Here is a 69,879-nt window from a genome sequence, read left to right on the forward strand (position 1 = left end):
CTGGGCTGTTCGTTAGCTGTAATTGACCCCTAAATGTCTTCTAAGAGCCCAGCCGCCAGTGAAAGTGTTGGTAATGTGCTAGGCAATACTGACCTCCTGTGATCTGGCAAATTCGTTTGTTGAGCTTCAACCTGTGCTTCCATTGCTTCATAGTGACTCTGCAAACAGGGTAGGCTCCAGCCTGAAACACCCAGATGGGTAATTCCAGGGTGGGGAGGTCGTATAGTGGTTTGAGCAGGGGGTTACTAAATCAGCCCAGAGAGCTCCATCCTTGAGGAGACCAAGATGTCTGGTGCAAATAAATGAAGCGGGGGACGTCTGCCAGGGACGGTGCTTGGCCCTCTCCAGAGGGCAGGGGACTGGACTTGTTGAGATCCCTTCCAGCTCTATGAGATGTGTATGAATCCTTCAGCCAAGGTAAATGCAGTAGCCAGAGGCCCTGAGACCTCATCTGAGGTGAGTGAAGTCTCAGCTGAGAGCCAGCTGGCCTTCAGTTCATGTGGTCAAGTGCAGGGCTTTAGACTCTAAGCTCACAGGTTCTATCCCTGGGGCTGGTGACCCAGGTCTGTTGGTGTTACATAAAACACAACCACCATTCAGCAGAACTGTCTTTGCACTGAGGCTGCTCAGCTGCCTCAGGAGAATTAAGGCCTTATTCTCTTTCAGGCAATGGCCATAGCTGCAAGTTCAAGCAGCACGTGGCGCGTACGGTCGCAATGACGGTGGTGTTGGTTGTTCTGCTCGTTGCTGTGGTTGTTCTAGCAGGTGAGTGGCTGCTCCCGGCATCTGTGTGTTCTGTTCGCCCCCCGCCGCCCGCTTCCCGCGGGGCTGTGGAAAATTCCATGCCTGCGGTTGTCAGTCCCACGTGGTGGGCACATGGCTGAATCAATAAAAGGATCCTTCCTTTGACCTAGGTCTACACTAGGCAGGTGAGTTGATTGCAGATACACAATTCTAGCTCCAGCTATTGCATAGCTAGAATTGGTTTATCTGCAATCATAGAATCACAGACCTGGAAGGGACCTCAGAAGGTCATCTCGTCCAGCCCCCTGACCCAAGTAGGACCAACCCCATCTAAATCATCCCACCCAGGACTATGTCAAGCCGGGACTTAAAAAACAGGGATGGAGATTCCACCACCTCTGTAGGTAACGCATTCCAGTGCTTCACCACCCTCCTGGGGAAATAGTTTTTCTTAATATCCAACCTACACCTCTCCCTCTGTAACTTCAGACCATTGCTCCTTGTTCTGCCACCTTGAGAATAACCTCTCTCCATCCTCTTTAGAGCTCCCCTTCAGGAAGTTGAAGGCTGCTATTAAATCACCCCTCAGTCTTCTCTTCTGCAAACTAAATAACCCAAAGCCCTCAGCCTCTCCTCACAGGTTATGTGCTCCAGCCCCTTAATCATTTTCATTGCCCTCTGCTGAACCTGCTCCAGCACCTCCACATCCTTTGTATACTGCGGGACCCAAAACTAGGCGACTTACCTGGCCATCTACACAGAGGGAGGTCCATGAGAAAAACTCTCCCACTGACCTCCCTTACTCGTTGCAATATCGAGTTGACTGCCGACCTCAGATGGTTCAGTTTTGCCCGTCATTACCCAGCATGGAATCAAACTCTAGACAATCAACCCTGACCGGGTCGATCTTCACCGTAATGGAGACACATCCCTTCCTACTGCCTCTCAGCCGGGTCGATGCTGCAGGGATGGAAATGTGGGACATTTCTACATTCCAGCACTAAGGTGGCCCAGCTGCAGCATCATTGAAGACCCTGTGCCGCAGAGATATACCCGTAATCCCTGGCTGTCTCCTCCCAGGTATCAGCTGTGGGGGCTGGGAACGCCTCTTCTGTTCCATGTAAAAGAATTTCTCCTCCCAAGCGCACGCAGTCTCAGGGACATCTACCCTGCGGGGCCGACGCTGGCATGGCTGTGTCACTGCGGTTATGTGGGCCTAACACCACAGTATAGGCCAGGGCTGGGGAAAATACAGCCCAGAGCCTAGCGGGAAAATCAGGCAGGCCCCCTGTGCATCTCCGAGTGCCACCACGAGCTGGGGGGCAGGTCTGTCGCTCACTCCCACCCCCAGCACAATCTCGCAGTGCTCATAGGCTAGAAACCTACCAATGGGAGCTGCCTGGTTGCACAGCAGGCGGTATGTGAAATAACGCTGCACCTTCCCCCCAGCTCTCTGCACTCAGGGAGGCACACGGCCCCCGAGGCTGGCTGCTCCCTCCCTCCAACCAGCTGGCCCCTGTTGCGCTCCTACCCCATATAACCCAAAACTCTGCACCCCTGTTCCTGCACCCCAAGCCCTTGCTCCAGCTCGCCACCCCCTCCTTTACCCAAACTCCCTCCTTGCCCCCTCAGGCCCTCCTGCACCCCAGTCTCCTGTCCTGAGCATCCTATCACCCACAGACTGGGCCTCATCTCCATCCCAGACCCTGCCTCCCCTCCGCTGACCACGTGGAGCACTTACTAAATTCCAGACATGGGTCCCCATCAAACATTATTGCCCACCCCAGTGTAGACCCAGCCAATGCTGGCGGAAAGGTTTTTGGAACGCCACATATCCGAAGGTGGGTGCAGGGCCTGGGACAACCTCTCCCCTCTGCCCCAGCCCCTGCCGGTGACCCACCTGTGGTGTGGGGCCGGGGAGAGGATGGTGAGGTCTTAACCTTACCCTGCTCTCTCACTTTCAGTGCTGTTACTAAACGCGTCACCCCGGCCCATGGCCTGGTGCCCGGACAGCTGGATTGGATACCGGGGTAAATGCTACTATTTCTCCGAGGCTGAAGAGAACTGGAACAACAGCCAGAGCTCCTGCTCTGCCCTTGGCACATCGCTGGCTACGATCGACACCCAGGAGGACCTGGTGAGGATGCACTAGAGTTATGGTCAAGGTGCTCCATGGCCTGGGCCCAAGGCGTCTAAAAGAGCCAAAAGCTCAAGGAGGAGGGCCAGGGTTGGCCTCTCTGCTCCTTTGGCAAAGCTGCTTGGTGAGGGAGATGGAGCTTCCTTGGTGGCTGGCCCCAGAGCTTGGAATGGACCCTCCAGGACCTAAGGACTGTCCAGGACCTCACCACCTTCAGCTCCACACACGAGGTGCACATCATTGAGCTGTCTTCTCAGGTGTCACGTGTTCCACGTTGCATCGGATGAAGCAGGTCTTTGCCCACGAAAGCTGATGCTCCCAAGCATGTCAGTCTATAAGGTGCCACAAGACTTCTTGTTCTCATGTTCCACTTTGTGTTTGTCCACAGAGGGGCTGACCCACTGTGACGAGTTTCTTCTGTCAGCCTCCCACTGTGAAGACAGTCGATTGTGGATATGTTGATTCTAGCTACTCAATTGCTGGGGCTAGAATTGCATATCTGCAATCGACTTACCTGCCTAGTGTAGACCTAGCCAAAGAAATAAGGAAAACTCCCAAGTGCCACCTTAATTCTGCTTTTCCTTCTCTTGGTGTGTCTCAGAAGGGTAGCTGTGTTAGTCTGTAACTTTACAAACCACCAGCAGTCCTGTGGGAACTAGCAAACTTATTAGGTCATGAGTTTCTGTGGTTAAAACCCACATTGTCAGATTAATTGTAGTGGAAATTACAGGACTCTGTAATTTTCACTCCAGCCCATCTGATTAAGTGGGTTTTACCCATGAAAACTCATGATCTAATGCAGTGGCTCCCAACCTTTTCACTAGGGTGGACCCCCAGTTGCCGCCCAAGCCGTTCACTAACCCCATCAAAGTCAATTCCAGCCGCTATGTATGCTTCAAAAACAACAAGAAGTCCTCTGGCACTTCAAAGACTAGCTGATATTTTGGAGCAGAAGCTTTCGTGGGCAAAGACCCGCTTCATCAGATGCATGAGTAGTGCTGGGGGTGGCGGGGGGAGAAGCTCAGAAGAGGATTTAAAGAGGGAGTGTCAGTAAAGGGGAGGGCCAGAGCTGACAAGGTCTGTTCAGTCAGGGTGGATGCGTATGTTCATTCAGTGAAAAAGGAAACCACCACACAGATTTTCCGACAACCATTCATAAGATGATTGGAAGAGATTGAACTGAATTGAATTGAATTAACTTTGCAATTTATTTAAAACTCATTTTCTAGGGTCATTTTTACTGATCTTCTATTTCTTTTCATGGACCCTGTACAATGTCTTCTCGGAGGTCTGTAGACCCCAGATTGGGAACCACTGTCTTAACGTGTTTGATAGTCTCCAAGGTGCCACAGGACTGCTCGTTGTCTTTTGGCAACTCTCAGTTATGAAACAATCTTTAGTTATGCAATTCCCCAGTTATGTTTTTTCCCCAGGACCTCTGCCTCCTTCAGTGTGCAGAGAATGGGTCTGCCACCTCTTGCCACGCAAACTATATAGGGCGCAGCAAGTGAAACGGGGCTCGGGGGGGTGGTCTCAAGATGAAGAGGCTAAAGAGGAACATAGGGTGTCTGGTTTAAATTGCAGCCTCTGCTTTAACTCACTCTGTAGAATGTGACTCTGTCCTGCCGAGAGCCCTCTGAGCAGTACACGTGGAATCCGACTCTTTCTTTTTTGTGTGTTCCAGGATTTCATACTCCGCTACAAAGGCATCTCTGAGCACTGGGTTGGCCTCTGGAGGGAGCAGGAGTGGAAGCCCTGGAAATGGGTGAATGGCTCTGATTTCAACAGCACCAGGTTGCTTGACTGTGTTCGGACAGTGCCACTGTTCACCCAGGAAACCCCAAAATACTGATGGGGAGTGGGGGGGAATCAGTTTTTAGAACCCCTCCTGGATACAGAATTGGTATCTGCATCTCTAAAAGGGAGTCCCAGATATCCGGACCCGTGGATGCAGATACCCGCAGATGCAAAGCCAGTATCTGCAGATTTGCAGGATCTTAGATACCAAATTTGTACCCACGTCTGTATCTGTGAAAATGAGCTGCTGATCTCAGCATCCATGCATGCAGCTAAGTGAAGGTATAAAGTGGATGCCTACAGATTTGCAGGGCTCTGTCTGTCTTTGCTCCAGGATTTGCGGCTGATGGCCACTGCTAGGGGCAGGTCTACACAGCCGAGTTGTTTTGAAATAACTATGCTGGAGCCGATGCAAGACAACCGCTCTTTCAAAATGGCGGCTGGCTTATTTCGAAGTTGGCAAACCTCATTGCCACCAGGATTAGTGCCTCTTTCAAAACAGCTTTTCCGAAATAAGGGCTGTTAGAACAGGGAATGGCGCCTATTTCGAAGCAAGCCCCAGTGCAGCCAGTGGTTCTATTTTGAGTGTGTACACGCTCTATTTCAAAATAGCTCAGTGCTATTTTGAAAGGCATTCTGGGCTGCGTCTACACTAGCACCCTCCTTTCGAATGGGGGAGGCTAATGAGACACTTTGGGATATGCTAATGAGGTGCTGCAATGAATATGCAGCGCCTCATTAGCATAACGACGGCTGCGGCACTGCGAAAGTGCCACTTTTGATCGCACACGGCTCGTCTACACAGGGTCCTTTTCTAAAGGACTCTGCACACGACAAAATCCCCTTGTTCCTATGACCGGAGTCGGCAGCCCTGAGCACTGTGGAGGATGTGTTCTCCTTGCTCCCGGGGCTGCTGGGATTAAATAATGTATTAAAATGGGGTTGCAGCGCTAAAGAGGTCGGGAACGCTTCCCCCTGGTTGTAACAGGAAAGGCCCCTCTGCCAGCTGATGATGGCGTCATTCTCTCTCCTGGCAGGTTTCAGATCAGAGGAGGCGGACACTGTGTGTACCTGAATGAAAAGGCCCTCAGCTCTTCCAGGTGCACCACTGAGAGGAACTGGGTCTGCAGCAAACCCGACGCCTACACGGAACGGAAAAATGGGACGTGGCATCTAAAAAACCTTTGACGACGCAACCGTGTCACCATCGTGGCCACCACTGGGTGGGATGGGGCAGGCGTAGGGCAGTTGCCCCCAGGTCTGGCGTTGCAAAGAGACCCAGAGTTCCAGGTGCCACCAGTGCTACTTCAGCTATGCAAGGCTGTGACGGGGTGGTGGTGGGGTCGCCTGTGCCATGGTCCAGACTGCTCTTGGCTCCTCCCCTTCCACTTTTGGCCACATCTCTTCTGTGGCACCAGGCCCCACTCCTACCTAACTCCAGGGTCTGTGTTGGCTATCAGCCCCACTGGTCACCAAGAGTTAGGCCAGGTCTACACCCAACATTAAATATCAGAGAGGTAGCTGTGCCAGTCTGTAGCTTCGAGGACAGCAAGAAGTCCTGTGGCACCTTATAGACCTTATAGTGTCTATAAGGTGCCACAGGACTTCTTGTTGTCACCCAACATTAAAGTCAACTGTAGATATGCAATTCTAGCTACGGCAATTTTGTAGCTGGAGTCAACATATCTACAATTGACTTACTTGGCTGTCCTGACTGAGGGAGATCAATGGAAGACACTCTCCCTTCGACCTCTCTTACTTCTCCTAATATTGAGGAGTACAGGGGTCAACCACTGACCCTTGATCGCTCAATTTCACGTGTCCCTACTAGACGTGAAATTGAATCCCTGAAGATCAACCATGACTGGGTCGCACTTCCAGACAGTGAAGACCTATCCTTTGTCCCCAGTTAACAAAGAGTAAAGGAGTCAGATTTCCAATAGGTTACGTCAGCATTTCCCAAACTCATTTGGCCATGGAACACTTTTGGGCTTGGAATACACTGACGGAACACAGCCACGCAGGTGTGAGTGGGCGGTTGGTGGGAGTGTGTCATCCCGAAACGTCCCCTCATGGAATGCTCCAAGTTGATTTAAAAGAGTTAGTTAGTTTTTAGATGCCTTTTACTTTACAAAGAACAAAAAATAGCAAGAGAAAAATCTTCTCAATGAACAGTACATGTCCTTGTGACAGGAGGATGCTTGGCAACGCAAGAATTAAGTATAATGCAAAGCCCAAACAAAATAGCAAGAGAACAGCCGAAAGAAGGATGGTTAGTGTTGTTCTTCTGAACAAAATTAGAAAGGACAATGGTGTTCAAAAAAGGGACTGTCCTTCCTTCAAGCTTAAAAAAAAACATTTTTATAAAAAGAAAGGCAAAACAAAATAGGCATGGAAAAATATTTTTAAATTTTGTGGGTTTATAAATTTATTTTTTTACAGAAAACTACTGGAAAATAAAAATAAGTCACATTTGCCAGCTTTTTCAATGGGAAGCGTGTTTTTGCATCTCTGTTTCGGCACAAGTCATAACTATAGTAGTATCAAAACAAAAAGCAGTCAAGTATTATTATGAATGCATTATAAATTGTAATCAATCTGAACACTGTTCAAACACCTTAATATTTTTGGTAGAAACATAATTTCTTATTTAACATTTGGGAAGGAAAAATATCGCTCGCATGGAAATGTTTTCATGGAACCTCTAGTCAGATTGCCTAGAACACCAGTGTTTCCTGGAACGCAGTTTGGGAAACACTGGTTTGGTTAATCAAGGTTAGAAACATTTTCCACAGGCTGTAGTCACATGAGAGGAACAGGCCACGACCTAATAGCAAATGAAATACAGTGAGACCAACGCAAATAGGGCCCAGAAGAGGAACAAGAGAGGGTTATTTGTCCATCTTCCTAGCTGTTATCATACCTACAACAGCTTAGGAGAAGGAGCAGGCATGAAACGCTGACCCCGGTGAAATCTATCCACCTTTTCCCATTGGATTCAATGAGGCCAGCATCTCACCCAGGGCTACTGTAGAACTCGGCCCAATGCAGACTTCAGCTGAGCGTGGAGCAGCTCACAATAAAGCTAATATGATGTTGGGACCAGCAGAGCCAACAGCCAACACAGGCCTGTGGGTGAAGTGTGGGTGTGGGGCCCTGGAAGGGACGGAGCCCTGGGCGGAAGGGACAGAGCCTTGGGCTGAAGGGGTAGCACTGAGGTCAGAAGGGGTGGAGCCTGAGGCGGAAAGGCGGAGCCTCAGGTGGAAGGGGTGAGGCCTTGGCTGTAAGGGGTGGAGCCTGAGGCGGAAGGAAGGTGGTGCTGAGGGCAGACAGAACATGACACTGGGTCCTCCCCACAGCCCTCATTCCCACATGGAGCGGCAGAATGCAACTTCTGCAGCTTTTCACAAGGGCCTCAGGCAGCAGCAGTGACTGGGATCTCTGGGCCCCTTGGAAACGCCAGGCCACTGAGCAATTCCCCCTCTGGTATCCCCTTGTTGGTGGGCCTGTTTGGGACACACAGGGAACCGAGGAGATGGCAATACAAACCCTTGGAGATGTAAATCCAGGAGACCCACTGATGGGGAAATACCATGTGCCGTATGGTTCACCTTTCTCGAGAAGAATGCTGCGGAATTCGAGAAGCTTCCCAGACTGGAGGACGCCAATGGTGAGAGGCCAGCTGGGGCTGTCGTGTGCTGAGATTGGAGCTGTCCTGGTCGGAATACGGGACCACGAAGAAGGGGAGTAAAACAGCGAGTGGGGCAGGGAGGTAAATTGGGAGGCGGCTCTTTGACTCGTCTCTTGCTACAAAAGCAACGGGGACATGTTGCAAGACAGAAAGTCGGCCAACTGGAAACCAGGCAAAGCGCCTGTGTTTTCACACAGCGCACAACTAGCCTGTGGGACTCCCGGCTACCAGGCGGCATTGGAGCCGAGAGTGTGGCGGGGGTTTTTTTTTGTATTTAAAGGACTGAGATGTGAGATGCTGCTATTCATACAAGACAGGAAATGAACAGGGTTCGGGCTGGGACCAGCGTTCCCTGTAAACTGAGTGCTTGGGCGGCCACCCAGGAGAGGTTCGGCTGCTGCCCAGATGATGTGCAGAGTGCCCATGGCTGGGTTTGTGATTCTAGGGTGGTGCACATCCACTCATGCCTGGGTGCACGGAACAAAATTAATTCTGCCCATCTGTGGAAAAAAATTAGAGGGAGCCCTGGTTGGGACCCAAACTTCTTACCTCAGGGCATGAACCACTAGCTAAGTAACGGCAATCAGGAGGAGACATCTCCTTGTGCTTGGCTATTCCATCGCTGTCCCTTAGGATGGGGTGAGCAAACTTTTTGGCTTGAGCTCCCCTTTTCAGCCCTGCAGTTAGCCAGCCCCTGCCCCTCCGCCTGCAACCTGTGCGAGCATCACAGGAAGGGATGGTGGTGGGGGCACATGCTGGCCAGGAGCTCAGGCTCCTCCCGGGGAAAGCAGGAAGCACTGTGGGGCCAGGCCGGCTGTGATGCCACGGGTGGGGGAACCCGAGGGCCACACTGGGACACCCCTCAGGCAGCCTGTCCCCTCTACCCAGAACCATGTGCCTCAAACTGGCAGCAGGGCAGGGACCAGAGTTGTGCCTCCCCTTCTCCCTGATTGGCCCAGCGCAATCATGTCCCCCTTTCCCCACTGCAGAGGACTGATGCGGTGGTAGAGGGCTGGTGATGCAGCAGAAGCTGCAGGAGGAGGGGGCAATCACGCTGTGCCCCCCCTTACAAAGAGTCACGCTGCCCCAAATTGTGCACCCTGCCTTAGGAGGTCTCTTCACCCGTCTTCTGAAGCCACCGCACTACAAAGGTGGTTTAGTCTTGCAGTTACTTAGGCGAGCTCTACCCTGCAGGGTTATTCAGGAGTAACTTATTTAGACCGTCTTACATCGAACTAAGTTACTTCTGAGAAGAGCGTTCACACTGCCCGAGCATTTCCTGCATTCACACGGGAGGGACCAGTTCTGGAACAAGAGCAATGCTGGGCTGCCTCCCTGGAGGCCAATGAGTCATCATTACCTCTGCTTTGTACATACTGAGTCAATTTCAGAATTGAAAGTGGGTGCTGGTGAAAGTCCCTTATTTTGGCAGAGTTACTGTTTTGAGTTCAAGGCCCTGTTAGTCCAGAACAATCAGCTCTGCAGTGTGGACACAAGGGGTTTTTTTCTGGAAAAAAGGGGGTTTTCCAGAAAAAAAAGGCAGCCCCAGTGTAGACAAGCCCTTAATGAGTAACACTACCTCTCACCCTTTAAGAAAAGATGATTCTTCCTAAGCTGAGGACTAACCCTGCTGCTTTTAAAAATGAGTTCAGCGTTAGCTTTGCTCCCTGGGATCCAGAGCCTGGGACAAGAGATGGGTGCAGAGCAGAAGCTTTTCTGGAGATCATAAACCAAAACTTGCTGGAATTCGGAACCAGGCTCCTAGGATTCTGGGTAGAGTATATGATAGGGAATTGCTTTGTTGGACCTCACTTATTTATTTGTTTATTTATTTTTAGGACACCTGTTCTAAATGGTGGGTAAATGGCCTGCAAGGTGCTATGAGAATAGCCTTCTTTCTTGCATGCCTTCCTCAAACGGAGGGGTGCAGACAGGGGGCTTTGACATTATGATGACATTCCAGACAAACGTGAAACCAGCCTAACAGAACCCCCCGAGTCAGTTCTCTTGGAATTCATTCATTCATTCATGCCATGCTGATTAGCGTAGGCGATCCTGGCCCTCCACCCTGGTCTATTACAAATACTCTGAAGCATCTCCACAGTACTGTGGCAATGCAGCCATGAAGTGATACTATCCAATATTTTCTCACATAGTCTACCTCGTCCTCGCTTTCCATTATACTTTCCTGTTGTCACTAGATTTCCAAGTGCAGACTTGCTAATTATATGGCCTATAAATTTTGCCTGCCTTGTTCTTATCCTATTTAACAGTGTTCTTTTGCTGTTGGCTTCATTTAAGACAGACTCATTCGGCCTTTTGGTCATCCATGAGATGCACAACATCCTTCTTAAAAACCACATTTCTGTGGCTTCGACGTACTTCTCAACTTGTTTACTGATAGTCCATGATTCACATCCATACATGAGGACTGGTTCTAAATAGCATTGCAGCACTCTTCCTAAACTCCAGTGATAAAGATCTGTTTGTGAGAATGCTTCTTATTTTCTGAAATGCTGCTTTTGCTTGAGCAATTCTGCATTTCACTTCAGTGAAACACTGACCATCAGATGTGATATAGGATCCTAAGTACTTGAATTTAGTCACTTGACGAAGAACTGTTCCATTTGCTAGTACCTCACATGTTGGCAGTACCTTCGTCTTCGAAATAACCATGACTTCCGTCTTCGAGATGTTCAGCTTGAGTCTCTTCAGCTCGCTTTCTTTATTGACAACATTAACCAGTTCCTGAAGATCTTTTGTGCTTTCTGCTATTAAAACAGTATCGTCTGCATACCTCAGGTTGTTGATGTTACATCCTCCAATGTTTAGTCCTGGCAGACCTTCTATTTTGCGCATTATTCTTTCACTGTACAAGTTAAAGAGATCAGGTGAAAGAGCACAACCTTGTCTCACTCCTCGTTTTATCTTCACATATCTACTAAGGTTTTTTTCCAACCCTGATGGCTGCTGTCTGTTCCCAGTAGATGTTTTTAATTATTTTCAAATCCTTCCCATCTATATCCAGTTCTTCCAACAGTTTAATCATTTCTTCATGTTTTACTCTGTCGAATACTTTCTCATAGTCGACGAAGCACAAATATATGTCCTTTTGAACTTCCAGTGCTCTTTTGATTAATGGCCTTAAAATGTAGATTGTTACCACTACCTCTGTCTTTCACAAATCCACATTGTTCATCAGAGATCTCAGACTGTATTGGATTTCGAATCTGGTTCATAATAATCTTCAAAAGAATTTTGGTCATGTGACTCATGAGACTGATTGTCCTATGCTGTTCACATTCAGCTGCGCACGATTTCTTCAGCACAACAATGAAAACAGATCTTGTGAAGTCTTCTGGGACGTGCCCTGTACTGTAAGTATCATTTAAGAGTTTTGGAATAAGTCTTCTAAGGCTTCAAACATCTCACTCGTGAGTTTGTCTGGACCAGTCGCTTTCCCTCTTTTCATGCCTTTCAAAGCGTTTCTTACTTCTTCCTTGAGTACAGGTGGACCATCTGCATTCTTAAAAGGACTCAACTTTTCCACTCTCTTGTCGTCATAGAGTTCTGAAATGTATTCTGACCACCTTTCCAAAATGTTATCCTTTTCCATTATTGTACTACCATCCTTCGACTTTAGACAGCCAGATGATGAACGTTTTCCTTCCTGTTACTTCCTGGATTTGCGTACGCACTTCTTTTGTATCACTTCCATGTTGCTGTTCAATTATCTTACACTGTTTATTTAACCAGTTCTCCTTTGCAGCTGCACATTTTAACTTTACTATCAAGACTGGTGTGACAGTAGCCTCACAGCTGGGAGGTAGTTCTGATACTGCGGCGTTTACATGGTGGGGTCATTTGTCCAAAGCATGTAAGATCTGTATTCCAAGAGATTCAAGAATCTCTTGATAGTCCCAATGCAGGGGTCTGCAACCGAAATCGCGAGAAGAGCCATTTTTTCAAATTCGGTTACAAAATCAGTTCTTCAAGAGCCGCAGTGCACGTGAATATGAGTTGATCCTTCATAAATAACGTCAACCTGTGCTTTTTGTCACGTCTATTTTAAGAACAGCCACACACTGTGATCTGTACCAGTTACAAATTCATTACTCTCTTCCCTGGGCTTTCCCACTTCAGCCCCAAACCACGCTCCCCCCATCCCCAGGCTTAACCCCTCTCAGCCCTTCCACAGTTCAATTTCACACATCTGGTAAAGACACGCAAAATCAGTCTCTCTGGAGTTAACAGTCGACCCCAGTACTCTTCCTATCACAAGGAGTAAGGGAAGTCAACAGGAGAAACGCTCCCATTGACCTCTGTCAGTGAGGAGAGACCTTACAGGTGACTGCAGTACATCAATTCTAGCTACGCAATTGCCACCGCTAGATTGTGTATCTGCTGTCAACTCCAACGTCTGTAGTCCAAGCCTGAGATTCCAATGTTGGCAACTCCTGCAGGGGTGTTTTGCCCCTATATTTGGTGCAGTTCTGCAATCCCCAGTTCTTAGAGATAACATAAGAATCTCTGTTTTCTCTGTGCACGCGCGCGGGTGGGTGGCTGGGTGGGTGAGCGAAACAGGAGTCAGCAACCAAAAGAGTAAGAAGAGCCATTTTTTTTTTCAAATTGGGTAAAAAAACTCAATAATTCAAGAGCTGCAATGTGTGTGAATAGAAAGTTATCGTTAATAAATCACATCAAACCTTGCTTTTGGTAACCCTTATTTTAACAACAAGTATCAGAGGGGTAGCCGTGTTAGTCTGGATCTGTAGAGCAGATGAAGAAGTGAGTTAACTCACGAAAGCTCATGCTCTAAACTTTTCTGTTAGTCTATAAGGTGCCACAGGACCCTTCGTTGCTCTACAGATCCAGACTTCTTGCTCTACAGATCCAGACTTGCTCTACAGATCCAGACTTTGAACTTCTTCAGATGAAGAAGTGAGTTAACTCACGAAAGCTCATGCTCTAAACTTTTCTGTTAGTCTATAAGGTGCCACAGGACCCTTCGTTGCTCTACAGATCCAGACTTCTTGCTCTACAGATCCAGACTTGCTCTACAGATCCAGACTTTGAACTTCTTCAGATGAAGAAGTGAGTTAACTCATGAAAGCTCATGCTCTAAACTTTTCTGTTAGTCTATAAGGTGCCACAGGACCCTTCGTTATTTTAACAACAGCGCACACACCTATCCCACAATGCACTGCACATATTAAAGGGGGAGTTATCCAATGTTTGAGCTCATGTATTGTTTGCTATTTAGATAGGTGTTGTTCATTGCTGGGTTTGTAGGTGTTCACCAAAAGAGCAAAAATAAGCAGGAAAGTGTTTTTTTTTTTTACTTTGCATTGGGAGCGACAAAAAAGTCCTTAAAGAGCCCCATGCAGCCCCAGAGCTGTAGGTTGCAGACCTTTGACTAAAGACTCACCAACCAGAAGCCAACTAAAAAGCAACCAGCAGCTTCAAAATACATTTAATTTCTTTCAGGACATTTGGACCTTGGAAACTTGTAGGTTCTGTAGGATGAAAATTTCTGAGGCAGGTTATGGTATTCTGCTAAAGACCCTCTATTTGAATCCTAAAGTCTGGAGTAGACCTATAATCCTAGAGTTCAGAAACCCAGTTAGCATGAGTGGAAAGTTATTCCCACCCCCCATCTCACTCACAAGACCCAGAGAAGGTCGTCCCAATGTGGACAGGGCCTTGGAGTTTGGAGGGAGGGATAGTTGCCTTGGCAACCACATACCAAGAAGAGGCCATGTATGTGAGAACCAGGATATAGCACCATCCTATTTGCTGTCCAAGGCTGGTATTCAAAACAAATGTGTTATTTGTTACTGTCTGTTCTGCTTTAATCTTCTAGATAAGCACCCCTGGATGTGCTGGTGTAAAGGCACCATCATTCCTCCTGTAGGGGCCTCATTAATCCAGTTAGACACAGCTGTTATTGCATGTGTGCTTTGTTTAAGTAACTTGTTAAGGAAAACCACTTGTACTAGAGATAAAATGTTCTATAAGCAATGGGCGGGGACACTGTAACCTTTTTTAGATTAGTGGCTTATTGTGCTCATTTTGTCTTGCTGCTAGGACCTATCCATGCTTGTGTAACACCCAGGGCGTAGTTTCCCCCCTGCCCGCTAATAATCTACATAATGAGTTGTAACCCATTGTATGGCAGTGTTCCACTGAGTGCTGGTGGGTGAAGTGGCCCTCCACCAGTGCTGTGTGTAATAAACCCTCCTGCTTGCTTCATACACAGCGTCCAGACTTTGTTCCAACAGTGCCAAGACCAGGCAGGATCAGTGTGAGAATCTCAGATGACTGTAAAACACAAGCCATAGGACTGCCCTGTGTGAGGGCACATATGTTGCTCAGGGGAACATCAACACAGTGGCGGTGAATCTTCTGGGCTTCGATTTAGCATGCCTAGAGTGGATGCGTTAAATCAAACTGTAACGGCACCACCGTCGACCCTGGTACTCCTGGTCATAGTAGCTGTGTCTACACGTGCACGCTGCTTCGAAGTAGCGGCACTAACTTCAAAATAGCGCCTGTCGCGGCTACACGCGTCGGGCGCTATTTCGAAGTTAACTTCGACGTTAGGCGGCGAGACGTTGAAGTCGCTAACCTCATGAGGGGATCGGAATAGCGCCCTACTTCGACGTTCAACGTCGAAGTAGGGACCGTGTAGGCGATCCGCGTCCCGCAACGTCGAAATTGCCAGGTCCTCCATGGCGGCCATCAGCTGGGGGGTTGAGAGATGCTCTCTCTCCAGCCCGTGCGGGGCTCTATGGTCACCGTGGGCAGCAGCCCTTAGCCCAGGGCTTCTGGCTGCTGCTGCGGCAGCTGGGGATCCATGCTGCAGGCACAGGGTCTGCAACTAGTTGTCGGCTCTGTGTATCTTGCGCTGTTTAGTGAAAGTGTGTCTGGGAGGGGCCCTTTAAGGGAGTGACTTGCTGTTGAGTCCGCCCTGTGACCCTGTCTGCAGCTGTGCCTGGCACCCTTATTTCGATGTGTGCTACTTTGGCGTGTAGACGTACCCTCGCAGCGCCTATTTCGATGTGGTGCCGTGCAACGTCGAAGTTGAACATCGACGTTGCCAGCCCTGGAGGACGTGTAGACGTTATTCATCGAAATAGCCTATTTCGATGTTGCTACATCGAAATAAGCTATTTCGATGTTGGCTTCACGTGTAGACGTAGCCAGTGAGGCATAAGGGAAATTGATGGGAGAGTTTCTCCCGTTGACCTCCCACTGTGTGGATGGTGGCAAAAGTTGATTTTAGATACATTGACTCCAACTACGCAGTTCTCCTAGCTGGATTTGCATATCGAAAATCGATTTTACCTCCTAAGACTGCGGTTACACTGCTGGGTTTTTTCAGAAATAACTTATTTCAACATTCTAAGCCGTGACTATAAAAACTTGCCACTGGCTTCCTAGCTGAGATTCCAGCCCATAAAGCTGGCCACTCATTGGTTCCCTGCACTCCCCATCTGTCCCTGAGGGTACGCCTACACTACCGTAGGGACGTGTGAAATTGAACCGTCAGGGCTTGACAGTTGACCCCTGTACTCGTCATTCTCACGAGGAGTAAGGGAGAAATTCTCCCACCAACCTCTCTTCGTGGAGAAGGCTAGGTAAGTTGATTGCAGATAAGTTGATTCTAGCTGTACAGTTGGCATAGCTAGAATCGACTTACCTGCCTAGTGTAGACTAAGCCATAGATTCCAAGGTCAGAAGGAGCTTCTGTGTCCATCCATCTATGTCTCCTGTATGAAACCAGCCATGCAACATCACTGAGTTATTTCCTATTTCAGCCAGTGTGGACCTGCCTTTGAGATGCATTTATCCAATGCTGAGCACAGGGCTCAGCAACCCCCAGGATGGGTACCAAGAGTGGCATGTGAGCCCATTTTCATCAGCGTGTGAGGAAGAAACGGAGCCCTGCTCCTCCTCCCCCACACAGATGTTTGCTCAAAGCCAGGCTGCCTGCGGATTAACAAAAGACCAGCTAATGCTACCAACCACCACCTGACTGGTAAGGCTCTGCCTCTTCATATAGGAGCTGTTGTCAGTAGGACTATTAGTGACTTTAAAAAGTATCACCAGCGCTCGGACTGTACGTGGGGTCACAAGGTCAAATTTCGGCACTCCACCTAAGAAAGGTTGCTGACCCTGGTCTATCATGAGAATCTTGCTCTGGGAGGGAAGATCCCCAGCAGAAGGTTCGCAACATTCATGAGGTTTTGGTGTTCAGAACCCTTGCGAATGTTGATTTTTGCAAATATGGGGGAGCTCAGAGCCCCAGGGAAGAGGCAGCTACCAGTACTCCCCACCTGGAGCCCCGGGGAAGTGGCAGCTACCGGCGCTCCCCACCCAGAGCCCCAGGGAAGTGGCATTCATGACTAATTAAATTTGCAAATGTCGCACTCATGACTGTCGTGACCTTGCTGTGGTTAATCAGCAGGAATAATAAAATCTCCCAGCCCACTCCCGCTTCTGAACCTCTAGTGCCATCCTGGCTGTGTCTCCACTTGCATTCCTCTTTCGAAAGAGGCATGCAAATGAGGGAAATCGAAAAGGCAAATGAGGTGCAGATTTACATATCTGGCACCTCATTTGCATATTCTGATTTCGGAATAGCTTCTTTCAAAAGAAGAAAACTGGTGTAGACAATGTTCTTTCAACAGTAAACCCCATCTTCGAAAGAATCCTTCTTCCCATAAAAAAAAAGGAACAAGGAGTCATTCAAAGATGGGGTTTACTTTCGAAAGAGCAGCGTCTACACTGCTTTTTTTCTTTCGAAAGAAGCGCTTTTGAAATTAGAATATGCAATGAGGTTCCAGACCTGTAAATCTGCATCTCATTTGCATTTTCGGTTTCCCTCGTTTGCATGCCTCTTTTGAAAGAGGAATGCAAGTGTAGACACAACCCGTGTTCACTCCATGTCGCTGGGTATAAATGACAGGCTGTTTCTTTAAAAAAAGACAAAACAGAACAAAAACCCAAGCAGTCTTGTAGCACCTTCATGACTAATAATTTTATTTATTAACTCATGAGCTTTCATGGGTAAGACCCATTCCTTCTGAGTTCATCAGACAAGACTTTGTCATCTTACCCACCTTTCTTTTACCTGAGCAATGCAGGGCGTTTGTCCATCACAGGCACCTTTGCCCTGGGGTCTGATTTGCACAGGCCTTTCCCTGAGCTGCCCATACAAATAGCTAGTAGGAGAATGCATTTGCATGTCTCCGTGGGCGTACCTGCTCTTGGAAGCGTGGCCCAAAGACGAAACCCAAGGCATGCACTGGTCTGTTAGAGGAACTAGTGTCTTTCTTGCCACTATAGCAGCATGGCTTCCTTCTGGCAAATCCATTTGAATTCAGCGCTGCAGATTTCAGATTTCATCTGACTCCCTTTCAGGACTCCACAGCTGTTCGTGTCAGCAGGGCCTGATACCGGGAACCTGTAAAACGGAGAAAGGACATCATGAGCCAAATTCAAAGTCCCCCAAAACCAAGAAGTCTTGTAGAACCTGATAAACTAACATTTATTGGCGCATATTGGCAAGGGGGGTGTTTGCCCATGCAAGCTTATGCTGCAATAAATTCATTAGTCCACCAGGTGCCACAAGATTTCTCATTGTTTTTGTGGATACAGACTAACAGCGCTAGCCTCTGGTATTCTGAGCCTGGTCACTGCCAAAAATCAGTGGAGTTGATTTCAGCAAGGACCAATTTGTCATGATGCACTTGGATTAATGAAAGCAACCTCGAGTAAGTGGCTCTCCAGTCTAACCCAGTGGACAGCTTGACTGAATCTTTTCATGAGCTGTGTGTAATCCACAGAGCAGCTCCTTGTCCCATACAGTGGCTGTATCATGAATAGAGGCTTATGCAGCTGCTCGTAGAATATATGCAAATATATCTCTCCTGGTTTTCCATATGGGAGCTGAACCAAAAGAAAAATTGGTTTGGTTCAAACCAAAGCCAATTTTTAACCCCAGGGATTGTTTGCTGGAAAATAAAACTGAACAGGAAAAAAAAATAATGATGACTTTAAACATCCCTACATTAAATTATATCGATCTATCCCCATTCACTCTATCTATCTTAACTGTTTACCCATCCCCGTCCACCACCCACCAACCTATGTATTTATCTATCCATGTCCACTCTCTATATATATCTGTCTATCCTCATCTATCCCAAATATATATCTCCACCTATCCCTTCAATCTGTCTATGTATCTGTCCTTCCCCGTCTACTCCATCCATTGATTGATCTATGCATCCCTGTCCAAACTGTCAGTCTGTCTAAACCCACCCACTCTTTCTATCTATCCCCAGATGCCCAGCTAACAATGTACCACCATGCACCCCCTTAGCTATCTATCCTCACACACACACATCTATCGATCGATCTATCTGTCTGTCCCCACACACCCTCTCTCTCTCGTTGCCATCCTAAGAGAAAAGTCTCTTTCATAACCACTTTCATAATAGTTATCATATAACCAGAAAAATTTATATATAAACATATATAATTTTTTGTTTTATTTTGGGAAGTTTTGTATTTTTTTTTTAAAATCACATCGCTACAGTTTGAGAGAAAGACTCGTTTTAAAACGACAAGTCGCAACGTTGCATTTCAGACAGTCAAGCAGACCACTGTAAATCTGGGGAACTGGGGTGGGGAGAGAAATTAGCAGCCAAAACTAACTGCGTACTTGTTCCATAGGTGTGCTGTGTGAAGAAAAACTTCCTTGTGTTTGTTTTAAACCTGCTCCCCATTAATTTCTTTGGCTGCCCCCTGGTTCTTGTCTGCTTGGTCTGAAGAAGTGGGTCTGTCCCACGAAAGCTCATCACCAGATAATCATTTTGTTAGTCTTTAAAGTGCTACATTTCTGCCGCTTTGTTTTGTTGGAGTACAGACTAACACGACCACCTCTCTGTCCCTAATTCTTGTGTTATGGGAGGGAGTCAATAACTCTGCTTCATCTACTTTCTCCACCCCAGTCATGATTGCACAGTAAACCTTCGATTTCATGTACTAATCGGGGGCAGGGGCGTCCATTAACTCCAAAAGTCCGCTCATTCGAATCTGCAGCACTGGAGGCACCTGGCAAGGCGCACCAGGGCGCGCTCCATCTCAGACCTGGGAGGAACACAGCAGGCTCGGGAGAGAGAGCCAGGCTGCGGGGGCCTCAGTGGTCCCAGCTGCGGCAGCAGCCCCAGCCGCTCCTGCAGCAATTCCAGCCCCAGCAGCTCCAGCGGCTCTGGCGAGTTTCCAGCATTTATTTGGAGGTGGGGGGAGGCCGTTAGCCTCCGTTATTTCCTAACTCTGTTATATCAGGGTCCATTAAATCGAGGGTTTACCGTATAGACCTCCACCTTATCTCCCCATAGTCATCACTTTTGCAAGCTGAAAAGTTCCAACCTTCTTAATCGCTCCTCCCAGGGCAGCCAGCTGTTCCTTACCACTCCTCATTTCGCTTGCCCTTTCCTGAACTTTTTCCAGTACCAAGTCATCTTTTTCAAAATGAAGTGGCCACGAGGCAAAACTCACAGAGTTTGATCTAACACAGAGCTGTCCACCCAGGTCCAGTTTTTCTCTGCAGAGATGAACCTGAGTCCCAGCCAGACGGGGGGTTTGCCCTGGGTGAAGTTCTGTATGAACTCCTGCGGGGTGAAGACAAAGGCAGAGGGTGAGCATAACCTGCTAAGAGTTGGAGGATTCTTTGCTGCAAAGGTGACAGACTGTTCTCACGACAGGCTCGTGGGCATTTAGGCCTCCGCTACGCTTGATTTAGAATGAGGAGCGATGGTCTCAAGTTGCAGAGGGAGAGGTCTAGGTTGGATATGAGGAAAAACTCTTCCACCGGGAGGGTGGTGAAGCACTGGAATGTGTTACCTAGAGAGGTGGTGGAATCTCCATCCCTAGAGGTATTTAAATCCCGGCTTGACTAACCCCTTGTTGGGATGATTTAGTTGGAGGTGGTTCTGCTTTAGACAGGTGGCTGGAATCGATGACCTCCTGAGGTCCCTTCCAGTCATAGGATTCTATGATTTTGTTGCTGTTCTTACAATGTCGTAAGAAAGTAAGAATGGCCACACTGGATCAGACCAAAGGCCCATCTAGCCCAGTGTCCTGTCTGCTGACAGAGGCCAATGCCAGATGCCCCAAAGGGGGTGAACAAAACAGGGAATTGTGATCCTGCCCCTGTCATCCATTTCCAGCCTCTGACTGAACCTCCATGAATGTATCTAGTTCTTTTTGAACCCTGTAAAGTTCCCGGCATTTGACCCATCTGTGGAACAGCGCCACTGGGGACACTAAAGTGAGCGGAGCTCAGGGTTAGGTGATACAGGGTGGGCATAGGAAATGCCTAGGGGATTTAGGAGCACATGACAGTCGTGGGTCAACCCATTATGTTATGGTCCCGTCTCCCTTTCTGCATCTGGGACTCCCACCCAGAGCATTTCGTATTCCTCTCAGCCTCCCTCCTTGCTGGTCTTTCACTGTGAGGAGGGAGCATCCATCCATATGACACAGGAAGAGAAACAAGCAGCGGCAGTGGAGACAGATGGGGTTGGGGGGACAGGTTCCAGGCTCTGCAGCCGTGCAGCTCTCCTGGCTCTACAATTGCCCTGCTGGTGAGGAGCAGAACATGGAAGATGCTCCTGCTCTGCATTAGCATCCCCTGGGAAAAGTCTGCTTCCCCTCTTGCACATCAGGCACCAAATAAACGGTGAGCAGGGTTCCCTGGAAGCTGAGCACTTGGGCAGCAGCCCAGGAGAGAGTCACGTGCTGCCCAGCTGATGAGCAGAGCGCCCGCAGCAACGTGCGTTTCTATTGGTGGGGCGCATCCACACATGCCTCGGTGCACAGAACAAAATTTATTCTGCCCATGGATGGAAAAAATTAGTGGTGACCCCCCCTGCCAAGAGAAGTTTTGCCCCCTCTATTGTACTTTACCATTTCCCCCTGGTCCTGGATCACAAGCATTTGGGATCTCTTCGCTGAGCAGTCACCACAGCTCTTGTTCCAGGTGCGGAGTTCTTTAGAAAACCAATAGCATTTTCCCCTGTGCAACAGCCAGTCCACGGGGCAGAGTTTGCAGCTGGAGCCCCCTGGCAAGAAACGTGGAGAGACAATTCTGAGCCCTGGGGGACATCCTCAGAGAGGGTCCAAGACCCACTGAGGCGGGCACCTTCCCATAATGCTCTCTGGAGCCATTAGACTCAACGTTTAAAAAGGAAAGCTGGTCACCCCGGTTTCCTCACAACTGTTTGGCTTTAGAAAAGTTGGTTCAATAAAAAGTTTTCATGAAACCCATATGAATTTTGCCAAATATTCTCACAGAAAAAAAATGTTTGCAGGAAGAAAGAAGGGGATTATTGCGGGAAATGTTCCATGGCGAACATGTCAAAGTGTCACTTGGGATTTTGTTTTATGGGGTCTCAGTTTTACAGGACTGCTAGTATTTTTCTACATTGCTTCATGATGTGTCATAATATGTTGAAAAATGTTGTGACTTTTTTTAATTTCATTTCAAAATTCATTAAAGGCAGCAGCTACTTGGTGCTGATAAACAATATCAATACAGCTCAGGGGGTTCAGACAATAGCTCTGATGATCTCTTAGCTACCACAAAATACCATCAATGCTGGCGTTCATCATATTGTATTCATAAAACAACCCAGCCTGCTCACCACAGCTGGGGAAAAAGTAGCAAATATTAAGTTTGCCAAAGAATGCATTTTTTTAAAGCACTCCAAGGATTCACGGTTTTGGGTTGAATGCTGGAAAAAAAAGTCAAAATGATTCATTTCAGCCATTTCCAAGACATGTCGTTTCAATCTCTGGTTTTGAAACAGTCTTTCAACTTCCAGTTTGGTGATTTTAAAAATAAATTTTAAAAGGGGGAAAAAACACTCAAAAAATAGTTTTAGGTTAAAAAATTATTTTAGGCGTGTCAAAAATGGAGCTTTTTCGGCTTTTTCCAATACTTTGAAAATTTTCCAAAAAAAAAGAAAAAAAAAAGAAAGGAAGACATCCCATTTTGGTTCGAACTGAATTTTTTTGTTTGTTTGTTTGTTTGTTTTTTTCCTCCTTCTTCCCTCAGCCTATTTTTTTCTGTTCAGCAGTGGAGTTGAAAAAAATCAGTGATTCGCTCAGCAATCCTACTCCCCCTGAGAATTACCCTGGATCACCACTGGAGGTCACTGCACCCCACAATCCCCACTGAGAGGCATTTGTCTTTGCTGTCAAGTTGCCCAGCAAACATGGAACATAAGAGCGGCTACACTGGGTCAGACCAGAGGTCCATCCAGCCCAGTGTCCTGTCTCCCAGTAGTGGCCAATGCCAGGTGCCCCAGAGGGAGTGAACAGAACAGGGAACCATCCAGTGATCCCTCCCCTACCACCCATTCCCAGCCTCTGACAAGCAGAAGTTAGGGACACCCTCCTGCCCAGCCTGGCTAGTAGCTCCTGATGGACCGAACCACCATGGATTTATCTAGCTCTTTTTTTTGAACCCTGCTAAATACTTGATCTTCACAACCTCCTCTGGTGAGGAGCTCCACAGGTCTGAGGCTGGAGAAAGGAGCATCACATCGCATAGCAATGCTGGGAATGGAAGGGACCTCAGTGGGTCATCTAATCCAGTCCTCTGCACTGAGGCAGAACCAAGTAGACTTAGACCATCCCTGGCAGGTGTTTTTCTCACCTGCTTTTAAATGCCTCCAGTGCTGGGGCTTCTACGCTCCCTTAGAACTCTAGTCCAGAGCTTCCCATGCCGGAGAGTTTGAAAGGTCTTGCTAACACCCAACCTGAATCTCCCTTGCTGGAGATTCCATCTCACCTTGCCTTCAGTGGCCATGGAGAACAGTTGAGCCCAGTCCTCTTGAAGACAGCCTTTAATGTATTTGTTGGAGGGAATATGGAAGAAGAACCACCTGACTGGCTCAATAGCAGTGCAGTAGAAAAGGGCCTGGGGATTGCAGTGGATGAGAGGCTGGATATGAGTCAACACTGTGCCCTTGTAGCCAAGAAGGCTAACAGCACATTGGGGTGCATTAGGAGAAGCATTTCCAGCAGATCTAGAGATGTTATTGTTCCCCTCTACTCGGCACTGGTGAGGCCACATCTGGAGTTTTGCGTCGAGTTCCGGGGCCCCCCAGTAGAGAAAGGATGTGGATGCACTGGAGCGAGTTCAGCGGAGGGCAACCAAAATGATTTGAGGGGTGCAGCACATGACCTATGAGGAGAGGCTGTGGGAGTTGGGCTCATTTAGTTTGTACAAGAGAAGACTGAGGGGCGATTCGATAGCAGCCTTCAACTTCCTGAAGGGGAGCTCAAAAGAGGATGGAGAGAGGTTGTTCTCAGTGGTGAGGGATGGCAGAACAAGGAGCAATGGTCTGAAGTTGCAGAGGCGGAGGTGTAGGTTGGATATTAGGAGAAACTGCTTCCCCAGGAGGGTGGTGAAGCACTGGAATATGTTGCCTAGGGAGGTGGTGGAATCTCCATCCCTAGAGGTTTTTAAGTTCCGGCTCGACAAAGTCCTGGCTGGGATGATTTAGTTGGAGTTGGTCCTGTTTCGGGCAGGGGCCTGGACTAAATGACATCCTGAGGTCCCTTCCAGCCCTCAGAGTCTATGATTCTAGCCTAAGAAGAACTAAGTACCTAAAAGAGGGTTATAAAGAGGAAGGAGAAAAATTTTCCTCCTTGGCCTCTGAGGACAGGGCGGGGAGCAATGGGCTTAAACTGCAGCAAGGGAGGTTTAGGTTGGACATTAGGAAAAACTTCCCAGCTGTCAGGGTGATTAAACGCTGGACTAAATTGTTTGAGGAGGTGGTGGAATCTCCATCACTGGAGATATTGAAGAGCAGGTTTGAGAGACACCTATCAAGGATGGTCTCTAGTGGGTGTTTGGTCCTGCTGACGGACCCTTGGTGGAGGGGGCTGGGCTGAGGCAGACCCCCACTGGGCACTTCTTCATGTGGCCCTTGGACTGCAGAAGTGGCAGCCCACAGGCCCAGAGCTCTGGTGATGATTTACAGGGCTCAGGGCTCCCAGCCACTGACCCAGCATCCTGGAGCTCCCGGCCCCTTTACAGAGCTGAGCACCAGGGCGGGTTCTTACCAGACTGCCGTGCCGGCCTGTTCCGACCCACTTTCGCCTCTGAACAATATCCTCCAGGCCCCTCCTCTGGCCTCCTTGAGAGAGTCTCTCCCTGGCCCCCTGAGAACTGGGCTGGGAAGGGGCAGAGGCTAACAGGCCGGCCTGCCCCCAACAGGCTCCCTCTGGGGTAAGGAACTCGATGTGTGGCAGGTACCTGCTGAAGGGCCCTGAGCCGAGGGACACAGGCTCTGCTGCAGGCGAGATACCAGCTCCTCCAGGTTGCCACTGTGGTTCCCGCCAGGGCAGTGTCTCTGAGCGACGCTGCTGCCGTGTGGGGCTGGTGAGGCTGCGTCGGCGTCCGTCTGCGGAGGGCTGGCCTGGAAGACTTCCCAGCAGCAGCCAGGGGAGAGGGGGTTACGTTTGCTGCTACAGGGCGTGTTACAGGTCACTGGTGTACGAGCTCCCCAGGTGAGACTTGCTGCCGCCAGATGATCCTCCTGGGACAGAGCCCTTAGCGCTGCCTGGGCAGGGAGACCTTTCCCGGGGTCCCACAGCAGCTGCCCCAGGGAGGGCAAATGGCCAGGGCCCCCATCCAGACCACCCGGAGACCTAGGGGAGCAACAGGCTGAGGAGACGAGAGAGACAGAGGCTCCAGAAGCTGCTTCTTGCTGACCAACTCTGGGGCTTCTGCCAGGGGTGGGGTCACAGGGCATAGTTTGTGGTCAGGAAGCAAGATGTCTGTCTGTCTATTTATGTGTCTGTCTGTCCATCCCCACCCTATCTATCTATTCACCCCCACCTTCTCTGTCTGTCTCTTTATACATCTGTCTACCTTTCCATCCATCCCCATCCACCCTATCTATCCATCCTCATTCATCCATCTACCCCCACCCCATCAATCTATTTATCTACCTCATCCTATCTATCCACGCACCCTACCCCCCTCTGTCTGTCTATCTACCCATCCCCACCCCATCTATCTATCTATTCACTCCCTACCCCCTCAATCTATTTATCTATCCATCCCCACCCCATCTATCTATCTATTCACTCCCTACCCCCTCAATCTATTTATCCATCCATCCCCACCCCATCTATCTATCTATTCACTCCCTACCCCCTCAATCTATTTATCTATCTATCCCCACCTGCCCTGTTTATCTATCTATTCACCCTCCCCCTCTCTGTCTGTCTGTCTACCTATCCATCCATCCCCATCCTGTCTATGTATCTATCCATCCCCATCCACCCTATCCATCCATCCTACCCCCACCCCCTCAATCTATTTATCTATCCCATCCTGTCTGTCTATCCATCCCCCCATCTGTCTATCTATCTATCCATCCCCACCCCCACCCCATCTATCCATCCATCTATCCCCATGCACTCTATCTATCTATCTTGGAAGGAAGGAAGGAAGAAAGGTGGGCCAAGAGGTTTCCTGGTTTGAAACCCAGAGGCTGGGTTATCGGTTGTAGGTGTCTGGGTTGTGGGGTGGGCGGTTGGGGTCAGAGAAGCAGTTGCAAGCAGAACCTCAAGAGGAAGCCCCAGGACAGGACTTCTTGGGCACAGAGCCCGGGGAAGAGGCAGGCTTGCGGGATTTCTGAGCAACGCCACTTGCTGCTGCTGCTTGTTTCTCCGGTGATCCGGGTGTTCACGTTTTTGTAAATAAACAAGATGCACCAAAACTAGAACTGACTCCTACTGCTCTGTCCTAACGGCAACAGCCCAGCAAGGCTACAATAGCAGCACAGCATCAGACCAGTAACACTGCACAAAGATGAAGTCCTCCCGCTCCTCTGCCCCCTGGATGCTGCGCATTTCAGGGACCAAGTTCAGACTGGACCTTGTGCTTGTAATGCCTTGCGCTGGCCAGGATGAAGCATCCAGTCAGCCACTGACCAGGGGAGCAAATTCTCCAGGGAACAGGGTGGGGACAGGAGAATTGGGGCTCCACCACCAAAGGGTTAGCCAGAAAGTGGAATTTTCGTTTGCAACATTTAGAAATTGGTTTCCATTCTGAATCTCAATGCAAAGTCAAAACTTGGCCAGTTCCCCAAAAAAGGGAACTCGATATTTCTGTTCAGAAACCATTGAGCTGGTTGTTTTCACCACATCAAAAGGATTCACTGTGAAAAGGTAAAAAGGCAGTTTGTTATGACTACGGGTGCAACCTCTTTCATCCGGCACCCTTGGGACCTGACCGGTGCTGAAAGAGAGAATTTGCTGGACCATCAGAGGTCAATATTGTCTAGCACATTACCAGCACTTCCACTGCTTACTGGGCTCTAAGAAGACATTTGGGGTAAATTACAGCTAAAGAACAGCCCAGACCATTGAGAGCCAGGACTGGTGGCTGGAAACAAACTTTACGAGACCACGAGAAACTTGGCCACACCCACGAGAAGTGGTCGTCTGGCTAACTAAAATCATGCTGGATCATGGGTATTGCTGGATGAGAGAGTGCTGGATTAGAGAGGTTCAACCTGTATTGGCAATCCCCTGATTTATGACACAATTGGTTCCTTACAATCATGTTGTAAGCTGGAACGTTGTAACTCAGAATCACAATCTACCCCATTGTGAGACCCAGTCTTGTAAGCTCAAAGTCATACATCAAATCAGGGTGTCAATCTAGAAGTGCCTGCAGCCAAAACATTGCCATAGCACACTCAACATGATATTAAGCGTGCAACATTCTGAAGCAGAAATCTTTATGGTTTTAACTGCATAAATCTTTATTTTTTGAAATGTATTTATTAATAATAAATTATTACTTATGAAATATTTAGGCATTTAGCTTTTTGCACTCTGCAAACGTAGAAACCAAATGCATCAGAATGGGAAAGGCAAAACATTTTAAAGTAAACTCTTTCATATCCGGCATTCTATCATCTGGAACTCTCAAATACCCGGCATTTTAACCATAAGTACATTGTAGCGATGTTTTCCTTACGTACAGTAGAGTGAAAGTAAATACCAACAAATGCAGCCAATACAGTGTAAGATTACAGTGTACAGTACGACTGTTGTTGGTAAATAAAGCACTCCGCAGAGATTTTTATCTGTTTCTTAATATCTAATCTTGTTTTCTTTAGTGCTCTGTGTCGCTAGGTCTACCTCTCTATTATCCAGAATATTTAAATATCCAGCAACGTCTTGGTCTCAGGGCTGCCAGATATGAAAGAGCTTACTGTATACTAGCAAGATAAACATTTTGAGCACGCCAAAATGAAACGTTTTTACCTTATTAAAAAAAAGAGTATGGGCATTATCGAAACGAAATGCAAAAATCAACCCAAATTTTTCCTGGCAACCATTTAATTGAAATTGACCCATTTCCCCCAAACCCTTTCCTTCTGATGAAAACAGAAAATCTCCCACCCAACTATAATCAAGAGGGACCTGTTCCAATGGAGAGCAGGCTTGGAACTACTCACCCTGAACGCCCAGCACAATTACGGTTGTAGCCAGGATCACGTTGCCAGCCAAAGCAATCCACAGAACATACTTGTTCCAGTGTGCTGATCCCTGGAGAGCTGTGAGATGCAATAGTCAGTGAAGCAATTGCAGTAGCTACCAAAGGATGTTGTAAACAAAGAGGCCTATGTGCTTAGCTGGTGTTGAGTCTCTCTGGCCACTCTGGGGATGCCTACATTGCAAACGATAACTTGCAGCACCAAATCTTGGAGCCTGGATCAATTGACCGAGGTCCATGGGGTTCACACGTACAAAATGGGAAGCAACTCCCTAGGAAGGAGTACTGCAAAAAGGGATCTAGGGGTCAGAGTGGACCACCAGTTAAATATGAGTCAAGAGTGTGATGTTGTTGCAAAAAAAGGCAAACATGACTCTGGGCTGCATTAACGGGTGTGTGGTGAGCTAGACACCAGAAGTCATTCTGCTGCTCTGCTCTGCACCAACTAGACCTCAGCTGGAGTATTGTGTCCAGCTCTGGGCACCACATTTCAAGAGGGATGTGAAGAAATTGGAGAAGGTCCAGAGATGAGCAACAAGAATGACGCGAGGTCTAGAGAACATAAGCCCTGGGGGGAGGCTGAAAGAACTGGGCTTGTTAGGTTTAGAAAAGAGAAGGCTGAGAGAGGACATGACAGTGGTTGACAAGTACCTAAAAGAGGGCTACGAGGAGGAGGAAGGATAATTATTTCCCTTGGACTCTGAGGACAGGGCAAGGAGCAATGGGCTGAAACTGCAGCAAGGGAGGGTTAGATTGGACAATAGGAAAAACTTCCTGTCAGGGTGGTTAAACACTGGAATAAATTGCCTGGGGAGCTTGTGGGATCTCCATCACTGGAGATATTGAAGAGCAGGTTAGACAGATAAAGATGGGGCTCGTTCCAGGGAACTGGACTCAATGATCCTTTGAGGTCCCTTCCAGTTCTAATGTTCTATGGGTCTATCTTCTCCAAGGACATTTAATCCATTGCAGCTAAGGGACAACAGCTGGGGTACTCCTGGAGCCAGCTAGAAAGCTTTGTCCCTGGACAGAGCGAAGTGGAGGAGGCTTGTAGATGACCTGTGCTCCACTCAGAGAAGAAGGGTGAAGTGGTAGTTGTATCTAAACATACTGTAGAATCATAGAATCCTAGGGATGGAAAGGACCTCAGGAGGTCAGGATCAACCCCAACCAAGTCATCCCAGACAGGACTTTGCCAAGCTGGGATTTAAAAACCTCTAGGGATGGAGATCCCACCACCTCCCTAGGTAATGCATTCCAGTGCTTCACCCCACTCCCATGCCTGTCTCAGCCCAGCGTCTTGCGTGGGAGCCTGGCTTTCAATGCTACACCTTCCGCACCTTGTTCAGATTTCTCCTGTCTGTGTCCACGCTGAGCGCAGGCGCGACTTGTGATCTTTGGTGCTGTTGAACATAACACGGTGGCTCTGAGGTGGTAGGCGTGTGCTGGCAAGTGTGACAGGTACCTGCACACTCAGTTGCGGGTTTTTGGCCGTTTCTGGTGGTGTGAACCCTGATGGAAACTCTGATGTAAGAATGGCAGGGGGCGGGAGCTACACCAAACATCCTCCCCCACTGGTGTGAAACATAACCCCAGAGGCACTGTGATTGCGAAGTCTCTGGTCTACAGCCCAGGCTCTGGGCCAGCTGGCTTGGAGCTCAGCCAGTAGATGCATTTGGGCTTTAGCCCCTCAGGTTCACCTGCTCTGTTGGCCTCCCAAGGAGGGGCATCTCCAGCATGAGCTGCTGATCCGTCTCAGTGCCTTTGGGGCGGGTGCTTCTGAACTGGCGTGCCTGAGAACGGTCCCAGCATGCCCTGAGATTTTGTCCATTTCCCCTCGCCATTGATCTTTGCAGAGGGGCTTGACAACCTCAGGCCAGCTGGAGCTCCAGGAGCAAGGCTGCCTGAGTCCCAGCTGGTGCGGGATTTGTCAGTTTCCCCTGTCGGCTCTTTGCAGCCCGCCAGAGCCCATTCCTGCCAGGAAGCAGCTGAAATGCTGATTGATAGCTTGAATGGGCTGGCAGAGAGCCCACGCCCACTTCCTGCTGTGGCCAGAGCAGGGGAGGGAGGGCCAGAGCCTGCTGGAGCTGGGCCACTGTTTAAACGCTCACACCGCCTCCTTCCATGAGTAAAAAGTGGGTGTGCCATGGAATTGTCTGTCTCATTAAAGTGTGTGGTGTTACGTACACACACACCTTCAAGCAATGGGCTCAGCTGGCTACCTCCTTGCACCACAGCGGTGCATACGGCCCAGTGCTTGCCCGAGGATTAACACACGCCCATGTGCCTTCTAGTGGGGAGCGCGCAACGGCAGCTAAATCAAACACCTTTTCCCTTGCTAGTGAAGGGGAAGAGAGTCATTTCGCTCCAGCTTCTGTGGATGGGAGCGCGTCTAATTGGCCCTTCTCTTCCTTCTGCACAACCTCCTTCCATCCCCCCCACCCATTAGATAACCTAGCTTGTTTCACAGCCTCAAAGCCTGTCCCCCATGATTCTTTTTCCATCTATGGGCAGAATAAATTTTATTCTGCGCACCAAAGCATGTGCAGATGTGCACCACTGATAGAGCCTCACACTGCTGGCTGTGAGCACTCTGCTAATCAGCTGGGCAGCACCTGAATCAATCCTGAGTGGCCGCCCAAGCGCTCAGCTCATAGGGTTTGCGCTGGTCTCACTAAAATCTGGATCTTGGCTTGTCCTTCCAGATCCAGTCATCAGATTCCACTCTGGTTTTTGACTCACTCCATGGGAGCCAACAGGACAGTTCCCCAGCAGGGGTGTGAGACATCCCCCAGCAGGTGTAGAAAAGCTGCTCATGGCATTTCACTGCCGTTGCTTGTGAGTGTGAATGGCATCACTCAGCTGCCCAGGCTCCTGTCATGTTTATACACTAGAAGATTTACTTGGAATTGCTCGGGTCCTTCAGGCAATTCATTTGTGCCTCTTGGAAAATAAAATGAAAAATGTCTGTGCTTTATTTAAATCGCTCCTCTGGGGAGAAGGGTTCAGGATGCAGCAGCCCCAGGGAGAGAGAGACCCACCCCAGCCCCTTCTCACTGCAGCAGCTTGGAGCCAGGTGAGATGTGCCTCTCCATTGGGTCCCAGGCAGGGGAAGAGTGGCTGTTCCCCAACTGGGGCAAATCCGTGTTCCTCTGCCCCCTGCACTCCCCAGCCAGAGTGAAGGATGCAGCAAACAAGGCACTTTCCCCTCGCTCCCTGACAAAGGAAACAGCCAGCAGTGTTCTTGTACGATTTGGATGGGGGGTGCGTGAAACTTCAGCCCCCCCGCCCCACCAAAGGGCACCTGTGGGGTGGGAATCTCGGGACTAGGGCAGTCCCAGAGGGGGAGCATACCCCCAGCCAGCCCCTTTCACCTGCCTGGTGATTCGACCTCTTTTCTCTATGGTTTTCTGAGCAACAGTCCCATTCCAGGCACATCCCATTTTCCTGGCACAACCAAATGTCGACCTTGCTACAAGATCGGTGCCCAGGAAGCTGTGTGCCATATATCCTGGTCCCAGCTCACCCCATTTAAGAGGTCTTGAGCAGACACACACAGGGACAGACGAACTCTCTCAAATACTATCAAAACAAAAAAGCAGTCCAGCAGCACTTTAAAGACTAACAAAATAATTTATTAGGTGATGAGCTTTCGTGGGACAGACCCACTTCTTTACTGCTTTTTTTGTTTTGATAGTATATAGACTACCACGGCTTTCTCTCTGTTACTCTCTCAAATACCCAATAGATTCATGCAGCTGCAAAGAGAAAGCAAATCGGCTGTGTTGTGCTGAAAGCTTGGAAAGATCAGGGCAAGCTTCCCAGGGCACTGTTTCTCAAACTCTGTTCCGCTGAACACTGCTGTTCCGTGATCGTCCCATGGGTGTGCCGGGAGGGTCTCACGCTTTTTTAATATCATACACTGACGGTCTATATTATCTGTTCTTAAAACCAGATAGAATGTTACTTCTTCCTTGCTACAATACCCAGATAAACAACTTCGTTATGGTTTCGGCTGTATATGTTGCAGCTTGCTCTCCCATGGAACCCACATGGAAAATGCGACAGAAGAAGACCTACTGAGGCTGAAGGACAACAACTGGGTGCTCCTGGGGTCAGCTAGGAGTTTTGTCTTGAGACAGAGCCAAGTGGAGGGGACTGGTAGATGACCTATGCACCACGCGCAGTACAAGGGTTTAAATTAAGTAAGTCAAGTCACTGTTTGGATTTTTGGTTTGTTTTGTGTTTTCAATTTGACAATATTTTTGGGAAGAAAATTTCTATCGGTGTTTTATGTAAAAAACATATTCTTGGGTGTTCCGCGGTCTCAGGGAGTTTAAGGAAGCCCAGCCTAGGGTGCTGAGTCCCACCTGGCGGTCTGAAAATTGCTCTGTGGGCTCCGTTGGCTCAACTTTAATACACGCCCATGCAGAGTGGAATCCTGAACTTAGCGGGAATCGGGGAAAGAAAATCGAACGCACTTACCGTGGCGCTTCAGGGGAGGGGGCTGGCCGGTGGGGGACGAGTCTTCGAGGATGTTTAGATCAGCGTAGACAACTTCCTCGGTCATGGTCCGTGCGGCCAAGTGCACCCAGCGAAGGGACTCTGGGGAAGGCCAGCCACTGTAATCCAAGCAGTGCCTTGAAAATCAGGCAGTACCATCTGTCAGGGGCTGGCGAATTTCCTTCTTATCTCTGAGCTGGAGATTTCCTTCACGACCAGGTCTCACCTCCTTACCTCAGGGCGATTGAAGCCAGAAGCAGGGGTGGTTCCCAGACAGAAAGCTCTCCTGTCCCGCTACTCGAGGGATGCTGCCTTCACAATGGGCCTGGCCTTCTAGCAGAGCCGTTAAGCTGCCATTTCCTGCTGGGGTCGGCCACCTTGAATCCAGGCCCTCTGCCTTTCCCAATAGTTTTGGGGTGGCCTGGCCCTCGTTTTGAGGCTCTCAAATGGGTCCTGTGTCTCCTCAGCTGTGCTTGACAGACACTAGCAGTGAATCTTCCTTCAACAGGGGCACTGCCCTGCTGCAGGGGGTTGAACAGGCGCGTCCGTCGTTGCTGTGGAGAACCAGCCGTTAAGTCACCAGGTTCCCACAAGCGGGGGGGGCTGAGTTTTGAGGGGAGCCCTCTCACCTTGCTCCGTCCCCAACTGCTCTGCAGCCCTAGCGGCTCACCTCAGCCTTGTGATGACCAATTCAGTGGTCACCCGGCTACAGCAGAGTTAAAAATCAAAGGTCACTTTCCATGACACCAAACCCACCCACTGCTCTGCAGCAGCTAGGACAACGCATGGTTTGGAAGCAACAGCCGGACCCCTCCTGTGGGCAGAAGGATTGTTATTGAATCTGTTTCCCCAAACCCCTGGTACTTGATCCTCCCCAGATAAGAGGTGAGCCTCCCAGCTTACCAAGTGAGGGTAGCCTACAGCCCAGGCGAGAGGAAGGATGAGGGTAACACCAGCAGGTTCCCACAGTTACTCTGTGTGTGCATGCGAAGGGCTCTGCTGACGCAGCTGACACCCGAGTGAGGTGTCAGGAGGGCTTAGAGGGAGGCACTAGAGGTGAGATGATGACAGGGCCCTAGATATACGGGACCACATGGGAGGAGGCATATCTGGGACCCTCCCTGCTAACTCAGTGGTCCCTCTAACTTCTTCCAGCCGAGTGCGGAATAAATTTTGTGCTGAGGCTCGTGTGGATATGGGTGGGTGCTCTGTCAATTAGCATGGTGGCGTTTGAACCCCTCCTAGGCTGCCGCCCATGTGCTCATCAGCCAGAGAAAAAATGCTAGCGAGGAGGCAGGGCTTATGACCAGTCTATGTGCGGGGCTGGGTTAGCACGGTAAGGAGCATCTCAGCCTGTTCTGGATCCCACACACCAGCTAGGTCCCTAGCGCTAACAGCAGTGTTTTCAGAACACACTCAGGACAGGGCTTCAAGGCCTGTTTCTACACAGGCAGTGGCCAGCAGCAGCCACAGGCTGACTGGAAATCACCTCCCCATGTAGGCTGCAGCAGCACCGAGCGACACCAGCTAAACCACCTTGGACCTGCTAGTTTTTTAGGTTCCTTTTTCCTCTCTGTGGGCTGTGCTCATTGTTCCTTTGCTTGCAGGAGGTGACAAAAGCAACCTGCTCTCAGCTCTGTCTTGTATAGGCAGCCCTCCTCCTTGCTATTTGTCCCCCCTCCTCAGCATGGTGGCTCCCTGTGTTCACACTGGACTGCTGCCCCTGGGAGCAAAGCCAGCGTTTCCTGTAAGCGCCGGGCTTGTGCAGCTGCCCAGGAGAGAGTCCTAGGCCACCCAGGTGATTTATCAGGGTGCCCACAGCTAGGATGTTCACCCCCACACTTGTTGTGCACACCTGTACCTGCCTTGGTGCACATAACAAAATTTATTCTGCACAAGGGTAGAAAAGATAAGCGGGGATGTGCGTGAAAACTGGAGTTGGAAAGAGGTTTCCTTGTCCCCCTGTGGACACATCAGCTTGGTGAAAAAAACAAAACAAAACAAAAAATATCAGTCCCTGAAACATAGAAGAGTTTCATATGTCCCTGGTCACATCCCCGTCTGATCTGACTTGCTTTTTCCTCTTTTGATACATACTATTGATAATGGGCCATTTCCACTTTACTGAATAGACCTTGTCAGCTCTGGCCCTCCCTTTTACTGGGACCCCACTCTTTAAATACCCCTCTGAAACCACCCCCAACTCATGCATCTGATGAAGTGGATCTTTGCCCACAAAAGCTTATGCTCCAAAATATCTGTTAGTCTATAAGGTGCCACAGGACTTCTTGTTGTTCCCAAAGCTACAGACTAACATGGCCACCTCTCTGATATATGTGCCTGGAGTGTATCATGGGACCTGTAGTTTTCGTAATAGCTTGCAAACCCAGAAGGGACTACGGTGTGGTCAGGTACGTCCAGGGGCGCCCAGTGCAGGGAATCTTGGGGGACAGCCAGCCATGTGCTACTGCCTATAGCCTATAACGATATATGTATAGGTTGAACCTCTCTAATCCAGAACTCTCTCAGCCGGCAAACTCCGTAATCCAGCATGATTGTAGTGAGCCGGACGACCACTTCTCATGGGTGTGGCCAAGTTCCACGCAGTTCCATAAAGTTTGTTTCCTGCCACCAGTCCTGGCTCTCAGTGCTCTGGGCTGTTCTTTAGTGGTAATGGGCCCCCTAAATGTCTTCTAAGAACCCTGGAAGCAGTGGGAGGGTTGGTAGGGCTGCTAGACCACAGGTGAGCAAGGTTTTTAGGTTGTGGCCCCTTTCCGGCCTTTGACCACAGGAAGGGATTGCTGCAGGGAGGGGGTCACTGATCACACTGCACCCCCTATTTTGCGCACCACTGGGTGCAAGCACAGTGCAGACACTAGGAGAAAGGATGCTCACCCTACAGATGGAGGCAAAGCCCCACCACCTTCCCCAGCAGTGCCAGGTAGTTCTTTATCTTGTTTTTCGAGAGCTGGACCCATGCTCCAGCTTGTGGGGAAAGAAACACAAAAAATGAACTCCCAGCTGTTTACAGAACCCGCCCACCCCTCTTTTCCAGCCCTCCCAGGCAGCTCTTTAAAGGAACAAAAGAACATAACAAAAGATCAACATAATTGCCCTTAAAAAATCAAAAAAAGCCTGGACTCACTGGGGAAACTGAAACACGGGGCTGTCCCAGTAAAAGCACAGCTACATTAGGATCATCAAGCATTAGAACTGGAAGAGATCTCAAGAGGTCATCAGGTCCAGTTCTCTGCCCTCTTGGCAGGACCAAATACCATCTAGACCATCCCCAGTAGGAGTCTATCTAACCTGCTCTTAAATATCTCCAGCGACGGAGATTCCACAACCTCCCCAGGTAACTTATTCCAGTGTTTGACCACCCTGAGAAGCAATGGCTTCATTGTCCTTCAAGGGTTGGGTACCATCCTTTGATCTCTAGGGACTGATTCCATGGTTTCTCAGTCCATACGCAGCTCTGGCAGCGCCGAAGATAACTCTTGTATCATTGATGCCTGCAAGATGCTGGAGCACTCGTGCTTTCTCAGTCCATTAACTCCACTCAGATAGCTCTGCAAAACCTAACTCCTGGGAGACGTAGGTAATGTGGCTGGGAGACCGGGGCTGGAAATGATTCTAGTGCTTGCAGAAGAGGGTGAACACCTGGCGGAGGGCTGGCGCCCCAGGTCAGATGAGCCTGGAGAAGCAGTGAGGAATGAGCAGGGACCTACAGGGGGAGGTGGAGCTGATGGCTGTACCCTCCCTTTTGAAGTGTCATCCCCCCCACCATTTGCACACCCCTGTGCTAGACAATATTTACCTCCCATGGTCCAGGAAATTCTCTCACCCGGCACTGGTCAGGTCCTGAGGGTGCCGGGTGAGAGAGGTTCAACCTGTAATAGATTTTTTTCTCCAGGTAAAAACAAAAAAGCAGTCCAGTAGCACTTGAAAGACTAACAAAATAGCACGGCAATCTCTCTGTTACTAACTACTTTGTTAGTCTTTCAAGTGCTACTGCACTGCTTTTTTGTTTTGATAGTACATAGACCAGCACGCTCCCTCTCTGTTACATTTCTCCAGGTAGTTACTCAAGACTGGCACTGTCACCTTTTAACCTTCTCTTCATTAAGCTTAATACACTGAACTGCTAAAATGGATCACTGTAATGGCATGCCCCAACTGCAACTATACAGATGAAACCGGACAACCCCTCTGCTCTCTTGTGAATTTACACAGGAAAATGATTAAAAAAAAAACCAAACCCATCACCTGCAGATGAACATTTTTCACAGAGTGATCTCTCCATAGCTAAACAGGTTTAAATGCCACATCCGTGGGGAGTGGGAGCTGGCTTTCAGTGGCTACTCGTTTACCCAACAACACTCGCATGGGGTTGCGGAGATTTGGAAAATGCGTCCGTGCTCTCTGTCGGAGACGTTGTGTTCTGGGGTGGATTGGAAGCATTAATGCATTTGGTCCTCGTTCAGCTGGCTGGCTGCTCTGGTATGTTGCAAACCTCTCGAGCAAGAGCGCAACCGTAATAAGCATCAGAGGGGTGGCTGTGTTAGTCTGGATCCTCGAGAACAACAAGAAGTCCTGTGGCACCTTATGGACTAACAGGTATTTTTGGAGCATAAGCTTGGCCCACGAAAGCTGATGCTCCAAAATATCTGTTAGTCTATAAGGTGCCACACCATAATAAATGTAAGTGAATGTGACTTTTTATGAGCAATCCTTGCTAGAGCCCCGCTTTAGGAAGTTGAAGGCTGCTATCAAATCGCCCCTCAGTCTTCTCTTCTGCAAACCCAGTCCCTCAGCCTCTCCTCACAGGTCATGTGCTCCGGCCCCTTAGTCATTTTCATTGCCCTCCAGTGGACCTGTCCAATGCACCCACATCCTTTCCATACTGGGGGGGCAGAACTAGATGCATTACTCCAGAGGTGGCCTCATATTAAGTCCTTCTCACAACTAGTGTTACCTCTAATTTTTTCCCTCCATGGGCAGAATAAATTTTTTATGTGCACCAAGGCCTGTGCAGATGCGCACCACCAATAGAGACGCATGTTTCCCACTGAGGGGGGCTGTGGGGGCTCTGCTAATCAGCTGGGTGGCATTTGAATCTCTCCTGGGTGAATGCTGACACAGACCACAGTTCATCACACAAGACATAGGGGGGTCTCCAAATGAACTTAATAAGCAGGAGGCACCCAACACACAAAAGGAAGGATTTCGTGACACAATGCACAACCAACCTGGGGAACTCCCTGCCACAGGATGTTGGGAAGGCCAAGACTTTGCACAGCCCCAGAATAGAGCCCCCTGCTAGCAGCAAGCCCTGATTTCTCTGCTCCTACAGGGATAGCTTTACTTTTCTGAAGCCTTAGAATCAAGGCACAGGGCTGCAGGCTGAAGCAGGAAATCCCCTTTGATCGACACGCTCAGTGGGCCGTGGGCAGCGTTAGCCCTCGTGGGGCAGCCTGCTGAGGGTGTCGGCCTTTGAAGACGGGTACGAAGCAGGAAGCAGTGGGTGTGCGGCTGCCGATACTGCTGCCTGGCAAACTGACTCGCTGTTTCCTTGTGCACACGCACCCATCGGGCTGTATCTACTGTCAGCTCTTGTCTTAGACTCCTACAATCAGAAGAGAGCACCAGGGCGCTAGGCCAGTGGCCCTCAGCTTTCCCAGGTGCCTTTCAGGAGCCTGATTTGTCTTGCACACACTCAGCAGGACTGACAGCCACTGCAGGCCCAGGGCAAAGTATTGGAAGGCCCCTGAAGGAAGGGGTGGAGGATTGGGCAGAAGGAATGGGGCTGAGGGCGTGGCCAGAGCACAGCACCGGCCTCTTCCTTTAGCCTTCACAGCAGCTCAGAGCAGCAGTTTCGGAAGGGCCTCGGCGTTTTTGCGGTGTTTCAAAGGGGTCTGTGGCTCCCGCTACATCTGCTGGGGCAGGACCGACAGCTGGGAGCTACAGGCCCTTTTGAAATGCCACTCCCCTGTGCAATGGCCCATAGCCCCTCCATCGGGGGGCCTCTGTGCCCCCAAAGCCCAGTCTCACTTCAGAAGTGCTGGCTCACTAAATCAGGCAAAAAATATAAAAAAGCTTCACAGCCACCGGTACAGGTTGAACCTCCCTCAGCCAGCACCTGTAGGACCTGACTGGTGCCAGATGAGAGAATTTGCTGGACCGCTGGAGGGCAATATTCTTGAGCAGCATTATCAACACTTCCCCTGCTCCCTGGGCTCTTAGAAGACATTTCGGGGTAAATTAAGCTAAAGAACAGCCCAGCACACAGAGAGCCAGGACTGGTGGCCGGAAACAAACTTTAGGGGACCGTGGGAAACTTGCTCAAACCCAAGATAAGTGGTCATGCGGCTAACTAAAATCATGTCGGATTACAGATGTTGCCAGATGAGACAGTTCCAGATCAGAGAGGTTCAACCTGTACTGAAAAATTGCCACCTTTTTCACTTATTTTACCACAGTTTTTCACAGGTGCCCTGCAATACCCTCGTGGACCCCCAGGGGTCCACAGGCCTCAGGTTGGGAACCACTGAGCTAGATGGTGCTTGGTCCTGCTGTGAGTACATGGGATTGGACTTGACCTCTTGAGGGTCCTTCCCTGGTTTTATAGAGCTGAGAGGTCTGGTTTAAGGAGGATGCTCTCTCGGTTTCTGTTTGCCCATCATCTGAGCTCCTCCCTGTGTGGTTTCACTCAGACTCATTTCAAGTGCTCTGGTGAGCCTTGTGAGCTCCAGCCCAACCCTAGACCAAACTGGCCATGTGTGTTGTAACAGAAAATAAAACCCCGGTGAGCTTTGGGTGAAGCTGGAGGAGGAGCCGCACAGATGAATTTCTGATGGATGCAGGAGAACCCCAAACACCTGTCTCATGGTGAGACCACAGGGCAGAGGTCCAGGAACTGTGGGGTGAAGTCCACCACGGAGGTGCAAGGGAACAGTCTAGGGGTTGCAGCTGGGACTAGGCCAGGCCCCACGGGGGCAGGGAAAGGAGCGCTACCCAGCCCAGCCCTGCTTTCAGGTCTTCAATAGCCCTGCCCCATGCCATAGCCTGGCCCCGCCCCCCCAGTCTTCACCCTGACCATGGCTCTATTCCCAGCCCCAGACCAGACCCCATCTGTGGACCTCGTGATCCATCCACATTTCCTCACACCCACCCACCCCCACTGTGGCCCTACTTGAGGGGTGCAAAGACAGGCATAAAAGGATGTGATTCTGAGAAATCTGGGGGATCCCTGCCCTAAGGACTAAGTTAAACCCATTGCATGGAACAGGTTGAACCTCCCTCATCCAGCACCCTCAGGATCTGAGCGGTTCCAGGGGACAGAATTTGCCAGAATTTGTCTAGCACATTACCAACACTTCCACTGCTCACTGGGCTCTTAGAAGATATTTAGGGGTCAATAACAGCTAAAGAACAGCCCAGAACACTGAGAGCCAGGACTGGTGGCTGGAAACAGAATTTATGGGACTGCGGCAAACTTGGCTGCACCCATGAGAAGTGGTCATCTGGCTAATGAAATCATGCCGGATTACGGAATCTGATGGGTGAGAGAGTTCCAGATTAGAGAGGTTCGACCTGTATTTATAGCTGCAATGCAGTACTGTTCTGCTTTTTTGTTTCACTAAGGAGCGGGTGGGGAAATAGCTCTTCTGAGGGTACGTCTTACATTACAACTGGACACGCAAATCCCATTCAAGCACACACGCCTGAGCTAGTGCCAGTGCAGCTAGCTTGCTGAAACGAGAGGTATCGTTTGTTGCCCTAACTGGGCCCACAAAGGTAGCCCGATTTATCCTGAGCTGTAAAAAGTTCATACAAATGTCACAGTAACATTTCACACCACAGGACAGGTGAAGGAACCACAAAGGCTGAATTAATCCCAGCTGAAAGGCCTCCTGACGCAATTCAAGGAGTGAGTTCTGATCACGCCTAATAAATAGGGCTCCAAGTGGGTCGCAGGGTTGTGGCAGTCATGGAGTCCGTGATTTCTTGTGATTTCTGAAGCAGCCAGTGTAGCTGATCCCAGTGCTACCCTGTACCCCCAAGATTCAATCCAACCAGAGCCCAGAGGTCTGCACAGCCAAGGGTGACTGGTGAAGGGGATTAGGGGTGGCTCACAGGTCATGTGACCTCCTCCCAGCCTGGGGAAGGGCCAGGACAGGTCCCTCCCCCCCAAGCCATTCCCTGCCTCTTCCTTGCCCCAGCAGATGGAAACCAGCGGACTCTGGCAACCCTGTGCATGGGCAACAACCAATGAAATGCCTTGTGGGACACATGCAGGACCCCGATTGGCTGCAGGTTGCCCACCACTGATTTAGATGGGGTCCTGCCCTGAGGCAAGATGGTTTGAATCCCTTCCCCACCTCCTGTTCATTTCCTCTCTTGCAATGTCCCCGTCTGCATCTAATACTCCAGGGAATGTCTTCACAACCCAGAAGATTGACCTGGTCAGGCTCTTTCAGGGCTGATCCCCACTCTGACACTCTGAGTGCAGAAAGGGGGGCCCACAAGTGACCTTAAAAATGGCCTTGCCTTTATAGTGAGTTAGTTAAAGCCCATTACTTTTGCTGGCGTGTAGGGCAGCAGTGAAGGTCCTCGACTTCTCCCCGTCTTTGGCCACCTTCTCCAGCGTGTCCCAGTTGTGGTTCATTCTCTTTGTGTCGGCCTCAGCAGTACGTTGCCATGTTGTCTTGGGCCTCCCACATTTCCGTTGCCCTTCTGGCATCCAGTGAAGTGCTGTCTTTACAATGGCATCTGCCTCCCTTCTTATCACGTGCTCTAACCATCTCCAGCGCCTTCTCACGATGACAATGGTCGTGTCTTCCTGGTGGCATCGCAGGAGCAGGTCATGGTTGGAGATGGTCTTCGGCCAAACGATGCGAAGCATCTTGTGAAGGCGAGTGGTGTGAAAGAGCGAGAGCTTGGCAAGGTCGCACTCTGTTCTCCGCCAGCACACTGAGCCGGATAGTAGTGGTGATACGACATAGTTCTGGCACAGCTTAAGCTTGGCGTGGATACTACTGTGTAGATCCCCATGCATTGTTCATACTTCTAAGGACGTTGTTGGCCTTGCTCAGCCTGCTCTGGGTGTCGTTCTTGGTGCTTCCATCATGGCAGATGATGCTGCCTCAGTACATAAAGCTGTCTGTGCTGGGTAAGTCTGCATCTTGCATCTTGCTTGGTGCTGGTGAATCTAGGTTGAGAGTCATAATCTCTGCGGGTTTTTTTTGGCTAACTCTTAGTCCAACCTGGCGTCCAAAGGCGCATAGGCATTGTGTTGTCTTTATAGGCTCTGCTTAAAAAAGCTCTTTAAGCTCCCTGACCCTAGAGGTAGGGGTAATCACCAACACCGCCAAGTAGAACCTCACCCCCTTAAACCCAGGAAGACACAATTGGATGTCTCCCTGTGGGGTAACCCCCAAGCTTCCTCCTTTCCTTAGGAGAGAGCTTGGAAGCAAAGAACTGTAATCTGATAGCTCACCCTTTTGGGCTAGACATACAAATATGCAGACACCCCTGTAGGACAGAGGAGTTAAATTATTGTCTTAAAAAAAGTAATTTATTAGCAAAACAAAAGATAAAAATACACCAGGAATGTACTCCAGTCTACTTGGTTGCTGAGTATAATAAAAGAAACTCAAAACATCAAAGTTGGAGCAGAGAGATTCAGCTTAGAAGTTAACAGTGCACAGGGGGGAAACACAACAGCCAACCAAGCAAGTCGCACACCAAACAATAATCTGATCGTGTCTAACTAAACTTTTCCCTTCGACTTACGGATCTATGCACTGACTATGACATGGCCAGAATATTGGCCGGATTCATTCAGGCTGCTTAAGACGGAGCCTAGTGGTCTCTCCTTGCTCCAGCTCCGCGGACAAAGACTCCTCAGTCTGCAATTGTTTCCATAAAAATAGGATTCCTCTCTCCCCATTGGCTCACCCAGCTGCCCCCCCACCCAGCAGAGAACCCGCTACAGGTCGGATAACAGTGACCAAAATGCCTCCTAAGCTACATCTAAGACCCTGATGAGATGCAGGTTGCCCATCGACGTAGATGGGGGTCCAGCCCCGAAGTAAGATAGTTTGAATCCTTTCCCAACCTCCTGTTCATTTCCTCTCTTGTAGCATCCTGGACGAATCTGATGTCCCAGAGTATGTCTAATCAGGATATGTCTAATATGTCCCCATCTAATGTCCCAAGATAGGTCTTTAATACCCAGAAGATCAACCCAGTTGGGGCTGATCTGTTGGGGTTTGGTTTTGTGTGTCTAGTGCGGACGAGCTAAATCGAACTATCTGGGGTCAGCCATTGACCCCGTACACCTCGATATCACAAGGAGCCCAGAAGGTTGACGGGAGAGTTTCGGAGTGGGGACAGCCAGATAAGTCGATCCTAGAGACATCGATTCCAGCTACGCAATTGCTGTAGCTAGAATTGCGTAGCTACAATCAAAGTTAAGGTCAAGTGTAGACCTGGCCCCATGCCTTTGAAAAAAAACCCTGCCCAATGCTCGGCTTGAGAGAACGGGCCCAAGGGTGGTCATTCGATCTGATTTCCGATTCCTCTGAGCTATCACAATAGCATCAAAGCCCCCAGTCTGCACACTTGCTTCTGGGGAAGGAGAGCAGGAGAGGGGCTTGCTCTAATAGCGGCTAGCAGCCGACTTACCTGCTATTCAGAATGGTCGTCCGAATAGCCTGAGGGGCAAGTGGGGTCAGTCTGTAGCTTCACCAATACAGCAAACCCTCAATTTTACGGGCCCCAATGCAGCGGCCTTCAGGAGCAACAGACAACCCCATTATTCCCAAACTCCACTGGGGTCCATAAAATCCTCCCCCGCCCCCGCCAAAAAAAACTAAGGGACTTACCACTGCTGCGGCCGTTCCAGCATGGTGGCGGCTCCTCCAGGCACGTGCGGTGGGCGGGGCGGGGTCCCTCCAGTCGTGGGTGGCAAGGCAAGGTGCTGGGGGTCCCAGCCACAGTCTGGCAGCTGCAGCCACATGGCAGGCTCAGGTAGTTCTGGCTGCACCAGCAGCGGTCTGGTGAGTCCCCATCTTTATTGGGGGGGTGGGAGGAGGGGCTGGGAGATCCTAGCAGGGGTGGGCAGGTAGTAAATGTCAGTAAAACCTCTTCCCACAGAACTGGCATCAGGAGATACACAAATGCATTGTACAATTTGCAAGCTTTTGCCAACAGTTCTTGGCAGCCTAGACTCAGCCTGAGCGCTATGTGAATTTCTAAAAGCAGCAAGAGTCACGCTGCCTCAGGAAGAACCATCTGTCATGAAAGGGTGAGGTGGTTTTACACTGGACCTGAAAGACTGACATTTTTTCTTGACCTGCACCAGCTGCTTAAGTAACAGAGAGAAAGCCGTGCTAGTCTATATACTATCAAAACAAAAAAGCAGTCCAGTAGCGCTTTAAAGACAAACAAAATAATTTATTAGGTGATGAGCTTTCGTGGGCCAGACCCACTTCTTCAGACCGTAGCCAGACCAGAACAGACTGAAGAAGTGGGTCTGTCCCACGAAAGCTCATCACCTAATAAATTATTTTGTTTGTCTTTAAAGTGCTACTTGCCTGCTTTTTTGTTTTAACAGCTGCTTAAGAAGGGTCAAGACCCTCCACCACCTAGTGGACAGTAATGGAATAATCAACCCACTAGAGAAGTGGATCATGGCCTGAAGTCAGGGCTAATTCCCCACTCTGACACTCTGAGTGCAGAAAGTGGGGTCCTGCAAAATCTTTAAAAAAACACCTTGCCTGTAAAAGGCCCTACTTAGAAAGTTCCCTAAGGTCAGAGGTTCCCTGACCCTGGGGGTAACTGCCACCACCAGCTGTGTGGAAAAAACCCCTAACCCAGGAAGATACACTTGGGATGTCTCCCTGTCGGGTACCCCAAGCTCTTAACTCTCTCTCAAGAGAGAGCTTAGCCATGAAGAACTGTAATCTAGTAGCTGACCTTTTAGTCTAAGGCCTGAACATACTCAGACCCTTCTCCAGCACAAAGGGAATAGTTGGCTTTAAAAAAGTAATTTATTCACAAAACAAGAGAAAATAAATTGTACCAGTTGCAGCACAGAGAGTTACTTCTCTGGGATCCATCTTAAAAGTTACAGGGGGAAAAAAATCAAATTATTAACCAAAGCAACTGAAAAAAAGGAATATGCAACATATACTAGAACACAGTCCCTCACTCTCACAGGCCTTAGCTGCGTCTACACGTGCACGCTACTTCGAAGTAGCGGCAGTAACTTCGAAATAGCGCCCGTCACGTCTACACGCGTCGGGCGCTATTTCGAAGTTAACTTCGACGTTAGGCGGCGAGACGTCGAAGTCGCTAACCCCATGAGCGGATAGGAATAGCGCCCTACTTCGACGTTCAACGTCGAAGTAGGGACAGTGTAGACGATCCGCGTCCCGCAACATCGAAATAGCGGGGTCCTCCATGGCGGCCATCAGCTGGGGAGTTGAGAGATACTCTCTCTCCAGCCCTTGCGGGGCTCTGTGGTCACCGTGTGCAGCAGCCCTTAGCCCAGGGCTTCTGGCTGCTGCTGCTGCAGCTGGGGGTCCGTGCTGCATATACAGGGTCTGCAACTAGTTGTTGGCTCTGTGTATCTTGCACTGTTTAATGAAAGTGTGTCTGGGAGGGGCCCTTTAAGGGAGCGACTTGCTGTTGAGTCCGCCCCGTGACCCTGTCTGCAGCTGTGCCTGGCTCCCTTATTTCGATGTGTGCTACTTTGGCGTGTAGACGTTCCCTCGCTGCGCCTATTTCGATGTTGGGCTGAGCAACGTCGAAGTTGAACATCGACGTTGCCAGCCCTGGAGGACGTGTAGACGTTATTCATTGAAATAGGCTATTTCGATGTTGCTACTTCGAAATTAGCTATTTCGATGTAGCGTGCACGTGTAGACGTAGCCCTTGTGTGACAGGCCTGTTCTTTCCTACAGCCATCCACCCAACCTCAAGAAAATTCTCGCCAGCAGCCATCCACCACACCGCCAAAAAATAATCATGGAACCTATCCCTCCAACAAAACCTGTTGCCAGCTCTGTCCATGAATCTATACTAGAGATACCATCACTGGACCTAACCACATCAGCCAAGCATCAGGGGCTCATATTCCTGCACATCCACTAATGTGAGAGATGCCATCACTTACCAGCAATGCCCCTCTGGCATGGACATTGGACAAGCTGGACTGTCTCTGCACCAAAGGATGAATGGATACAAATCAGACATTAGGAATCTGAACACATATAAACTTGTCAGTGAGCATTTCAACTTGGCAGAACACTCGTCTGCTGGAAAAAAGTCTGGACACTGTGTATGAAGCAAGCAGGAGGGTTTATCACACGCAGCGCTGGTGGAGTGCCACTTCACCCATCAGGGCTCAGTGAAGCACTGCCAGACAATAGATTACAATTGATTATATAGATTATTGATGGGCGGGGGGGAAACTACTTTGAACAACAACCTTCTGCCTCTCCCAGATGAAGGAGAGTACCTTTGTTGGCAGATTCTTCCGGCAAAAAAGGTGTGGGGATGCTCCAGGGAACCTTCTGCCAACAGACAGGGCTTTCCACGACACTCGGCAGCCCTGCTTGTTGTGCTTCCAGTTCTGTTTTGCCGAGGGAGCGGCCAGGCAGTCTGGCCACTGTGCCTACAGAGCAAATCGCTCTTTCGATCCGCTTTTGTGTCTGGCTGCGCTCTGTCCGACAGACGTTTTGTCAGAAAATCTCTTCTGCTGGAAACATCTGTCAACAGATGCCTCTAGTATAGCCGTAGCGGTAGGGTTACATTAGACTTTTTCAGTTTGGGTCCCTTTATATGTATTATTGAACTAACAGTTTCTAAGGACGTGACATGAAACCACAGTCCAACAATCAAAGGTAAGTTTGAAGCCTAGAATCTCCCTTGAGTTCCCAGTGCTATAAACTTGCATTAGGGATACTGGGGCCTGTTTGCTTCATTCTGGCATCAGCTGTGGTCATTCTGACTTTCCTGGGTAAGTGTGCGGATCCCATCTCTTCTGAAAACAGGCAGGTTGTGAAAAGTTCCAGAGGTGTTGCTGTGTTAGTCTGTAGCTGATAAAACAACAACCAGTCTTGTGGCCCCTTAGAGACTAATAGATTTATTAGGGTGTCAGCTTTTGTGAGTAAAAACCCCCACTTCATCACATGAAAATTCCACTTTATCTGCAGAAATTCAGGTCCTAATCAATCTGTTGCTCTCTAAGGCTATGGCTACACAGCAGAGCTATTCCGGGGATACCTCGGTGTCCTGAAATAACTACTCCGTATCTGTGAGACGTGCCTGTTACTTTGAAATATTTTTCAAAATAACAGGTACTACTTTGGCATCCTGAGTTTAGGCTATCATGTAGACTTAGCCTTAGAAACTAACAGATTTATTTTGTGGGTAAAAACCACTTCATCAGATGATAACTCCATTTTAAACACAAAAGTTTAGGCCCTAATCAATCTGTTTAGTTTCTAAGATGCTAAAAGACTCCTCATTGTTCTGATGCTAGGGGCTTTGTCTTATATATTCATCTAAGATAAATGCTAGCAGGCTATTATATGTCTGTGTCTACACTACAAAAATAACTTTGAAGTTGCTTACTTCGAAGTACAACTTCAAAGTAAACAACTTCGAAGCTGAGGGTCTACACACACCCTACTTCAAAGTAGGGCACCACTCCATTCCTGGGAATGGAGTAAGGACTTCGAAGTTGGGCTCCCTACTTGGAAGTTAACTTCGAAGTAAGGGACAATGTGTGTAGACTCTTTGCTGGCTACTTTGATGTAGTGCCTGACTCCGAAGTTAACTTGGAAGTTAGTTCCTAGTGTAGACCCACCCTATTTATATTTCTGTATGTTACACATTTAATGTTTAGCATTGTATTTAATACTATATGCAAATGTTTTGTCAAAATGCCTTTTTACTTTATCACAGTGTAACTTTTTGACATTGAAAACACCTGGTTCAATGTTTTTGAACAGAAGCTTTGCTGAGAATTCCACTTTTGAGGGAGATGTCAAAATTTACACTTTCCATTCCATTTTCTGGCTAGCTCTCTGGTGATGTGACCCCCGTACTCCTAGAATGGCACTTTTGCTCCACTGGTCGGTAGACGATTGGAAGTTTCATCCTGCTAGGGCCAAGTGTTACAAGAACAAGGTCAACAACTGAGGCTGTAGTACGTGGTAGCCCCTGCTGTTTGCAGGTGTCTCTGCCACATAATGGGGCTTACTTGCTCCTTTTGTTTAGATACATAGATAGATAGAATAGTAACAGAGAGGAAGCCGTGCTAGTCTATACACTATCAAAACAAAAAGCAGTCAAGTAGCACTTTAAAGACTAGCAAAATAGTTTATTAGGTGAGCTTTCGTGGGACAGACCCACTTCTTCAGAGTGGGTCTGTCCCACGAAAGCTCACCTAATAAACTATTTTGCTAGTCTTTAAAGTGCTATTTGACTGGTTTTTGTTTTGATAGATAGATAGATAGATCGAGTAAACTCTTTCATATCCGGCATTCTATCTTCAGAACTCTCAAATCACCAACATTTTAACCATAAGTAATTTTATTGATGTGTTCTGTGAGTACAGTAGAGTGAAAGTGAATACCAATAAATACAGCAAATTCAGTATAAGTTTACAGTGTGCAGTACGACTGTGGCTGGTAAATAAAGCACTCTGCAGACATTGTTGTTTGTTTCTTATATCTAATCTTGTATTTTCTTTAGTGCTATGCACTGCTAGGTGTACCTCTCTATTCTCCAGGCTATTTGAATATCCGGTAACCCTCCAGGCCCAGGGCTGCCGGCTATGAAAGAGTTTACTGTAGATAGATGGATAGATAGATAGGGTGGATGGGGATGGATAGATAGATAAATCTGGATTCCTGGTCACAAACTATACCTCATGACCCTGCTTCCCCGTTACAGAAGCCCCAGGACTGGTCAGCAAGAAGCAGCTCTCTGGAGCTTCTGTGTCTCTCGTCTTCACACCCTGTCCCTTGCTCCTAACTTGGTCCTGGGAACCTCCCACAGACCGATTTGCTCCCTAGGACTGGGTGGTCTAGATGGGGGCCCTGGCCATTCACCTTCCCTGGGGCAGCTGCTGTGGGGCCCCGGGAAAGGTCTCCCTGCCCAGGCAGCGCTAAGGGCTCTGTCCCATAAAGATCATCTGGCGGCAACAAGTCCCACCCCAGGGAGCTCATACACCAGTGACCTGTAACATGCCCTGTAGCAGCAAACGTGACCCCCTCTCCCCCAGCTGCTGCTGGGAAGTCTTCCAGGCCGGCCCTCCGCAGACGGATGCTGACGCAGCCTCACCAGCCCCACATGGCAGCAGCGTCCCTCGGAGACAATGCAACGGGAGCCTGGAGGAGCTGGTGTCTTGCCTGCAGCAGAGCCTGTGTCCCTCGGGTCGGGTCTGAGGCGTGTTCCCTACCCCAGAGGGGGGCCAGTTTGGAGGCAGCACTGGGTACAATGGCACCGGTCTCTCCTGCCCACCACCTGTAGGGCCCGGCCCTCCTCCCCAGAGCTGAACTGCCTAGGGCTGGTGCTGAAGCAAGGCCAGCCGTGGGAAGGCTGGAAGGAGACGGTGTCTGCTGGGGTCAGCTGGCCGTGTGACCAGGGCCAGTCTCAGGCGGGGGAACTCTCCAGTCTGGCCACTTTGGAGCAGTATTATCAGCCAGGCCAGAAGAGGAGCAGGGCCCACTTGCCTTACAGGGCCCAGCCAAGCTCCACACACCGCTCCCCACCTGCCCTGAGTTGCCAAGACACATGTCTGGGTGGTGGGAGAGGTCTGGGTGTGTTTGGGTGCTGGGCAGAGGGGGGTCTGTGTGGGGCACTGTATAGTTGTGGGGGCGGGGCTGAGAGGAAGGACACCGGGGGGAGATCTCTATGATGGGGCACCAAGGAGAGTGAGCTGTCTGTCGGGGGCTGGGCAGTTGTGGGTGAGTGTGTGGTGGTGGGAGGGCAGACATTGCGTGCCTGAATTCTTTGGTGGAACTGGGGGGCCACGTCTACACCAGCCAGTCTTTTTGAAAAAGCCGGGCTGGGCTTTTTTCGAAAGAACCTGCGGAGCAACTACACACAAAGGCTACGTCTACACTAGCACAATCTTTGAAATGGCCATGCAAATAGGAATACAGGGATTTTGAAGTTGGTGGGGTCCTTTCGAAAAGGAGCCCCGTCTGGATGAGCTGCGCAGCAGCAAAAAGCGGCAATTTCGAAGAGCCGTGACCAGCAGCATGCTAATGAGGCGCTGAATATGCATTTCAGTGCCTCATTAGTAATCTTCAAAATAGCCATTTGCATGGTCATTTCGAAGATTTGGGCTGGTGCAGACACGGCCAAAATGCACTCTTTCGAAATTAAATCGGAAGAACTCAGCACTTTTTCTGGCAGCCCCCTTCCTCGCCCAGATAGAGAACAGTGTCTTTCTCTGAAAGATTCTTTGGGCAAAAAACATGTGTGGATGCCCCAGGAGCCCTCCTTTTGAAAGAGCACTCCTCGTGGCACTGGATTTTTTGACCTGTGGCCTGTTCTTTCGAAAGAGCAGGGGCTGGGTGGACGCTCTCTACCAAAAGAGCCGATCGGTTTTTTCGATCCACTTTGTGTGTGGATGCAATCTTTCGAACGAAGTCCTTTTGGAAGAGATTTTCCGGACGAGCTTCTTTCGAAGGATCTCACTGTACTGTGGACAGCAACGAAGGGTCCTGTGGCACCTTATAGACGAACAGAAAAGTTTTGAGCGTGAGCTTTCGTGAGATGAAATGATCAGATGAAGTGAGTCTGTGCTCACGAAAGCTCATGCTCAAAACTTTTCTGTTCGTCTATAAGGTGCCACAGGACCCCTCGTTGCTGTTACAGATCCAGACTAACATGGCTACCCCTCCGATACTTGTACTGTGGACGTAGCCCGGAAGTGCTGGTAACAGACAGACAAATACTTTTGAACAATGCTTGCTGACGCACTAGCACCAATGGCAGATATCTCGTATCGCTCAGTGAGGATTGTGGGGCACAGTGACCTCCAGAGGTCACTTAAGGTAATTCTCAGGGCCAGATGAGGGAATAAGTGAATTTTGCTTCCAGGGCTGAACCAAAAAAAGGCAAGGGGAGAAGTTACCATTCAAACTATAACTGGATTTTAGAACAAATTCAGTTAACTGGAAAAAAAATAACACTTTCATTTGGTTTGGTCACCTAAAAAGGTAATTTTGGTATTCTCACCTTATCAGCTACTAGGAATGGGCCACATCTGCCCTGAATGAATTCACCTTCTTAGCTCTGGTCCTCTGCTGGTAATGCAACAGTCCCATATTCGTCTGTATATTTAAATCCCTGCCAACCTGAAACTTCCACTCCGTGCACCTGATTAAGTGAGCTGCTGCCCCCAAAAACTTATGCCCAAATAAATGTTTTAGTCTTTAAGGCCCTATGGGACTCCTCATTATTTTAACCAACAGCCATTACTTTTTACTTTATTTGAAGGTGTTTTTCATCCTTTTCGCATTCATTCATTATTGCAACAGTGAAATTGCAAATTGCAAAAAAAAAGTTCAAAATGAGAGGTAGAAACAAGATAGTTTGAAATGAACCATTTTATCTTTTTTCAGCAAAATAAAAGTTGGGCCCCAAACTATTTGTTGAATTCAACTCAAAATTGTAAATCATTTGAATACCAAAAAAGTGCATTAGTTAGCAAATTTAGTTGTTATTGATTTATTTTGCCCAGCTCTAGTGAACAGGACAGTTGTCTTAAGAGTGCTACTATAACGATAGATATTATTTCATCAGTGCACACAAAAGGCATAGTTGTGTTACCTACTACACAGGCAATAACATACTCCAGTTGTCTATAACAGTGTTTCTTAAACTTCTTGAGACCATGGAACACCACACAGTGATATTTTATGCAGGACACCGATGAAAATTTTCTTACAAAAAGAATCGTTGTCAGAACAAACCTGAGCCGTAGAGTCTTGTAGGGGAAATCTCTCCTGTCAGAACTGTTCTGCTGTGTTCTCTGTTGAAATCATGAAACAGTTTGGCATTGAGGTCAACATGTTTGTGTGTGCCATTAAGCGTCAGACAAAACAAAAATCAGTCAAGTAGCACTTTAAAGACAAGCAAAGTAGTTTATTAGGTGAGCTTTCGTGGGACAGACCCACTTCTTCAGACCATAGGTTAACAGACGGGCTATGGTCTGAAGAAATGGGTCTGTCCCACGAAAGCTCACCTAATACACCATTTTGCTGGTCTTTAAAGTGCTACTTGACTGCTTTTTGTTTTGACAGTGTATAGACTAGCATGGCTTCCTCTCTGTTACTATTCAACATGCAAGCGTCAGAGAGTTTCACTGCAACACAAACAGGAGAGCTGAGCTACAAAAGAAAAGATGCTCAAATGCTTCACAATGGTTTTGTAGATTCCAAGGCCAGAAGAGACCACTGTGGTCATTGTGTCTGACCTCCTGGACAACACTGGCCAGAGGCTTGCCATCAAATTAGTTCCTACAGAAGAGCTTTCAGGAAAACATGCAATACTGATTTTTAAAATGCCAGTGATGGAGAATTGACCATGGCTCTTGTAAATTGCACCAGTGGTTAATTACTCTTGGTGGTAAAAATGTACACCTTATTTCCATCTGGAATTTGTCCAAATGTGACTTCCTATCCTATTGTGTTCTATGTCTCTGTTAGCCCACAGAGCCCATTATAGTAAACACTTTTGTTGGAACAAAGTGTGGACACCGTGTATAAAGCAAGCAGGAAGGTTTATGACACACAGCACTGGTGGGGTGTCACTTCACGAATTAGGCTCAGTGATCACCATCAGACAATAGGTTACAATTGATTATACAGATTGCTGATGGGCAGGGGGAAACTACGGTATGGGTGTTATCCAAGCCTGTATGGGTTCTAGCAGCAAGGCAACATGAGCACAATAAGCCAATAATCTAATAAAGTTCCACAGCGTCCCTGCCCATAGCTTACAGAACACCTAATCTCAAGTACAGGCGGTTTCCTTAACAAGTTCCTTAAACAAAGCAAACATTGAATGACATCTATGTGTCTCACTGGATTAATGATGCACCTACAGGAGTAATGATGATGCCTTTACACCGGCACATCCAGGGGTGCTTATTTAGAAGATTAAAGCAGAACAGACAGTAACAGCCTAAAGCAATAACACATTTGTTCTGAGTACCACCCTGGGACAGCAAATGGGGTGGTGCTATATCCTGCTTCTCACATACACGGCCTCTTCTTGGAATGTGGTTGCTGGGGCAACTCTCCTTTCCTCCAAACTCCAAGGCCCTGTCCGCGTTGGGACGACCCTCCCTGGGTCTTGTGAGTGAGATGGCGGTGGGGGGCAAGTGGGAATAACCTTCCACTCACGCTAACTGGGTTTCTGAACTCTAGGATTATAGGCCTACTCCAGACTTTAGGATTCGAATAGGGGGTCTTTAGCGGAATACCACAACCTGCCTCAGAAATTCCCATCCTACAACTTTCATAGCCGGCAGCCCTGCCACCGGGAGGTTCTTTGAGTCTGTCATTGTAAAGCAGGATTTCTGTTCCTTAAATCGTTCTTGTGGCTCTTCTCTGAACCTTCCCCAGTTTATATACGCCCCAGCCGACCTGTGCAGGCAGCCAGCTGCACAGTAGTGGTGGAAATTATCCAAGCCCCCCATTATCCAACATTCCACTTCATCAGCTTCAGTCGGTGTTGGCTAAAATTGAGTGCTGGATGACCAGAGGTCGGATAGCCGGGGTTTCCCTGAGGCAGTGTGGGATGAAATGGAATATTGGGTAATTTCCCCCAGTACCGCACAGCTGGCTGCCCGCTCAGGCTGCCTGGGGCTCCCCCACATCCAGCTGGAGCTCTGCGCCCTTGGCTGGTGGTAGGGATGGCCCAGGGGCAACCAGCAGCCTGCCTGCCCACCAGCCAGACGCCCCAGGATACAGCCCCAGGGGCCGGTGGCAGCTTCATCTCCAGTCACCAGTGGCTTCGTGCTCCAGCTGCTGGTGGCTTCATGCTCCAGCTGCTGGCAGCTCCACACCCCAGCCTCCAGGGCTCTGGCAACAGCTTCCCCAGGATCAGCAGCGGTTTCCCCAGGTTGGTGGCAGCTCCACACCCCAGCCTCCGGAGTTCTGTCCCCAGAGCTGGCAACAGCTTCCCCAGGGTCAGCAGCAGTTTCCCCAGGTTGGTGGCAGCTTCGCACTCCAGCTGCTGGGGCTCTGACCTCAGGGCTGGCGCTGACTTCGCTGGGGCTGGCGGGGACGTCACACACCAGGGACTGGCGCTCTGCCCCCAGGGCCAGCAGTGTCGCTCCCTCCCACCTTCCCCACCCTGACCACCCACCTTGCCCCTGGTTATCTGACATTTTCGGGTACCTGACCATCAGTCGGTCCCAATTATGTCGGGTAACTGGGGTTTTCCAGCACATCTAAATCTATTTTCTGAGTAGATTTATAAATGAATAGAAATGTAATTTTATAAATTATGAGTGATAAATTATGAATATTTATCAGAAAATTCAAAGTGAAATTTTATCCCCCCCCCCTTGCTCTGGCTTATTTACACCTGGCCCTGCAGATTTCCAAGAGCAGCATCTGATGCAGTGAGTCTGCGCTCACCAAAGCTCATGCTCAGAACTTTTCTGCTCGTCTAGAAGGGGCCACAGGACCCTCCGTTGCTGCTGACAGACACTGAATCACGAGTGGGACATTCCCCTCCCCGTGTTCCATCGGTGGGGGTTTCCAGCAGCGAGCGAGAGCTGGCGGCGGAGGCGGAGCATCGGCGGGGACACGCCCCCGAGCAGCAGCCGCGTCACAGGAAAATGGGTAACTACTTTCTTCCGCCGGCGAAGCATGCGGCAGAACACTGCGCCGTGCCAGGACGCTCCATGGCGGAGAAGGGGGGGATACAGAGCTCAGGGGCGGGACCGAGCCCCGAAGGCACAGAGCCAGCGCGGCGCGGGCAGGGTGAGCACTTTTCGCCGTGCTTGGACATTGTTTTTCCATATTTTCTATATAAAGAACATATATAAATTCCTGTACATTTTAGTGCGGCCGCTCCGACCCCCCTATGCGCCCGAGAGGTTGGTACTGTCCGTGCGCCGCTGATTGGCTGAGGTATAAAAGCCTCCGCGCTGGGTGCATCCGCACAGCGAGTTGGGTCGTCGAAAGTGGGGCCCTCCGCCCCCTTGTTTTGCAGAAGCGCCTCGATCTGGGTGCAGGGCTGAACAAAGCTGGGAGCGCTCGACGACGACTACTCCCCACCCCCACCCCCGGGCCCTGTACCCGGAGCAGGAGCAGCGGCGAAGGGAGGGTGAGGGGGTTAATTCCCTGGCGCCGCACCGGAGGCGGAGCACCCGCGGGACACATCTCCAAGCACCATCCGCACCGCCGGAAAATGGGTGACGGCTTAACCCCGCCCCCCGCGCAAAGCGAGTGGCTCGAAAACTCCGCCGTGCCCAGGACGCTCCATTGCGGAGGAGGGAGGAGACGCAGAGCGCAGGGGCAGGACCGAGCCCCGAAGCCACGTGGCCAGCGCGGCGCGACCCGGGTGAGCAGGTTCCGCCGCGCTCGGACATTTTCCCGTATTTTCCATATAAAGCACATGTGTAAATTCCCGTACGTGTTAGTGCGGCCCGATCCAACCCCCCCATGCGCCCCAGAGGTTGGTACGGTCCGTCTGCCGCGGATTGGCTGAGGCGTTAAGTGCCCCGGCATGTGCGTGTCTGCAGCAGTTTGAGGAGTCTCCGGAAGGCCGCTCCGCTCCCCTCGCACTGCGCAAGCGCCTGCGGGCTGCGCGGAGCGAAGCTGGCAGCGTTCAGCGGCTGCGACGAGGAACCGGGAACACCACCACTGGTCCCTGCTCCCGGAGCAGCAGCAGCGCCGCTTCGTGCGGTCCGGGGACTAATGGAGCCCGCGGGGCCGCTCGGGTGAGAGTCCGGGCGAGACGCGCCCCGGGGGGATGGGGGTGGCGGTGGCTGACGCTACGGGCTGGGCGCTGCCCGCGGCCGAACGGGGACACCCCGGTGCGCGCTGCAGGAGCCGCCTGCCCCTCGCTCCCTGAAGGCCCCCAGAGAGGCGGCGGTCGGGAGTGTGAGGGGGTTAATCCCCTGGCCCCGCACGTGGCTGGGGAGGCTGCAGGGCAGCGGCCGGGCCGAGCCGGGCCAGACCCCTCCCCACCTTCCCGTGTGCCCGGCAGAGGCAGGCGCTGCCCAGCGGGCCCGCAGCGCGTCTCGGGGTGGTGCACATCCCCACAGGCCTCTGTGCACAGAGCAACACTTATTCCCCACGTGAAAAGATGGGCCTTGACCGCTCTGCTTGGCTCTCAGCTTTCGGCTCAGCCACTGAGGCCGGAGCAGGGAGGGAGCCAGGTCAGGACCTGCCCGGCTGGGCTCTGCTGCTGCATGGAAGCTGTCACAGGGTGAGGAGCCCAGCCTGACCTAGCACCTGCAGCCCCCTATGGCTGAGACAATCGAGTCAGCTGTGCAGAACCCAGTGCCACCGCCACAGCCTGAAAAGGCCAGTGAACCCCTGGAGATTGAAGGTACTGGAGCCTGGTTCCTGAGAACAAGCCGAGGGGAGACCCTGAGACTGACCAGGGTGGTGGATTGGGTGGGGGGAGGTGCAGGGGTCATGGCTCCATCTTCTGCCAATGACCCTGCTTCACCCCGGAACCTCCTCCTTCTCCTGCCTGGGGAGAGCCGGAGCCCCCTGTCCCCGGGGAGGCCGGGCAATTGTGGAGAGCCAGGGGTCTTGGGAGATGGAGGGGGGATTAAGAGCAACTCCTGGCCTGTGTCCCAGCCACAGCCAGTTTATTATAACAGCTGCATAGGGAGCCATGGACCCCATCTTCTACCCTGGGTGAAAGAGCTTGGGCCTGGGGCTGCCCTCTGCACCCCAGAGAAGGGGGGGGTGCTCTCCACCTCATTCTTGCCCCCTACTTTTAAGAAACTTCCACCCATCCTGGGTCAGGCCAGGCACTCAGTGGAAGGAGCAGCTGCCCCAATCCCCTGGTCTGTGGGCAGTAGGGCTGGGATTCTTCCCAGTGGCTCTCAGCGTCCTGACCCCTGACTGCAGGGGATGTTGGGGCTGGTGTGTCAGACTCCTTAGGACAGCACAGGCCCAGCCCTGCCTGATTTTCCCTGCCGCCCACCTGCCCTTCACTGTTTTGCGGGTGTGAGAGCCCCATGTGTGGGGATGGGTGCTTGACCTGGGAGGGGTGAGTGGGGATAAGGGGCTGACACTCAGCAGTGGCAAGGCAGGGGTGGGGGGCACCTTGAGCTCCTGTCCCCAGAACACAGGTCCTTCCTTTTGTGCCCCTGAGCTTGCTGGCCTGGTGCCGGCCTGGTGCCAGCCTGGCTGGGAGTGCCCAGGTGGGGGCACTGGGCTGAGGGAAGGGAGGGGATGTTCGGCCTGAGCCTCCGGGTGTCTCTCCAGAGAGTCTGACAGGAGGAGCAAGAGACACAAGGAGGCCTGTCCGAGGGCGGCTGCGGCCCCAGTGTGATCAGTGAATTGCAGCCTGGCAGTTCTGGCTGACGGGTCCCTCTTTCAGGTCCTGGTACTAACGGCAGGAGATGCCGAGCACAAATGGTCGTGGTCGCCCAGGTACTTCTAGTGTCAGCTTTGGTCGCTGCCATCATTGCTGTGGCTGGTGAGTTCCCATCCTCCGCCCTCGTCCCTCCCTTTTTCCTCTCCCATCTCTGCACATCCCACCCCCGGAAGCTGCTGCAGTTGGTCTCCTCTGGTCTGATGTCTGCCCCTGGGACAGAGGATCCTGGGGGGATGTTCCTCCTGGAGCTGGCTCTATCCAAGCCCCTGCCCTGGGCTCTGGCTGTGAGCTGGGACCGTCTGACATGCGCCCCCCAGCTTATCTGTGAGCACTGCAGACCCCAGTCACCTTGGCCATGTGCTGAGGCAGTCACTTAGTGGGGTGCCTGAGGGGATGGGGGCAGAGCACCTTGGCTGTGCTGTGACCAGCCTGGCCTCCCCCCATCTTTGGGCTCTGGCTGGGGCTGGGCAGCAGATGCTGTTTTCTCTGCTACTGAAATGAGCCGGAGACCATATGCTCTGTTTTTCATTGTGTGGAATGAATTTTGTACACCAATATGGAGGTGATGTGCACCACAGCAGAAACCAAAAACCTACTTGTAATACAGCAGGGGTGTCCAGCCAGTTAGAGAAAAGGAACCAAAATAGCTGCGCATGACGTCCAGCGAGCCGTGTATTGTATAAATAGAAATCTGTTTATCGAGATCTTACACTGTAGGTATACTTGTCTCTCCAGCTCTCTGAAAGATGGACAATACCTGGCTCAATGCTTCCCCCTCCTGCTGTGCCAGGCAACCCCAGCCCCTCTGCTCTAATCCAAGGCTTCCCCAGAGGCAGGCACCCCTAGCTCTCCCTCCAACCCAATGCGTCGTCGTCTTACCTGGCTGATCTGGGACAGGCATCTCTGCCAGCCTTAGTCTGTGCGCCCTGGACAGTCCTGGGTGGCGTCCCTATGCAGCTGGGTGAAGGGGTCAGTTGACCCTGTTTGGCTGCTGCTGTCAATGTCACATGCTCCAGCTGGAGTGCAGGGCAGGAGGCAGCCACCTTTTGACTGGGTCCTGGAGCCGTGTGCTTTGCCCAGAACTTTGTCTCATGGCTTCATTTTGTAATGGGCGGTGCGGGGGGGTGTTGGTGGTGAGTGACTTAGTGTTTCAATTGGGCATCTGCACCTGTCTTACACCCACCCTCCTGCAGAGCGGAAGGCCTGGCTGATTTCTTTTTTCCAGTAGTGTTCTTGGCCCTGGGGTGTAAAACACTTGACCATTCTTGGACCCATCTGACTGGTCACTTTACCTATTGGTCTCTGTACCAGTCAAGTGCTCAACTCTAGGGGCAGCTCTGACCCCTCACCCCACCCTGTTACTGTCTCATCCTCAGTGCTGGCTGCTAAGCCTCGATCAGCTGCTCTGGGCCTGGTTGCTGAGCACTGCTGCCTGGATGGCGGCGTCAGGTACCAAGGGAAATGCTACTATTTCTCTGAGGATGAAGGGAACTGGACCGACAGCCAGAGCCACTGCTCTGCCCTGGGAGCCTCCTTGGCTGGGATCGACACCCCGCAGGAAATGGTGAGTCTCCTATTGCAATGGCCTGGGCTCTGCCTTGCTGGGGGGGAAGAGCAGCTCTGAGCCCTTGTGCTGGGAGCCCAGAGTGAATGGACGCCCAGGTGCAGAATGCCTGGCCTGGCTGGGCCCAGGACCTCCCTGTGTGACCACAGGGATTGTCCCCTGTCGGCTACCCCTGCTCCACATAGGAAGGTGGCCCCTGTCTAGGGCTGGGCGGCTCAGGCATCTCCTGGCTCTGGAATGGGGCTGAGCACAGCCCTGCTCCTGCCTTGGGGATGGGCAAGGAGCGGCCAGCTGAGGATGGGGCCTGGGATCTCTTCCCAGTGCAGCTGGACTCTGCCCCTCCACAATGTTGCTGTGAGGAGCAGCAGCTGCTCTGGGGGCCAGATGTCTGCACAGGGCTTAGAACCAGCAGCTGCCCCGGCCAGGAGGAGGTGAGTGCGGGTGATGGGGAGCAGAAACGTGGGGCTGCTGTGTGCAGTGGGTCATACTTGCTGCCTGGAGGACCTTGTGCCTCACAAGAGGGAGATTGCACCCACCTCCTCACAATAAACTGAGTGCCCTTCAGTGTGTGCCAGCCAGGGTCAGGAGATGAAGCGCTGGGGCTGACCCTTGCTGTCCTTTGGCTTTTCAAGGCCTTCCTGCTGCGCTATACGGGTAGCTATGATCACTGGGTTGGCCTCCGGCAGGAGCAGAATCAACCCTGGAAATGGACGAATGGCACCAAATTCAACCACTGGTGAGTCTCTTACCCTGCGCTGGGGGTCCTGGGGTCTGTGCTGGGTGAGCTCAGGGAGAGCCACTGCTGGGTGCCAGTGACAAACCCAGCGTTGCCCAGGGTCATTCCCTTCCTGTGTCAGCCAGATGGTGCCAGACTGTCCCTGGGTGTCTGGGCTCCTGCCCTGCAGTGCGGGCTGGGTCTGTGGCGTTTCAGTGGATGGGGGTGAAGCCCCCCAGTCTCTTTTGGGGTGGAACCAAACTGTCTTTCCCCGGCACAGAGAAACACTGGGTTTGCTGCACTCTGCTCCCGTGGGGCTGAGAGCAGCTGCTCCGCGCTCCGGCCTGTGACCTGGGAACGGCTCCCCTGGCTGGGACCTACCCGTCCTCTGCCTGACTCAGCTACTTGGCTGCTGTGCTGCAGGTTTGAGATCCGAGGAGGAGGTGACTGTGCCTACCTGAATGAGGAGAAAGGGGTCAGCAGCTTGCAGTGCTACTTGGAACGCCAGTGGGTCTGTAGGAAAGCTATTGAGACAGGCTCTGCGCTGGGAGGGGGCTCGCAGTGAGTCTCCTGGAAGTGACGCTAACACAGGTCAGATGGCCTTGAACTACCTGCACCTGCACTGATCAGCCAGGCCCTGGGACGCTCCAGCAACACTGGATGCTCTTTGTACCTTTTTAAACTCGGGGTCCCATTCTCCAGCTCTTCTCTGCCCTGGGAGGCCCTGATGGGAGGAGGAGGTGTCTGAGCTACATGGTTTGGAAATGCTGGGGAAACAGCACAAGGGATGTCTATTTGTTCAGGCTACAAAACAGTCTCTCTCAAAAGCAGCCCCCAGCTGACTGGAGGCTCTCAAGTAGTGCAGCAACGTGCCCCAAGAATCGGATGTTGTCTTGAAGTGGCCTTCAACATGCCATGAATCCTAAGGCACATCATGCCCTTTGCTATAGCCGGCTCTGTGGCAGGCAGCACTGATCTGTGCAGGGGTCCATCTACCTCTCTCTGACGTCTCCATGTTTAAACTTCACTTCCATATGTTTATGTGAAGTCTTCTGTATATCTCTGCATTGTCACTTGACCTAGCAGCAGCTTTTTATAACCTGCTATGAAGTCTCTTTGCACTGAGCTGAATGTCTTTCTGCCAGATTCTCTTCCCCACTTCTTTATTTGATCCATTGCCCTGTTGAGTGAATGAGGTGAGTGGATAAGGCAGGAGAGGCAGCAACAGGTGCCTTGGCTAGGGAGGGGACAGATGCAAGAGCCGTAAGACCTGTGAACAAGTATCAGGTGGCCGTGTTAGTCTGTAGCTTCGAGGACAAGTTTCAGGGCACCTTATAGGCTAACAGATATTTTGGAGCATCGGGGTTCGTGAGCAGAGACCCACGTCGTCAGATGCATGAGTGGGGCTGGGGGGTTGTTCAAAGAAGTACTTGAAGAGTAGTAGGCAGTCTGTCCTGTCCAGTGTCTCGAGCTTGCACAGGCTCATTGCTTGTGGACTCACATGTGGCTGAGGAGTCCACGCTTGGAACGGCCTGGGCATCCACAGTGGGGGGCAAGGGAATTTGTCCTGACTCTGTTGGGCTACATCTACACTAGCCCCAAACTTCGAAATGGCCATTTTGAAGCTTACGAATGAAGCACTGAAATACGTATTCAGTGCTTCATTAGCATGCAGGCAGCTGTGGCACTTTGAAATTGACACGGCTCATCCAGATGGGGCTCCTTTTAGAAAGGACCCTGCCTCCTTTGAAGTCCTCTTATTCCCATGAGCAGATGGGAATAAGGGGACTTCGAAGTAGCTGGGGTCCTTTGGAAAAGCAGCCCTGTGGGGGCAAGCTGCATCAATTTCGAAGTGCTGCGGCCGCCCTCATGCTAATGGAGTGCTGAATATGTATTTCAGCGCTTCATTAGTAAATGTTGAAATGGCCATTTGCGTGGCCATTTCGAAGTTTGGGGCTAGTGTAGACAGTCTTGGTGAGGCTTTTGCTTTCTTCTCATGAGCATCAGTGAGGCACACGCGTCACTGCTCTTCAGAGTTGTCGTACAAGAGTACACCAGCCTGTTTGGTTTTTTGGGCGCTGATCTGGTTTTAAACCAGCATGAGCAACGTTGGCCTTCACGCAGTCTTTACATCTCTTGTAAATCCTCCCTTGATTCCTTTTGCCCTGGGAGAGCTCACTGTTGAGGAGCTGATTGGGGCGGGGTATAGGCAGACAAGTCTTCCCCCTTACGAGCTAGCTTGCTGCCCCTCCTGAGGTGCCTCAAGCACACAGGTCACAGAACAGCTGCTGACAGCACAGTCTTTGATGCCTCACTGAGGCCCAGATGTGCGAGCTCATGGTAACCCTGAGAAACAAAGTACAGATAAAAGATTGACAGTTTGCCTGTTAGCAAGGGGGCCTCAGGAAATTACCCCAGCTGGCATTGACAGAGCGATGCACCCACACAGCCATCCCAGAAGAGAAATCTCTGCCCTTGCAAAAGAATGTCCTGTACTCCCAAAATTGCTCATCTCCTGTCTTACAAGTGTAAATTAAGTAAGAATTGCCCTTGTAAAAACTGGCATTGCAAAGACAGACCAGTACGATCTGACACCATAGATAAGAGAGAATACATGACCCAAGGGGTATAAATATGGACCCAGCAGCACTGAGTGCATTCCCACCAACTACTTGCTGGTCAGGTCAGGTGATTGCCTCCTGAGGTCTGCAACTGGGGATACCCAACCTCATATTCATCATTCTGTGGAATTGAGTGACCGATCCTGGCTTGGCTATGCAGGTATCGAGACGAAAGGAGGGTAAAATGTACCCACATCAAGGTCTCCTCTTGGTGTACACAGTTAAAGAATTAGAGCTCTATCGATTGTTGTATTAAGATGTTGTTGTGTTCGATTGTAACATATCTTTGTATTGGATTGTAAGTAACTGTTAAAACCTGCACTCTGCTCTCAAAAGAAGTAGACAATAGCCTTTTGTAACAGCACGCTTACCACTGTAGTTTAATAAACTTGTAACCAGTTAAGATCTAAGCCTGACTGCTGTCACTCTTTGTCACTGCAACACAGCCAGCACAATCAAAAAAACTTTAGCCGTTGGGTTACCACAGCCTGGCCCTAGGTGAGAGTGCTAAAAGCCTAGCATGGAGTTGTGCTGCTTCCATGGGGCAGACTCCTGGGATGCCCGTCAGCCAATCCTGGCTGCAGGCTGTGACAGGACACTGTGTCCTAGCAGTTGAAGTCTCGGGTGTGGAAAGGCTCTTAGTGCTACAATTCGGGCACCTGTCAGTCAGCCCTGGCAGCCTGCTGTGATGGAGCCTGCTCCTCTAGCAGTAAGACTTGGGTGTTTTAGGACCCTGGGGCATCCGTCAGCCTGGCCCAGGCTGCCTGCTGCGAAGGAGCCCTGCGCTCTAGCAGGTAGACTCAGATGGTAAAAAGGGCATAGTTGGTACCTCACCGCACATTACCCAGCCACCGGATAACGCCGCCTAAGCGTCGGGGTGCTCATGCACAGAGGCTGCCGAAAGCTTAATGAGAATCAAGCTCTGGGAAGTCTGATTTGATTTGGTTCCCAGGGTGGTGTTCTCTTGAGTTTGGTAACCAACTTCTTTTCAGTGTATCCAGATTGGTATCTGAGTGGTGCTTTTAGTAGAGTGGCTCTTTAGCCCCCTTCTGCCCTCACAGTGACCCAGAGCAGCACCCTCCCCTTTCCTGCTTGCTCCCAAGTTCCTTCCAAAGGAATTTCACAGCAGCTGCAACGGCTCAGCGCACGTAGGGTTGTGCCACCAGCTCAGACAAGGCCACAAGAACACAATGCTCCAATCAAGGGAACTGTTTCTGGCTGCCCTGGTAGGAGGCTGCCCTGTGGGATGTAGGCAGGGGGAGAATCCACTGGCTCCATTCACTGTGTGCGATCCAGTGAATCCCTGGTGCCTAGAACCCCAAAGCACAGGATCAGGCCCTCTCCAAGTAGGCTAAGAGCAAGCCAGGCTGTGATGGAGTGGGGGATACCTGTGTGTGTGTGTGTGTGTGAGTGGCTCACAGAGGGTGTGAGGCTCCTGCTGAGGGTAACCCTGTCGACCAGGTAACACCTTTGGACTGCAGACAGAGGAGGAGGTGGAGCCTGAGGGGTTTGGATTGGAACTGGGAGTTGGGAAGCAGTTAGTCTGGGCTGAGGGAGAGAGAGACAAAGGAGGGGGCAAGGCCCCGGCTCTGGGGGCCCCTCGGGGCCTCCTCTCCGCAACATGAATTGGACTGGCTATCTCTGCCTGCTGTACTGACTCCTCTGTACGATGCTGTGTCCTGTCGGCTTATAAACCCGCTGTTCTCCTGCTAAGTGAGAGACTCTCCTGCCTGCGGACAGGGTGCAGAGCTTGGGGGACCCCAGAACCCCATCACACTGGTGTCAGAAGTGGGATGTTCTGCACCCCGAGGATGGAGCATCCAGCAGTAAGTGACCAGGGCCCTGGAAGAAGTGGGGCCTGTGAGACCCAGGTGTGCTGCAGGGCAGTGAGGTGCAGTTCCCCAAGGCGGAGGGGCCTGCGGCCGAACCCAAGCAACTGCGGTCGTGACCCTCGAGAGGGGGTGTCACACCCGAGGAGGGGTTACTCCTGGGAATCTGTTGGAGTCGGTCCCAGAAGGTGGAGGGGCCGAGAGCCCAACCCCCAGGAACAAGTGACCCCTGAGGAGGCTGACGCCGAATGAGTTCTTCCCAAGACCGTGTGCTCATGGTCCCTGAGAGCGGGTGTCACACTGAAGAAGGGGTTCTGCTGGGAGTCTGTTGGAGTTGGCCCCAGAGGGCAGAGGGGACTACGGCCTAACCCTGGGCAGCTTGTGACCTGTAAGAAGCCTGGCACACTGAAGGGATTCTTCCAGGAATCGTGGGGAGCAGAGGGCATCAGCCTGAGAGCCTGCAACCACGCTGAGCAACTCCGCTGTGAAGTGGCAGCACCTGGAAACCGAATCGAGATTAAAGGAGCTGGACAAGGCAGCATGGATGTGCAGTGGCAGAGCTGAGGGCTGGGGAGAATCCTGCAGAGGTGAGCCCGAATCGGGGCAGGGAACCCTGGACTGCATAGAGCTCTGAACCGAGTGGCCTGCCAGAGCTCAAGGAGGGAAGGAGCGATTCCAACCCATCATCTACTAGTGGCCAAGACAGACCTGCGAAGAGTTTTCCAGGCCTGGGCCGAGGAAGGTGCCTGTGTGTCTGTGCAGGAAAGCAGCTTGTCCACTGGGAATGGCAAGTTGTCTGTGAGAGAAGCTGCTTCACCTTCTGTGTGTGTGTGTGTGGAGACCAGCCGGGGGGCTGGGAGAAAGGAGAGAGTGTCTCCCATTGTCTGTGTTGAACAGCAGCAGCAGCCTGGGGAGAGAGCAGAGCCTGCGTTTAGAAAAGGTGCCAATGAGGAAACTAGCCCATTGTCTGAGGAAGATTCCCCAGCCTGGGGTGGCTGGAGAAGGATCCACCAGGAAAGAGCATTCCAGGTGTGTCTCTAAATCCAGCCATGGGGGCTGGAGCAGAGGGAATGGCTCTGGGATGGGCAGTGGTGTCCCTGCTAAGGACACTGGTCCTTGGTGCAAGAAAAGTGCTTCTGCTTCTGGGGAAGTGAATCTTTTGCCTGAGCCTGTGGGGGCTCGAGATGGAGCCAAGATCCCAGAGCTGGATCTGAGGGCAGCTGAAGCCCAGATGGGAAGTGGGCCTGCCTCTGTGTCTCTCAGGGGGGATGATGCTTTAACTCGGTCTGATCCAGTTAGTATCATCAGGGAATCCCAGAGACCAGATGATTCTGGTAGTTGTTCTTTGCCTGATGCTGAGGTGTTACTGGGAGGGGGTGAGAGGGCTCTGTCCTACCAGAGTCATCCTCTCGCCAGGACACAAGAACAGACGGATAATAGAGTTCCGCTGACTGATGAAGATAAAGGAGCTGGTAGCAGAAGGGAGGAAAGGGACCCTGACCTTCTGTCCGGTGGTACTGGCTGGCTGCCTGGAGGGGGATTACATGGGAATCTGCCTGATGGGCCACAAGTGATCCTGGGTGTAGGTGAAACCCAGGAGCTGGTTGTGGCTCAAGGGAGCAGTGCCCCTGTGGAGCCAGGCAGGGGTGAGTTGTTGTTTGGGGGAGCTCTTGAGGAAGAGAATTTCCCTGAAATGTTTCCTGACCCGTCTGTGGGGACTGCAGAAAATGGGAGTGAGGTGGAGGAGAGTGAACAGGAAAGGTGCTTGTCTGTAAGCGCCAGAGCAGCCCTTTGCCTGGGGAGAAGTTTGTTTCAGCTCCTGATGGCCAGGACCTGTCTAAGTGTGAAACCACTGGCTGTGCTCTGCAAGGGTCCAAAGCAGGCAGGGTAAAAGTTTCTCAGGAATTGGAAGTTGATGCAAGTAAAGTGAAAACTATCAGGTAGTGTGAGCAGCCCTGTGAGAACCAAGTAAAAGAGCTGCACAGTCAGTCTCTGTAGGATGCAGGAGAGGGCCAGCAATTCCCCATCTCCAGATGGTGGAAACACTTATATTCTTATACTGGACTCCACTTCTGATTCCATGGGGAGGCAGTAGTTGGAGGGGGAAGGACAAAGGAGCTGTGGTCCTGGTGGACCAGTAAGGGATAAACAGGGATTCCTCCATGTGGATTCTGCATCTGGGACTCACAAAACAACTCTCAGAAAGCAGTTTGGTTTGCAAATTTCCAGACTGGCTGGAAGGGGCCCGTCTCCCTGAGATCATCAATGGCCCAGCTCTTGTTAGAAGGGAGGGCACAGCCAGAGAGATCAAATTTCCACCCCAGGGGGCAGGAGAGAAGACTAGAACTTGATGGTGCTAAGAAAGGCCTCAGCCATTTATCCCCAAAATACCAGATTCTCAAGGATGTTGCACGAAGGTTGTGGTCTACCAAAGAGCAACGTAAATGTGCAGTTGCAATGGGTTTGTTCTGTTACTCACACTGACTGCTGTAACCAAGGGGTGCTGTTACCAAAAGCTGTAGAATTGTACCATGTACTGAAGGTTTGGAAAGAGCCATGTGACATGATGACATTGATGTAGAAGCATGAGTTGTAGGTTGAAGGAGTCTGTAACTCTGAAATGTCACCATTGTTCCCTGTAACTAGTCTTGCAATCTCTCACATGAGGAGGAACATTCCAAACCTATTGTGTGGCATGGAAGGGGAAACTGAGGCACACAACCATTCTGGTGGTCTGGCTAAATGCCAAGGGGGGAAAGCATTTGTACCTTCCTTTACTGGACTGTAACTGAATTCCAAACATTGGCTGGAGCAGCTGTATGGACTGGTGGGCAGACAGGGCAGGGCCTAGACCAGAAAAGAACTATTTGATCTGTTGGTGCTGCAGCATCTGTATGGGCTCTGCCTGCCCGACTTGAGAACGTGGCTGATGGACCAGAGACAGAAGCAGGGAGACCGACCAACCTGAGGGAACTAAAGGGACTTGCCCGGCTGCATCACATGAAAAGGGCCAATACCAAGCTCCTGAGTTGGAGCCTCCCCCAGCAGGATTATGACATGGAGGTGGTGCACATCAAGGGGAGCACTGAGGGTGCAGCCGATGCCCAATCACGAGGGGAGGGCCCTGAACTTCCCCAGGTCACTGGCTGAGTGACCCCGCTCAGTTCGGTCTGGAAGGGGCGGGTGTGTGTGTGTGTGTGTGTGTGTGTCAGAGGGTGTGGGGCTCCTGCTGAGGGTAACCCTGACAACCAGGTAACACCTTTGGACTGCAGACAAAGGAGGAGGTGGAGCCTGAGGGGTTTGAATTGGAACTGGGAGTTGGGAAGCAGTTAGTCTGGGCTGGGAGAGAGAGACAAAGGAGGGGGCAAGGCCCCGGCTCTGGGGGCCCCTCGGGGCCTCCTCTCCCCAACATGAATTGGACTGGCTGTCTCTGCCTGCTGCACTGACTCCTCTGCACGATGCTGTGTCCTGTCGGCTAATAAACCCACTGTTCTCCTGCTAAGTGAGAGACTCTCCTGCCTGCGGACAGGGTGCAGAGCTTGGGGGACCCCAGAACCCCATCACACAGGCCCACAGCCTGGGTTGGGCTGTGGCTCTTGCAGCCAAGCAGTAACTGGCTCTTGGTTCAACCAACCACAGGCCAGCCTGACTCATGGCCCCTAAGTGGAGCTGCACTGAAGATCTATTCAGGCAGGCTCCCAGAGGAGAGAGAGCCCTGCTCCCCTCTGCATTTACTATCCCTGGGGGGCGGCTTGTGGCCGCATTAAAGCACCTGACTGCGACAGCTCCTTCCCTCACCAGCCTGCTCCAAGGCACCCTTAGGAGGCTCTGTGTCCCTACAGGGGCAATCGTAGCTCTTCAGCTATGCTAGTGGAGCAGAAACTGTTCCAACACACCCCTGCTCACCAACACTGGTGCCCCTTTACACAGACACAGCAGGTGACCATATGTTCCGGTGTTACCAGGCCAGTCCCTTTTTTCACCTGCCTGGAGAGCATCCTACCCCGATGTAATGGAGTGGGGGGAGCGCATGTGTGAGTCAGGCTGGATGTCTGAGGCAAGCAGCAGCTCCCAGTGGCTAAGGATGACCCTGGGGCTACAACTGGCAGGTAACACCTCTGCCTGAACAAAGAGCAGGGAGGAGCTGAGAGGGGTTTGAATCGGGGGCGGCAGTTAGAGGCTAGGAAAAGGGAGAGCTGGAAGGCAGCCAGCCTGAGGAGGGGGAAGCTACACCCCAGAGGGGCACCCCTCGGGGTCTTCTCCCCAGGACAGGTTGGAAGGACTGTCTCTGGCTGCTATGCTGTTGCTTCTGTGAGAAACTGGACATCTGTTGCCTAATAAACTTGCTGTTGTACCTGCTGAGTGAGAGTCTCTCCTGCCAGCGGGCGGGGTGCAGTGCAGGGGGACCCCTGAACCCCATCACACTGGTGTCAGCAGTGGGATGCACTGCACCCACGGATGAGCTCCCAGCAGTGGCTGACTGAGCACCAGAGAAGGAAGGAGTCTCACAAGAGCCAGAGGGGGAACAGAGCCATTCCTGCAGCTGCTGCTGGTGAGTGGATACCCCGGGAGATAGCGGGGAGATGGATTATACCCGACTCCTGAAGGCAGAGCTAGCGGGGCTGTGCAGAGAGAGGGGCCTGACCGTGGGGAAGGCGACCAAGGCCCAGCTGATTGCACAGCTGGAAGAGAATGACCGATCCGGGGGGGCAGAGCCTGTCCCGGCAGAAAGTGGCCGGTCAGCCTCAGGAAGCATTTCGGATTCTCCGACAGGAGCAGGGGCTCGACACCGTCAGACAGACGCGGTGCCCGCCAGGTCGCGCTCAGCTAGCGGTGGTCCATCGCGGGCAGAGTCCCCCGCCGCAGAGCTGCGACGGCTGGAACTCGAGGGGAAATTAAAGGAACTGGAGCGCCAGGAACGGGAAAGTGAGCGTGAGCGCCAGGAATGGGAAAGAGAGCATGAGCGTGAGCGCCAGGAACGGGAAAGAGAGCGTGAGCACGAGCGCCAGGAATGAGAGAGAGAGCGTGAGCACGAGTGCCAGCTACAAGAGAGACAGCGGGAGGAAAGAGAGCGAGAGCGTGAGGAGAGAGAGCGAGAGCGGGAGCATGAGCGAACCATGGCAGAGGCGAGACGCCAAGAGGCCCCAGCTGCGGTAAGCGGGGAGAGGGCCAGACGGCTCGGGGTGGCCAGTCACTTGGAGACGCGTGTGCTGGCCCAGTGTCAGGACCCAGGGGACATGGACGAGTTCCTTACCGCCTTTGAGCGAGCCTGTGAGTTGCATGAGGTTCCCCCAGATGAGTGGCTCCGGCACCTCACCCCCTTGCTGGGCCAGAAGGCCGCAGTGGTGCTCAGCCAGCTGGTGGGGCTGCAGCCTGGGGACTATGAACGGTTCAAACAGGCCCTGCTGCATAAGTTCGGGCTGACTCCGGAGATGTACAAGAAGAAGTTCCAGGAGGCGCAGAAGAGGCCAGAGGAAACCCATGTAGATACAACCGCCCGCCTGAAGCAATACTACCAGAAGTGGGCGTTCGGAATGGGAGTCCAGTCCGTGGAGGACCTGATCGAGCTGGCGGTCGTGGAGCGATTCTACGAGATGTGCGCACCTGACCTGAGGGTGTGGCTCGTGGACCGGAAGCCAGGGGACTCACACGATGCAGGGAAACTGGCAGATGACTTCACAAACAGCCGAGCCAGGTTTGAAAGTGAGCCCCACAAAGAGAGGGAGTCTCGGAGAGAGAGGGAGTCCCAGAGGGAGAGGGAGTCCTGGAGAAACCGAGAATCTCAGAGAGACCAGTCCCTAACTGTACGACAGAGGGGACCACCTCTTGGGCAAGCCCAGGAAAGAGGGGCCAGCCACCCACCCCCCAGAGAGCCAAACAGAGCCCGGACAGAGCAGCCGGCCCGAGGGACACAACAAGACCCAGGCTGTTATCGCTGTGGGCGAAAGGGGCATAGAGCAGCCCAGTGCCCCAGGCTCCCAGACAGGTTGAGCAGGCCGGGGGGTCATGGAGTCAACTGGGTGGGGTCCCAGAAGTCAGAGGGGCTGGCGGCCAAGGCGG

The 69,879-nt window shown here is 51.0% G+C and overlaps 3 protein-coding genes across 3 annotated transcripts; 2 read left to right on the forward strand and 1 right to left on the reverse strand.

Annotated features, from left to right (window-relative positions):
* The first annotated feature begins 716 nt into the window (after window positions 1–716).
* On the forward strand, window positions 717–5,983 carry LOC142024966 (C-type lectin domain family 2 member D-like). Its single transcript, XM_075017358.1, has 4 exons — window positions 717–765; window positions 2,709–2,881; window positions 4,566–4,675; window positions 5,716–5,983. The coding sequence occupies exons 1-4, from the start codon at window positions 717–719 to the stop codon at window positions 5,864–5,866; spliced, it is 483 nt and encodes a 160-aa protein (XP_074873459.1). The 3' UTR covers window positions 5,867–5,983.
* Window positions 5,984–17,714: 11,731 nt separating this feature from the next.
* LOC142024946 (killer cell lectin-like receptor subfamily F member 1) lies at window positions 17,715–32,545 on the reverse strand. Its single transcript, XM_075017323.1, has 6 exons — window positions 32,461–32,545; window positions 27,938–28,036; window positions 24,712–24,882; window positions 21,351–21,505; window positions 19,941–20,053; window positions 17,715–17,838 (listed from the first exon to the last, which is right to left on the reverse strand). The coding sequence occupies exons 1-6, from the start codon at window positions 32,543–32,545 to the stop codon at window positions 17,715–17,717; spliced, it is 747 nt and encodes a 248-aa protein (XP_074873424.1).
* A 22,076-nt stretch (window positions 32,546–54,621) lies between these two features.
* LOC142024949 (C-type lectin domain family 2 member B-like) lies at window positions 54,622–62,394 on the forward strand. Its single transcript, XM_075017328.1, has 6 exons — window positions 54,622–55,471; window positions 55,871–56,085; window positions 57,094–57,192; window positions 58,467–58,654; window positions 59,287–59,390; window positions 59,793–62,394. Exons 2-6 carry the CDS (start codon window positions 56,001–56,003, stop codon window positions 59,932–59,934), a joined length of 618 nt encoding a protein of 205 aa, XP_074873429.1. The 5' UTR covers window positions 54,622–55,471; window positions 55,871–56,000; the 3' UTR covers window positions 59,935–62,394.
* The last annotated feature ends 7,485 nt before the right edge of the window (window positions 62,395–69,879 follow it).

The sequence above is a fragment of the Carettochelys insculpta genome, chromosome 22 (assembly GCF_033958435.1).
Source record: "Carettochelys insculpta isolate YL-2023 chromosome 22, ASM3395843v1, whole genome shotgun sequence".
NCBI lineage: Eukaryota > Metazoa > Chordata > Testudines > Carettochelyidae > Carettochelys > Carettochelys insculpta.

Bases quoted from the DNA above. Each gene is read 5' to 3' on its own strand.
- LOC142024966 (XM_075017358.1), top strand. From the start codon at position 717: ATGACGGTGGTGTTGGTTGTTCTGCTCGTTGCTGTGGTTGTTCTAGCA. The intron at 2,882-4,565 runs GTGAGGATGCAC...TGTGTGTTCCAG, and splicing joins TCGACACCCAGGAGGACCTG to GATTTCATACTCCGCTACAA. The intron at 4,676-5,715 runs GTTGCTTGACTG...CTCTCCTGGCAG, and splicing joins TCTGATTTCAACAGCACCAG to GTTTCAGATCAGAGGAGGCG.
- LOC142024946 (XM_075017323.1), bottom strand. From the start codon at position 32,545: ATGACCGAGGAAGTTGTCTACGCTGATCTAAACATCCTCGAAGACTCG. The intron at 20,054-21,350 runs GTAAAGTACAAT...TTCACCCCGCAG, and splicing joins TCCAGGACCAGGGGGAAATG to GAGTTCATACAGAACTTCAC. The intron at 17,839-19,940 runs GTGAGTTTTGCC...TCCGTTTTACAG, and splicing joins TCTGTGTTAGATCAAACTCT to GTTCCCGGTATCAGGCCCTG.
- LOC142024949 (XM_075017328.1), top strand. From the start codon at position 56,001: ATGGCTGAGACAATCGAGTCAGCTGTGCAGAACCCAGTGCCACCGCCA. The intron at 58,655-59,286 runs GTGAGTCTCCTA...TGGCTTTTCAAG, and splicing joins TCGACACCCCGCAGGAAATG to GCCTTCCTGCTGCGCTATAC. The intron at 59,391-59,792 runs GTGAGTCTCTTA...GCTGTGCTGCAG, and splicing joins GGCACCAAATTCAACCACTG to GTTTGAGATCCGAGGAGGAG.